Source organism: Dryas octopetala, chromosome 7, assembly GCF_963921425.1.
Source record: "Dryas octopetala chromosome 7, drDryOcto1.1, whole genome shotgun sequence".
In the NCBI taxonomy this organism is placed as follows: Eukaryota; Viridiplantae; Streptophyta; class Magnoliopsida; order Rosales; family Rosaceae; genus Dryas; species Dryas octopetala.
In genome coordinates, this window is record NC_141372.1 from 16,261,909 (window position 1) to 16,333,098 (window position 71,190).

At 36.5% G+C, this 71,190-nt stretch overlaps 5 protein-coding genes and 3 long non-coding RNA genes across 17 annotated transcripts; 6 read left to right on the plus strand and 2 right to left on the minus strand.

Moving 5' to 3' along the window:
• The first annotated feature begins 6,487 nt into the window (after positions 1 to 6,487).
• LOC147280099 (aldehyde dehydrogenase family 3 member F1-like) lies at positions 6,488 to 7,061 on the plus strand. Its single transcript, XM_086252701.1, has 2 exons — positions 6,488 to 6,770; positions 6,966 to 7,061. The coding sequence occupies exons 1-2, from the start codon at positions 6,564 to 6,566 to the stop codon at positions 7,041 to 7,043; spliced, it is 285 nt and encodes a 94-aa protein (XP_086108827.1). The 5' UTR covers positions 6,488 to 6,563; the 3' UTR covers positions 7,044 to 7,061.
• Positions 7,062 to 12,755: 5,694 nt separating this feature from the next.
• LOC147280100 (beta-1,6-galactosyltransferase GALT29A-like) lies at positions 12,756 to 14,207 on the plus strand. The gene has a single exon (XM_086251911.1). It carries the CDS (start codon positions 12,795 to 12,797, stop codon positions 13,956 to 13,958), a length of 1,164 nt encoding a protein of 387 aa, XP_086108037.1. The 5' UTR covers positions 12,756 to 12,794; the 3' UTR covers positions 13,959 to 14,207.
• Positions 14,208 to 14,616: 409 nt separating this feature from the next.
• LOC147280101 (uncharacterized) lies at positions 14,617 to 17,410 on the plus strand. Of its 2 annotated transcripts, XR_015123436.1 has the most exons (4): positions 14,617 to 15,109; positions 15,213 to 15,313; positions 16,108 to 16,162; positions 16,749 to 17,410. It is a non-coding gene; the product is annotated as an uncharacterized LOC147280101 (long non-coding RNA). The 2 variants fall into 2 exon arrangements; XR_015123435.1 differs by lacking the exon at positions 16,108 to 16,162 and having other exon boundaries at positions 14,622 to 15,109.
• Positions 17,411 to 19,692: 2,282 nt separating this feature from the next.
• LOC147280102 (protein FAR1-RELATED SEQUENCE 5-like) lies at positions 19,693 to 25,836 on the plus strand. Of its 4 annotated transcripts, XM_086251567.1 has the most exons (7): positions 19,693 to 19,978; positions 20,086 to 20,292; positions 21,246 to 21,378; positions 21,792 to 21,862; positions 22,244 to 22,305; positions 22,563 to 22,636; positions 23,367 to 25,836. In XM_086251567.1, the coding sequence occupies exon 7, from the start codon at positions 23,376 to 23,378 to the stop codon at positions 25,644 to 25,646; it is 2,271 nt and encodes a 756-aa protein (XP_086107693.1). In that variant the 5' UTR covers positions 19,693 to 19,978; positions 20,086 to 20,292; positions 21,246 to 21,378; positions 21,792 to 21,862; positions 22,244 to 22,305; positions 22,563 to 22,636; positions 23,367 to 23,375; the 3' UTR covers positions 25,647 to 25,836. The 4 variants fall into 4 exon arrangements, with proteins under 4 accessions (XP_086107693.1, XP_086107691.1, XP_086107694.1 ...); XM_086251565.1 differs by lacking the exon at positions 22,244 to 22,305; XM_086251568.1 differs by lacking the exon at positions 22,244 to 22,305 and having other exon boundaries at positions 23,370 to 25,836.
• Positions 25,837 to 26,878: 1,042 nt separating this feature from the next.
• On the minus strand, positions 26,879 to 31,557 carry LOC147280103 (uncharacterized). The gene is made up of 4 exons (XR_015123571.1): positions 31,147 to 31,557; positions 31,005 to 31,046; positions 29,021 to 29,110; positions 26,879 to 27,266 (listed from the first exon to the last, which is right to left on the minus strand). It is a non-coding gene; the product is annotated as an uncharacterized LOC147280103 (long non-coding RNA).
• Positions 31,558 to 34,001: 2,444 nt separating this feature from the next.
• Positions 34,002 to 40,237, plus strand: LOC147280104 (uncharacterized). 4 transcript variants are annotated; one of them, XM_086251558.1, is made up of 8 exons: positions 34,002 to 34,239; positions 34,707 to 35,033; positions 35,131 to 35,784; positions 35,881 to 36,042; positions 36,246 to 36,770; positions 36,906 to 37,091; positions 37,180 to 37,841; positions 39,581 to 40,237. In XM_086251558.1, exons 2-7 carry the CDS (start codon positions 34,713 to 34,715, stop codon positions 37,558 to 37,560), a joined length of 2,229 nt encoding a protein of 742 aa, XP_086107684.1. In that variant the 5' UTR covers positions 34,002 to 34,239; positions 34,707 to 34,712; the 3' UTR covers positions 37,561 to 37,841; positions 39,581 to 40,237. The 4 variants fall into 4 exon arrangements, with proteins under 4 accessions (XP_086107684.1, XP_086107686.1, XP_086107683.1 ...); XM_086251560.1 differs by having other exon boundaries at positions 37,180 to 37,690; XM_086251557.1 differs by having other exon boundaries at positions 37,180 to 37,703; positions 39,581 to 40,236.
• An 11,664-nt stretch (positions 40,238 to 51,901) lies between these two features.
• LOC147280105 (uncharacterized) lies at positions 51,902 to 54,005 on the plus strand. Its single transcript, XR_015123570.1, has 4 exons — positions 51,902 to 52,304; positions 52,412 to 52,487; positions 53,318 to 53,431; positions 53,516 to 54,005. It is a non-coding gene; the product is annotated as an uncharacterized LOC147280105 (long non-coding RNA).
• A 3,425-nt stretch (positions 54,006 to 57,430) lies between these two features.
• Positions 57,431 to 58,899, minus strand: LOC147280106 (uncharacterized). 3 transcript variants are annotated; one of them, XM_086252548.1, is made up of 7 exons: positions 58,827 to 58,899; positions 58,491 to 58,631; positions 58,328 to 58,374; positions 58,156 to 58,226; positions 57,960 to 58,073; positions 57,671 to 57,846; positions 57,431 to 57,569 (listed from the first exon to the last, which is right to left on the minus strand). In XM_086252548.1, exons 2-7 carry the CDS (start codon positions 58,572 to 58,574, stop codon positions 57,477 to 57,479), a joined length of 585 nt encoding a protein of 194 aa, XP_086108674.1. In that variant the 5' UTR covers positions 58,575 to 58,631; positions 58,827 to 58,899; the 3' UTR covers positions 57,431 to 57,476. The 3 variants fall into 3 exon arrangements, with proteins under 3 accessions (XP_086108674.1, XP_086108673.1, XP_086108672.1); XM_086252547.1 differs by having other exon boundaries at positions 58,491 to 58,642; positions 58,829 to 58,866; XM_086252546.1 differs by lacking the exon at positions 58,827 to 58,899 and having other exon boundaries at positions 58,491 to 58,716.
• Positions 58,900 to 71,190: the final 12,291 nt, after the last annotated feature.

Below are 71,190 nucleotides of genomic sequence, written 5' to 3' on the forward strand. Positions count from 1 at the left end.
CAGTTTAAAGAAACTTGAAATTGAGAAAAATGAAGAAAATAAAAGAAATTGAAAGGGAAAAATAAAGTGTAAAGATAAATTCTTGGTCCTTAAATAGCTAGGATACCTGATTCACATCATCGTCTAGTCTTTTCCTTTTTTTGGTGTTTTCTATCATATTCTCTTACAGCCTATTTCCCATATATCTGCCACGAATGTATTCAAAAAATTTATAAATAGAAATTAAAAAAAAAAAAAAAGACATTATTGAACTATCTACAACCCTATTACTAATCCGATCACTAATACATGGGCCAACAATGAAGAACAAGACAAAACTACTGTTGAATAAAAAAAATCACAATAAATTTGACAATATGATAGGCCGAAAACAAGAATAAAATAATTAAAATAAAATAAAATCACACTACTTGGCTTTATTAAAAACGAGACACATCCATGTTCCAAAAAACGAAAAAATAATGGATCTACATTTTGTTACACCTTTCTGTTGGCCTTATCTCTTTAAGGAAAGAAACAATAATAACATAAAATTAAGAGGAAAAAACTACACTCCTAAAATTTAGTGCGAATTTCAGAGAACTACCACTGTCCATGCTTAATTTTTTGGCCTCTACAACCACTAAGACATTTTTATTTTATATACAGAGCACTACTCAAATTATGTAGATTTAAGGCCTCAGACTAAGACTTACTTGGTGTTGGTATTGAGGAACATTTGGTGTCACAATAATGCATATGTGTTAGTGACAGCAATTACAAGATAGCAGAGTTTAGCACACAAAATAAAGATATCTAAAATACAGAAAATTACCCCAAGACAGTGATAGATAGATATTAAATGCCAATGCATGATGAACAAAGGATCTCAAAGAATAAACATTAGAGTAAATATCTAGTTTGCTTTAAAATTCAAGGCAATTAATAGAATTTATAGTGGATGATTAAATTGTTACATAAGAAATTTTTTTGATCCTAGTGGTAGGTCTTGACCTGTTAAGTACTCTTTTGTTCGCTCTACTTGTCAAGTAAACTGTAAGACCAAACAAGACCATATTCCATTATCCATGTGAAGGAAAGAAAGGTGCATATACGAGTTAACCAGATATGGACTAAGACTCTATTGTCACATGTTTTAATTATCCAACCTTAAGGTCTAAAATTTACAATTAAGAAATTTAAAAACAACCCAAAATTTCTTTTCTTTACCCAGAATTTAAGATCAACCTGGTAAGAATTACAAAAACATGAATTTATTGAAATCCAATCAATATGCAAGGCAAAGAACACGAATTTTGTCAAAGCCCAAGCATAAAAGAAAACAAATAAATATGAAATTCAAAATAAAGAATCAAAATTCATGCCCATTAATAAAAAATTAAAAATTGAACCAAGCCCAGCAAGAATCATGAACAATGTTGAAAACTTAGGAATTCATGTAAAATAAACGTACCCATGATCAAGAGAGACCAACCAAGTCAATAATCATCAAAGGAAAACGCTAGGAGCATGTATAATGGCATAGCTAAATGCTATGTTATATGCTAAATATAGCAGAATTGATAAAAAAGCTTGTTACAATGACATATCTAAATTTAGCATTTGTTATGCTATTGCTAAATTTTTCACTATATATAGCAGAAAATTTAGCAATTATTATTGAGGAACTCAAGAAAAAAGTGAACTCATCATCTAAAAAGTATGGGTAAAGAAAAAATAAAAAAACTAAGTGAAAGAAAGTAATTAGTTGAAAAAGTGTTGGGTCCCAGAGAGAGAGATAGATGAAATGATATTCATGTGGGTGGAAAAGGTTGCAACAAAATGCATGAGGATGGGCAGTTGTTATGGGTTGATTGGTCATGTATTCCAATGTTACAATTCTTAAATTTGACTTTGACAAGAAAAATAATAAAATATTAATTTGGGTATTAAAATAATAATATTTAAATATATTTAATATTGAGCTCATATTAAAGATCTCATTAAAATATTTACAATAATATAATTATTAAAATAATTTAATATATTAAATTTAATTTATAACGATATGTATGAATATATTAAAAATATAAACATACTAACATATAGCTATAGTTTTTGTGCCATTGGAACAAAAAGCATAAAAGCTATTGCTAAATACTAAAAGTCATGCTAAATATAACATATAGCATAGCCTATAGCAAAAAGCCATTGTACATGCTCTAAAGGAGTGTTCCAGAGAAGCCACGCCACCGCCATGGTTCGGAAGAAGAAAACCCTCATGAGGTGGAAAGGAGCAAGGCAGCCCACAAAAATCCCAAGATCTCGTCACATTGTCACCGAGCAAAAACCACCACCACTAAAGTTGCCAGAAAGGCACTAAAAAGGCCAAGAGAAGCCAAGGAAGATGGAGGTACGAACACCCGTGCCGAAGCGCACATATTTGATGATATAGCGACTGATTCGCTTTTGTGACAACCACGATCCAACTATCTTCGCCGAAGATCAAAGAGGAGTCTCGAATCTGACGAAGATGACAGGGCGGGAAGCGGAGAGTGACAAAAGTAGTGGCTACCTGATACTTGGTGGTGAGAACTTGAGGAGAAGAAAAAAGGGAGGAGAGACCTCCATATTTGAGTATAGAGCTCAAGCAAATTCACCACAAGAGGGTCAAGCAAACTCTCAAAAAGAGAGAACGAAGAACCAGGGAGTGAGATGGGAGGGAGAAAAGGGTGGAGGCGAGTGAGAGATTGGCAAGAAGGGGGGGAAGATGGGTGGAGGCGAATGAGAGATTGGCAGGAAGGGGGAAGGTGGGAGGGGGTGTTATTTATTTACCTCAAGTGTAAGGTTGTTAAGTTTTAGTATGAAAATAGAAGTAGAGGATTGTCGTACCCAAGAGATTGGATTGAGACTTCAACCACAAGCTAGATTAATTTTAAGGTTATAAAACTAACAAACAACCTACCATGTACTATGCAAAGCCAAGACTAAACATAATGGTATGTGTAAATGTATAGTGTTGAGTTGTTGTTTGGTTGATTGGTTAATTGATGATAAATAACACTAAAATTTGAAATTAACAAATGGAAATGTTAGCAAATTCAAGTACAAGTTAAATTCAATGATGATGAAGGTACGTTTGAGGTTATTATGAATTCACACTAACAATCTCATGTAACAAACAATGCAATTAGTGATTATGTCAAATTAGATATATTAGATTCCCTCCTAATCCTCAGCCAAAGTGAATTAGGGCACATTCACATTCATGTTATCAACTACCCCAACCAAGGTGATGGCTAACTACCTAAGATTTATGCCATAGCAAACCCTAGGTGCATAAAGTTCTAAGGATGAGAAATCCAAGCAATTAAAACAATCCAACTAAGATGCTTTTAAATTACCACACTCTTATGCAACATGCTTTAGAAACTAAAGGTTTCCAATTTTTAATTTCTACATGACAACATTTCTTATATGCACAAGTGGTAAATTCACACTTACAAGCCATAATCTTTAAACTAGCATAAGAGCATACATATCCAAAATGACATTTATATCACAAATCACAAAATGATATCTAACTATATAAGATTCATGCCATAGCAAACGTACCCTAGGTGCATAAAGTTCTAAGGATGAGAAATCCAAGCAATTAAAACAATCCAACTAAGATGCTTTTAAATTACCACTAAAATGAATACTATATAGTAATACTCTAAAACTATCTAGACATGAGGAGGTGGGTTCCTACGATTGTGGCAGCTGGGCTAGCTGATGGGTTCTTTCATTTTTTTTTATGTTTTGGTTTTAAATTATTTTTATCTTTTAACAACAAAATTGAATTACATCTAGATCCCTGTGGAATCGACCTAGATAGTTGCATGCTATACTATTAAGATTCGTGCACTTGTGAGTTTTAGCTTGGTTATAGTTAATCATTTAGGTTAACTTGAATCTTAACAACAAGTTTTTGGCCGTTCACGTGAGTACGTCCCAAATCGCGTTGGGACTGAGTTTTTGGTGCGCCTTCACTCACACAACCAGCGCCTTTTAGCCTGGCTAATTTTCTGATGTCCGATCAACTCTAATCAACGCTCCAGATCGCGCCACATCAGCGATTCGGTTAGGCAATTTCAATTTTCTTATTTTTCTAAATTTCTACAAACTTAAATGATTCAGCAGAATACATCTAAGCTTCGAAACATCAGCCGAAGTATCCTACCAACTCGTATGACTGTGTACTATTTGACTTCCAAAATTTTTAAAATTATTACTTCCTGAGCTCTTTCTTATTTTTGGCGGAGGAGCTTCGATGATGGACCTGATCTTATTTTTGTCAACCTCAATGCCTCTTTGGTAACAAGGAAACCAAGAAAATTATCGGCCGAGACAATATGCTCATTTTTTAGGGTTCATTTTTAGATTATGCTTGCGCATTTTCATGATGGTCTGCCTTAGGTCATGGATATGATCTCGTCGATGCACAGACTTGACAACCACATCATCAATATAGACTTCTATAGTTTTACCAATCAAGTCATGAAAGATAGCGTTCATAGTTCTCTGATAGGTAGCTCTAGCGTTTTTAAGGCCAAATGGCATCACTAGCCATTTGTACAACTCTCTTGCGCCGGGGCACCTAAATGTTGTTTTGTTCAAATCTTCCTCATTGATGACAATCTGGTTATACCTTGCATGCCAATCCATGAACGAAAGAAGTTCATGTTTAGCCGTACCATCAATCAAGAAGTCGGTCATGGGCATGAGATATTCATCCTTTGGGGTTGCCAAGTTCAAATTTCTAAAATCAATGCAAACTATAATTTTCCCATTCTTTTTAACTACCGGTACTATATTAGAAATCCAATCCGCATATTGAACAGGATAAATAAAATTCGCTTTAAGAAATCTTTTGATTTCTTTTGTAACTTTACTTTCAACCTCGGCAGAGAACCGCCAAGGTAATTGTACATACGGCTTAAAACCCTTTTTCATAGGTAATTTATATTCAACATGTTCTCTGTCTAAACCCGACATTTCATGATAATGCAAAGAAAAACAGACCCCATATTCCTTTAAGAGGTTGATCATTTCAGAGGGCTCATCTGATCCTAAAAGCTTGCTCACAAAAATTGGTCGGGGGTCCTCCTCGCTTCCAAGGTTAATTTCTTCTAAAGGATCTTGAACCTCGGCATATCTGTCTTCGAGCTCGGCCAGGGCATAATCAAGATCCTTTAGCTCAATCTCCTTTGGCCATTCTTCTGATAAAAACTCCATCGAAACCTCGGCCAGGATAGAGCTTATAGTCGTTTCTTTTCCATCACTGGGGTTGGTCTTCTTCAAACTGGATTAAATCTGGTAATGTTGTCTTTATCATTGAATCTCTTGATCAAACAAATCTCTTACGGCCGAAGACTCCCCTTCAAACTTAGAGTATACTACACTAGTAGGTTGTCCATGCTCATTGTATCCCTCAAGTCTTAGACATCCAATATCGCCATCGTATGTTCGTGCCAAAGCAAAGCTTGTCGTGGCATGGAAGGGTCTTGGGTCAGCATCTACAACCTCCACTTTGTTTCCCTTCCACATAATCAGTTTTTGAATTAGGGTCGATGGAAAACAAAGATTGGAATGTATCCAGTCCCAGCCGATCAAAGCATTGTATGGAGACTGGGAATGTGCAATGTAGAATGCAGCTTTCTAAACCCTATTGCCTACTTGGAGATCCACGGGTAAACATCTGATGGACTTATGAGGCAATCCCATGTAATTGGAGATATACAGGTCTGTCCTAATCAAATCTTTGTTTGGTTTACCCAGCTTTTCCATCATTTTTCTCAGCAGAATGTTCACTGCAACGGCCGCAAATGGCCAGTAGAGTGCAGTGCAGGTTTTTCGATAAACAACTAGTGACGGGTAAAAACCATTTATAGCTCATCAGGGGTTTGCTCAACTACTACCTTAGGCAAATTTTAGCTTTTGGAGACGAATCATACAAATGAGTCTCTTGATCCTCCAAATATATACACATAATTTTTCTTTTAATAAATTTTCACAAAAATCATTATAAATTTTTTGGCCTAACATAATAGATTAATAGGTATAGAATCCAATGAAAAAGAAAACATTTTGGACCTTTCCTTTCTCATTACTTTGGCAGTTGCCAAGTGCCACCTACCAGAAAATTAATGATAAAATGGGAAATAAATTTGCTAGAGGGGTCAATTATTTGATTGATCCTCTGCTTCCCATTTTCATTTTTCCTGTCAAATTTCCATGTCATTTTTCAGATGTGATAAAAGATTGATTGATGGAAAATGTTACAAATGGTCTCTAAGTTTTTTTCTTGCAGACATGGTGGGTCAAGGAGAATTGATTTTCAGCTACTTCATCGGTAAACCAGTTGGATGATTGAGCCAAGAGACTAAAAGGGGAACTCTTCTTTGGTTACGTCAGCATGATTGAGTACCTGATCTGAGTAGTTGGGTGCTTTTAATGCAATTGTTGCTGGTGTTTATATTTAAAAGTGGCAGACCAGTACTATCAAAATCTAACAATTTTTAGATATTACCATAATCGTCATGGAAGCAATGAGAGCACAACCTGCAGAAGAATCTTTGTCTGATGAGCTAAGGCAAGCCTTCAAAAGTGGTAGAACCCGAAGTGTTGCATGGAGGAAAAACCAACTCAGTGCCCTTCTTCAGCTCATCAAGGACCATGAAGAAAAGATTTTCAAAGCACTCCATCAAGATCTTGGCAAGCACCCAGTTGAAGCTTACAGGGATGAGGTAGCTTGCTCTTCTGTACAATGCATGCCTTATGTATGTATGTATGTATGTGTCTTTGGCCTTTGCCCATGAGAAGGTTTTAACATTAGAACTTTTTCAAGGCAAAGAAATTGGTCTATATATAACAATTGCAAAAACAAGTTTTGCTTTTTGATTGTCATTTGTTGACATGGGCTCTGACAATTTTAATTGCAGATTGGAGTTGTGGTGAAATCACTCAACTATTCTTTGAGCAATTTAGAGAAATGGGTGTCCCCTAAAAAGGTAATATGATTAATTGATCATTTTTGGGTATGGTTGTGTTCAGCCTTGAGCTTTACTGAAAATGATTAAGATGGTGAGCAGACCCAAAATTAATCATAGATAATCATGCATTAATTGAACAATATAGATAATCATGCATTAATTGAACGTTTTGGAAAATACAAAGAACATCACATGAATACATGTACAATGAGAATAATACAATAAAACCCATACAATACAATGACTCGTCGCTATATAGCTAGCCAGCTGTCTGTGTTACTGTGTAGCATAACAAGTGATGCAAAATGCACACTTGTTAATTGCTACACAACTTGGGCTTCCACCATTTGGGCTAGCAATAGGCGTATGGCCTTGGTCCTTTGGGCTAGGGTTATGTGCATGGCCCATAGTGCATGGGCTGCATGGGTGGTCCATGTCATGATATGATGTGGCATGGTTGATCATTGACTTTGACCTTTGACCTTTGACCTTTGACTTTGACCAAAAGTCAACCTTGACCAAAAAGATTCCCCAAAAGATTCTGTCTGAGATTTTCCAAAGATTCCTTCCAGATTCCAGATCCTTCGAGAAGATTCCCTCAAGATTATTTTTCTCATTTTTTCCATTTTTAGCTCAAAATAGCCTCATTTAGTTTCTTTCTCCATCATTGCTTCATTTAACCTACAAAACACTAAAACAAACTAACAAGACCTAAAATATCGAGTTCTTGCACTCGAGGTTAGGGAATTAGCATCATAAAATGATGCAATTTGGACACTCAACATGCGCCAAGACTTCAGCCCAAGACCAGCAGCCATGCGCAAGGACAAGAGGAACCCTAGCTAGGCTAGGCGTAAGTCACTTAAGCCCACAAGGCCTAGCCTTGCCGCAAGCCCACATGCTCCTAACCCTAGCTGCTGCCGCAAGTCTTCTTCTCCTTGCCTCTCAAGGATTGCACCTCTATAAATATGTCATATACTTCAGAACCCTAGAGCTCTTGCCTCCTAGTTTATTTTCAGTTTTTAGGTTTTATTTTTTTTTCAGAAAGTTAGAGTGAGAGGGAGCCGAATTCAGAGAGAGTTAGAGAGAGAAGGTGGCGTGACTAGTGAGAGAGATCGAGAAGGAACCAGCCCTTGCCGCAAGCCCTAGCTCACCTTTCCGTGAGTTCCTCCTGCTTGCTAGGTGCCTCCTTCTTCCTCTCTTCTTGCCGCAGCCACCCTTGTGTTGAATCTCTAATTTTTGTTTTTTTTTTTTTTGTTCTAGAATTCTGATTTCATGCTTAGTTATGCTTCTGAATTTATTTAGTTATGTTTTTAAATTAATATTAGTTTGTGTTTCTGATTTGTGCACCAATATGAATTGGGATTTCATTATTTGTTGATGTTTTCTTTTATTTAATTTAATTATGTAAGTTTATTTATTCTATCTTGCGTGTTAGTTGTAGGTTGATTAATGGATTTGCATACTTTAACAAATCGTTTATTCGTCTCTTGGTCTGTTAGTTTGATGTTTGCATGTATTAAATTTCCATTATCTATTTGAACCCGTCACTAGTTGTTTGCATCCTTTGACTGGCCACCTTAGGGTAATTGCATCTAGAAAGGACAATTTGCATAATACAGTTTTATGCGTTGTACTAATTTAATTCAATTGAGCATACATTAATTTAGTATTATAACAAGGAAAGAGAAGCAAATAGTAATATGTTGGAAGAAAACCCGTGGTATAATAATGGTTAACTAGGTAAAAACTATGAAACAATTACGTTCACATGAGTATGGCAAAAAATAGCAAGTTTAGCACATGAAAACCATAAAACTTACAACAAGAGAGATAATTTTGCGGACAACTTAAGATCATACTCATGTGTTATACAATTCACATTTTTATAGTGTCATTAAGGCTTAATCCACCATGATACTCTAAAATGAGTATTCTGACTTTTAGAGCTGTCCATGAGCCTTTTTAAAGAACTCCAAATGCACTCTGTAGGACATCTGCAACATATTATTATTATAGTTATTTTTAAATTATCTGTTATATAAGGGCTGAATGATGCTCAATTGAATTATAGGAATCATAAGTAATACCAAAATGCACAACTCTGAATGATTTGAGAAGCAAAACTAGTGCGGACAAACGTAAAATGCAAAAGGAAAATCTGAATGGTTTTTATGTCTATTCAAAACTCTGAATGGTTTTCATAACAACCTCTTAACTATGAGCTATAAATGGTTTGATTTAATAGTTATAAAATATCATTGGAAATCAACTAGTGCGGAATCAGAAGTGTTGAATTCCCTATAGGATACTAACATATTAGGGTATTAGCTTCCCTCTTATAGTAATTTGCATGTTTAGTGTCCCATTAAGTGAATTTAGTTTTGTGTGAGTGTGTTATAACTGAAAATGGGAAATGGGTTTTCATAATATGGACTTGAAAATAACTTTCTGCACTCCTTGCACCTCTGTAAGTTTTTAGTATGTTTGGCAATGAATGATATAATTGACCCCTCTCTTTCAATAATTTTGGAAAGGTTGCCGTATGACTGCCAAAACGGGTTACACGACGGCTAACAAAGTAACAGCTACAAGTACCCTTTGTGTGCTACATATTGGAAAGTCTAGTAAAGTGGCAAATAAGTTCTCTGTTTTATTTTTTTGGTTCAATGAGGTTCATTGCTTTTGGACTGAATGAGGTACAAAATAGACCAGAGTGTCGGTGAGTGTTCGATGGATGGTTCATTTGCTGGTTTGGGCTAAACTGAAATCAGTTTGGGAACAAAATTTCATAACTTAGTAAGGCAAGCCATAAATGTGGTATAGAATAATTGTAATTGATTAACCTCCAATGAGATTCACTTTTTGAAAATAGTGCAAATATACCTTGGAGTAGTTTGTAAAGTGATATAAAGCCATTGCAATGGGACAAATAGAGTACTAAATTAAGCTGTACCTATCAAGTAGCTTTTCTAAGTAGAATGACCATTAAGGGTACATGCTGAATTAACTTGATGAAAAAGTTTTGAACAAGTCCAGTATCAAACTTATATGTAGCCTAACCAATCCTATATAGTAAGAGGTTCAAAATTAGGTCGACTATACTAGAGCCAATCCAAGTTCACTTAACCTAAATTGACTAATTCGTAGGCATGGGCAAGAAGGTGTTGGGAGATCTCAATTGTCAAAAACACCAACACCATCAAACTGCGTTAGCGTTCAGTCATTGACCAAATAAGAGGAGCATTATTATTGAAAAGGGGTTTTGTGGAATTTTGATAAAGGCCTCAATATTACTCAGGAAGCACATAAAATTTTTCTATTAAAAACTCTAGTGTTTACTGGAAAAATTAAAAAAACATATGCACTCTCGTAGTATACCGTAAGTCCTTTAACTCTAATAGTTAATCAACTAGTTTGTGATTTAGTGATAATTTTAAATTAAGATGAGCAAACTTAAGATCACATGAGATATAAATTAACTGAATTTATAAAAACACATTGATGCATCTGTGTTTCCTTCTCCAAAAGTCAACAACGGAAGTTGAGTGGGGAGATAAGGGCATTGCGTGGAAGATGAAGACTGATAAGATAAATAAGGACACTTGAGATCAGACCAAGTGACAAGAGCCTAAGACATTTCAAAGAGATGCTGATCATGCCCAAAAGGATGAAATGCTATCTTGCCCTGTAAAATATCAACCTCTCATGGATTATCAACTAGGATAAGGTGGATAAAAACTCAAGCCCACCAGAACTTTGTGACTTGGTTCTTGTTCTTTCCTAGGGAAGTGGATAAGAAGAATTAATGAGCATGTTGCTGTGCTCTTGTGTTAAGTTGAGGATAACTCAATATACAGTTAAATCATAAAATTGTCTTCATATTGTAATGTGCCGCACATATTTCTTCTCCTGATATAATTTAAGCAGTGACCAGAAAACAACATCCACAACAATTTAGTGTACCATAATTAAGATTGCAAAGGACAAAAAATTATATCCACAACTAAAATCAGAAAACTGAGAAGCCCAAAGCAGTTGAGCGTCCCGTTCAAAAGGAGGACCATCTTTTTGTTGCTGCTTAGAGATATCCAAAAATAAACAGAGATCAAACTAGTTTCAAACAACCTAAAACTAGGGTCATAAAATTAATTGAGCATTTTATGTCTCTCCATATAATCTTAGTTTTTACACAAGATATAGAGTAGTATACCTTCACTCTGGTTATAAGGTACTCCCTCTAATTTTATTCAAATTGCCTAGGGTAATTTGCATAATACCCTCATTTTAGTATCATAAAGTGATGCAAAATGCACACTCATCAGAGCATAATGAGTTGGTTCCCCAAAGGACACAAACCGGTTGGCGTGTTTGTATTGACTATCGGAAGCTTAACACCGCAACAAGGAAGGATCATTTTCCTTTGCCATTTATTGACCAGATGTTGCAAAGGTTGGCTGGCCATAGTCACTATTGCTTTTTGGATGAATATAGTGGGTACCATCAGATTGCTATTGCACCCGAGGATCAAGAGAAGACCACGTTCACATGTCCATTTGGTACGTTTGCCTATAGGAGGATGCCGTTCGGATTGTGTAATGCGCCCGCAACATTCCAGAGATGCAGGAGGTCTATTGTCTCCGACATGGTGGAATGAATCATTGTGGTATTTATGGATGATTTCTCTGTATTTGGTTCGTCTTTTGATGCATGTCTGGATAATCTGTCTCTAGTTTTGAAAAGATGTCAAGAAGCCAATCTAGTGCTTAATTGGGAAAAATGTCATTTTATGGTCCAACAAGGAATAGTTTTGGGTCATGTGATTTCGAAGGAGGGCATACAAGTTGATAAGGCTAAGATTGATGTGATACAAAGATTGCCACCTCCATCAAGTGTTAAAGAAGTAAGGAGTTTTCTAGGCCATGCTGGGTTTTATAGGAGGTTCATTAATTATGTCATAATTATTGAGAATTTTTATAAAATGATATAAAAAGGTTGATTGTATTTTTGAAATAAAAAATATTTTTTATTGTTATGATAACATGGCTCTCATAATTCTTAAATTTGTAATACATAATTGAGATTAAAAGAAATAAAAACAAGTAAAATAATTATAAGTAAGAAAAATTGTGCTACATAAAGAGAGTGATGTATTAGAAGAAGGATTCATAACATTCTATTTTTGACATAAGTTCACTTCATTGCACGTGGAAAATGAATGGCTAAATAGCCTAAATTGTATGCGCACCATATGTAGCACTAATAGCCGAGGTTGATGTATAAATTTGAAGCAATGGGGAAGGCTATATTATTTTCTACCACAAAGGAAATTTTCATTTTAGGACTTTAATGGAGCACAAGGAGGGCATGAAGAGCAAGTCTCGATCAAGAAAATTATGCATTACACATTTACACACATGTTGTTCGATCGTCAAGCCCAAGGGATGGCCATGGTTGAACTATTCAATTGCTTGTTCACAACGGCCTATTGGTTTGGACCATAAATTTAGTTGACATTTATTTTGGGCATTTATTTAGATAACATGGACTTCATGCTCCTGCTAGTTTGCAATCAGAGTGTAATTGACATGGACTTCATTTTATTCTTTGAATAGTAAATGTAAAAAAAAAAAAAAAAAAACTTCATTCATGCTTTACAAGGATGCATAAATGGAAATTGGTCAACGTGAAATAATCATGTGATGTAAATAATTAATGAACCTCCTATAAACCCCAGCATAATTATGATGGAGTTTTCTGCTCGTTATTCTTTTAATTATGTCGGTCCGTCCATTATTTAGCCTTCTTCTGCTCATTGTGTTCGCTGCCACGCTGAGCTGTCGAACTGCAGTCCGTCATAGCTTGAGCTCAATTGAGCTCGAAAAGAAGGCACTTGTCCAACCACCAAAGCTAGTGTTCAATGCTACTCTGCTCAAATTCGCTGCCGTTGATGTGGGTGCAGCACAGGCCAAGCAAGAAATAGAGCAACTGTTGGAGGGTAACTTTGCAAGTCTTGGACGGTATAGGACTTTTGCTTCCTGGAGAAGATTCAATCACCATGATGTCAGAGCGAGGTCCTCCATAGGCTTACCGGTAATGCTCCGCTCCCCTCAATTCTATCGTTATTGGTTGGATTTTAGGAGAGTTTTGAGTGACTGGTCAAGAAACAGGCGGTTTCAGCCTGATATTATGTTGGATTTAGTTAGACTTGTTAGGCATCCCATTGATAGGCACAATGGTTTGGTGGATTCGGAACAACAACAACGTTACTCGTCGTGTGCAGTTGTTGGGAATAGTGGGATTTTGTTGAAGAGTAATTATGGAGATCTAATTGATAGTCATGAGGTGGTTATTCGATTGAACAATGCGAGGATAGAGAGTTTTAAGAGCAAAGTTGGGTCGAAAACGAGCATTTCGTTTGTAAATAGTAATATTTTGCATCTTTGTGCTAGGAGAGAAGGTTGTTTTTGCCACCCTTATGGACATAATGTGCCTATGGTTATGTACATTTGTCAACCGATACATTTCTTTGATTTCACGGTATGCAATATATCCCACAAAGCACCTTTGCTTGTGACTGATCCTCAGTTTGATGTGTTGTCTGCGAGGATAGTTAAGTATTATTCACTGAAAAGGTTTGTGGAGGATACAGGGAAGTCGTTGGATGATTGGGGGGCTGTTCATGATGGTGCTATGTTCCATTACTCTTCTGGTATGCAAGCTGTTATGCTCGCTTTGGGAATTTGTGACAAGGTTAGTATATTTGGATTTGGGGAGTCAGATTCGGCTAAGCATCATTATCATACAAATCAGAAGGCTGAGCTTCGGTTGCACGATTATGAGGCGGAGTCTGCTTTCTATCATGATCTGGTTGAGAGACCACAGGTAATACCGTTCATTTCAGACAAGTTCAAGATTCCTCCTGTGGTTCTATATCAATGACATTTAGCCAGTTGAATCATATGTTTTGTGGAATTAATTGATATGTTTCTCAGGTTTCAATTGTTGTATTCATGTTGTAATAGTAGTCTCCCACTAAGATTCAATCAAAGGAGCACACCTGTTGAAGATTTCTTTTTCATACTTTGACCCTGTACTGTCAAAGATAGTTTTGGGAAATATCAATTGTAAAACTGGAATCCAAAGGTTCCCAATTGCTTTTGTTGAGATTGAACTTTCTTGAATTGAATTCTTGAGCATTTAATTAATGCATAAATTGGATTGTCACATGTAAATACCATTTCTAATTCATTGTTTTTGAATAGCATAGGCATGGTCGTATAGAGGTTCATAGCAAAAGTTTGGCCTCACATGTGATGGACAACCTATCGTGTAATTGTTAAAACTTATATATCTGTTGAATTAGTTTAGTGGTTTAACAAGTTCTTCCTTTTCCATGTTATCTTCATAGTCTCACATGAGAAGTCAGAAGCTTAGCATATTTAGTTTTGTATTTCATTTTATATTGTAAATGTTAAACATAGGCTGGGGCATGACCATAATGCAAAATTAAAAATTAGGAATATATTATTAAGCGGAAATTCTAACATAACTGCAGGTATTAGATGCCTTCAACCTTTTGACCGTTAGATGAGATATATTTGATCTAACGGTTGAGAAAAAAAATAAAGGCTGAATCGGTAGCCCATTATGAGAGAGAAAGACGTAACTGAACAAAACAAAAGAAATCCTTCTGAGTCGCAAACAAAAAACGCAAATCTCATCTGCTTCTTTACCCTCTCTCTCCCGCACCCTTTCTCCGATCAAAACCCAGCCGTCCGGCGGTAACGTTGACAAAATCGGCCCCAAATATTCGTCTACCACTTACCATGTCGAAATCGATGAACCGATTGAACTTCGTGACGGCCATCCGCCTTCTCCGGCGGAGTTGCGACACCGACCACCCAAGACATCGTCCTCTCGACACACTGATCGTCTGGGTGTCCTCCTTTAGACCTAAAATTCAATCATGAAGGAGAATCAAAGGAGAACAGATCCAACCCCTTCGCCGGCGATCTGAGTTTTCTAGCGGCTTCGAGGTCTCTCTCGGGGATCAGGTATCAGGTCATGGTCGCTACCGGATCATTACAGAGGTATAATTGCGTCCTCATAGAGAGATTGTGAATCTTGTCAATTACCTTGCAATGGCTTTCTGAAATTTGTGTATTTAAATTCTCTTACTTGTATGGATTTCAGAGGAATTGGTTTTTCTTGCTATGCCAGAAAATGTAATTGGTGTTTTCCCCGATTTGGGTTTTCACATATAGCAGCACAGAGTCCAGGAGGAAGATCTGTTGGTATGTTTTTTTCTATCCTTAAACTGGATACATGTTGGTATGTATGGGTACAGTTTTGTATGCTGCCTTGATGCAGGAATTTATGATATGTGCAACTATGTGTACCTGCATTACCTGTACTGTTACGTTCTCTGAATCTAATGTTATCAGGGAGAGATAAAAATTGTCTGAAGTTTTAGTTTTGTGTATGTTTGTTCTGGAGTTAAAGGCTAATCCCGCATCTTATTTTTCCTATTATTTGTGTAGATAGCATATTGCCTATGGCCATGTGCTTGCTCTTCTCTAATCTGCTGATGTTGATGCTTTTTTCCATTGTTATTGAAAGACCAATTTTATATTTAGTTCAAGGTTTTAATAGAAGAAAATGGTAGATTGGATCAGTGCCTGTAATCAACCAATTCTTAGTAGGGCATTACAATTTCTGGCTTACTTTATTGGCTCCATTTCTGATTGGTTATTTCTTAAATAATAAATTTGTATTAAAGATTTCTTTCCCATCTAAGCATTGTATTATTTTACAATGCTTAGATACGTCCTTTCGGGTCCTGTACTCGGGTATTGTAGATCACTGCAAGTAGTGAAAACTACATGCTATAGGACCTTACATATAATTGCTTAAATGGTTTTTGTACCTTTGTGCTTGATACAAAAACATGCCACTGGACCTCTTCTTTTATTCTGTGATAGCATGACATGTTATCGACCTGTTTGAATTGCATACGTGGTTCATTTTTAATTCATATTTTGAAGCATTATGTATAGCATCATCTATTAACTCATCAAAATATGGTCAGATATTCAATGTGGGATTGTTTCAAACTGCAACTGAGCATAAGGAACAGATTCATGGTAATTCATTTATTTTAATCTCTAAGAGTTCAACAATTGACCTCCACACCTCTAGGTTTCATGAAATGCAGAGCTCCTGTCTTAATGCTCCGTTTATGTTTGTCAGCTCATGTTTCTTTACAAGATTTTACATTTTTTTTTTTTGAAGTAAATGATTATATGTGATACTGAATTTATTCTTATGAGATTGTTACAAGAATGCTGCAAAAACATTCTATGATGAATTGTGATGGAGATATGGTATCAGCTGCACTGGTCAAATTCATGACTAAAAATTGGAGTAGAGAGGTAGAGAAGAGAAAACGAAGGCCCTTCATCTGAGTTTTTGCTAAGAAATGGGAAGGTCACTAGTAATTCAGACTTTTTGCATGGACTTGGCAGCCGCTTTTGACTTTAACAACTAGAGACTAAATCTATTCCATGGTTAAAAATTTTGGGCATGGGTGTTCAGACAATATATGAGCATGAAATTCTTCCAGGGCACAATATATTCAAGTCTCCCACTTTAGCAAGTATATGCATGCTTACCACTTTTCTTTAGCAAGTATTTAGCATGCTTACCACTTTTCTTTTCTCTGTTTTCCAGAATTATTGACCAGCATGACAAACTGAGGAAAAGAAGCACAGAAGCTTATACCACTGAGATAAGTACTACTCTTTTATCCTTCTGTCTGGTATAACCTAAGTATCATATAGCAGATAACACTGAGAAGTTAAATCACACATTAATATTCCGATTTCTTTAGTAAATGTCACACAGTACTTTCTTACTTGTTTTGTTGCCATTTTCAGCAGTTATAATTAGCAGTTATAATTGAATAATCATGTATCTTGTGCTATCTTATGTATTTCTTTGCTATCTCATGAAGTTTTTGAATTGGGATCTAAAAGGCTCTATTATTGAAAACAAATTAATGAATGCAGATTGGGTTGGTAGTTCTGTTCGCTCAATGTATATCTTCATGTTAAAATTGTGTGAAGAAGCAACCTTGCCTCCAGACCTATTGCAGAGGCAGAGTATCTTGCCATTGTGTGGTCTGCAACGTCTCAGCAATCAACACATGAAGATTGACTAGTATTTCATACCAAGTGTGTTCAAGCTAGTTGCTGATATTTTCCAAACCACTTCCAATGGTCCCATTATGTTCTCCAAGGATCAAAATTGGTCTCTGAAACTCTCCGTGCTTTTGGAACATGTATTTGAACAAATATTGATTAGTTAAATGAATGGATGAAATTTTTTATGAATGGATGGATTTTTGTTGAATGGGTGGATTTTTATGAGAGAATGGAATATAAATAACATTTATAACATCCAAATCCCATTAAAAATTGACATGTATAATCTTGTTTATTTATATCAGTTTCAGGAGGTTTTATACATCGAAAAAACTTGATTACGATTTCCAATCTTGTTTTGGATATCAGTTGGGCTGAAAAAACAAATGGCATTTGCTTTGTTCTTTTGACAATTCATCCATTGCGTTTGATCTGTTGAAATGATTTTAAACGATTCGACAGGGACTGCTCAGGATCCCAATTATAACAGCATTATTCAATGATTAAAAAACAGAAAAAGATTTTGGTTAATACATAAAGGGGCAGCAAAATACAAGCATGTGTATTGGCAAAATATGTATTGGCACTTTTGGGTACTTGATATGCAACAAATTTTACCCAACTCAAGAATGCTTAAACATTTTGATACAATATTATTAAAAATGTAAAACACATGTAAATGTGTAATGTATATAGTTTTAGACTTTTAGTATAAGGTTTTTAATTAAACTTGTTAATACTAAATACCTTAAAAAATTTGATCTAAAAAAAACCCCCTACAAAATTTAAAATTCAAAAAACAAAAACTGAAAATCACTAAAACAAAAAAATTAAAACACAAAATATTGAAATTGAAACCAAAAAAATTCCATCCTCGCCCAAAATATAAAATTAACCCACCCAAGTTGAAAAAAAAATGAACCTCTGGCGCGTCTCCAGACTTGTCAAATAGTGTAATTTTGAATTGCATGTCAAAACCTGATTGTTACACAGGAGCTTGTATTTAGCACTCTGAGAATGCAATTGCCCTTTCGTGTATACACAGTTGCAGTGCGAAACGTTTTTTTGGCCCAGTGATGAAATTACCATTTTCTTGAGATTTGGTTCAAGAAAATGGTAACTTGGATTAAGAAAATGGTAACTTACAATTCATTGAGAAAAAGTTACCATTTCTTGAGAAAAAAATCAAGAAAATGGTAAGTTTGGTCACGCTGGGGCTGGATTACCACTTTTTTGAATGAAGTTACCATTTTCTTGATCAATTGATCAAGAAAGTGGTAACGTATTTTGCTTCACTGATTCCGTTACCATTTTCTTGATATTTGGTTCAAGAAAATGGTAACTTCGATCAAGAATGTGGTAACTTACCATTTCTTAAGAAAATGTTACCATTTCTTGAGGAAAAAAATCAAGAGAATTGTAACTTTGGTCAAGATTGGCCTTAGTTACCACATTCTTGAACTAAATTACCATTTTCTTGATCGAACGATCAAGAAAGTGGTAACATGTTTTGCTTGGCTGATTTGGTTACCATTTTCTTGAGGATTGGTTCAAGAAAATGGTAACTTGGATAAAGAAAATGGTAACTTACCATTTCTTGAGAAAAAGTTACCATTTCTTGAGGAAAAAAATCAAGAAAATGGTAAGTTTGGTCAAGCTTAGGCTGAGTTACCACTTTCTTGAACCAAGTTACCATTTTCTTGATCGATTGATCAAGAAAGTAGTAACGTGTTTTGCTTGGCTGATTTGGTTACCATTTTCTTGATGTTTGGTTTAAGAAAATGGTAACTTTGAGCAAGAATGTGGTAACTTACCATTTCTTGAGAAAATGTTACCATTTCTTGAGGAAAAAAATCAAGAAAATTGTAACTTTGGTCAAGATTGGCCTTTGTTACCACATTCTTGAACCAAGTTACTATTTTCTTGATCGAACGATCAAGAATTTGGTAACGTGTTTTGCTTGGCTGATTTGGTTACCATTTTCTTGAGGATTGGTTCAAGAAAATGGTAACTTTGATCAAGAATGTGGTAACTTACCATTTCTTGAGAAAATTTTACCATTTCTTGAGAAAAAAGATCAAGAAAATGGTAAGTTTGGTCAAGATATAATTTTGTGATTGCATGTTCAAACCGGATTGGCAAACAGGAGGTAGTTTTTAATACTCAGAGAATGCAATTGCGTTTTCATCTATATACAGTTGCATGCGTAGGTGGTTACCACATTCTTGATGTGAATTTACCATTTTCTTGAATTTAAGATCAAGAAAGTGGTAACTTGGGTTTTAGGCAGTTTTGTGAAGTTACCACTTTTTTGATGCATCCCTCAAGAAAGTGGTAACTCATAGTCAAAATTTGGTAAGTAACCAAATCTTGACAGAGTTACCACTTTCTTGAGGGATGCATCAAAAAAGTGGTAAAACCCAAATCACACAGAACTTCCGCTCATTTCACTCTCCATTCAAAATAAATAACGTAGCCTCGCCCAGACCCTCGCTCGCCGCCCTCGACTCTCTCTCGCCGTCCTGGCACTGTCGTTCAATCCTCGCTTGGCCACCCTTTCGCCATCCTCCCACAAAAAACGCAGAAAACTCAGAAACCCATCCTAGCACGTCCATCGCCCATCATACCAGAAGACTCAGACCCTCTCTCACTGAGTTTCGAAACCTAGAAACCCAGAAAACTCACGCTGACTCTCTATCTCACCGAGTTTCGATCTCGCAGAAACCGTAAAACTCAGACGCTGTCTCGCTCACCCAGGTTAGGGCTTCGATTTGTTTACATTTGATTTTGTAGATTTATTCATATGTCAAACTCTCCATCTCTTTCATGAATTTAATATTTGGATTTTGAACTAATTTATGCAGGCTCAACAGGCACTTGCAGCAATTTAACTGAAGCCAAGACACGTTGAATGACAAATATTTCTGCGCAGGGATGACCTGTGTTTATGCAGGTTGAATTATGTGATTTTTCAACTTCAATCCCAAATCCCTTTTATCCCTGTGCACCACTGACATCTGGGAAGCAGAGTATGAAAACAAATTGGCACTGCTAAATCAAAAGGAGAATCGGTATATTCATTTTTCTAAGGTTCTCCTCTGTGTGTTTGTTTTTGTTAGGAATAAGTTTGACTATGACTATGCACAGGGGACAATTACATGCATTAGTTTTATTAAAGAGTGGACAATTTAGGAATATATGAAGGATTATCACAGTGCACACCTTTATTTCTTTACTATTGATTCTGAATATCATCTTTTCTTTGACCTCTGATATATGAAGGATTACTACCTTTCCAATTAATTGATTGCGTACTATTTTTTCGTGTGGCAATAAGAGTTTTTTCATTTGTAGTGAATAGTTATGGCTTTCCCTTTTTTCTTTTTAATTTGTGCAAGGAAAAAGAAAAGTGGGGTTTGTTTTTATGCTCTTTTTCTTTTCAAAATCTTGGAAAGGGGGGGGGGGGGGGGGAGGAGGAGTACGTAAGTGGGGCTGATTTGTTAGGCTATTTTATTTTCCATGAAGGTTTAAAATTAGATATACTTTACGATGATGAGGTTCCGTTGAAATTATTCAGAAACTTGATCAGGTGGAGAGCAATATTTCTAAATAACTGGAAGGTATGAGATCATGCGTAGGATGGGTTTGTTGAGCACCCTTGTAGGCTGGGTCTACAATTCATATGATGACATCCATAAACTGGAAATGCATGCACTGTTTAGCTTTTCCACTTTTTTTTGGGTGTCAATATTCATTAACTAAACTTTGCACTAGTTGAAAGACAGTATTGCTTTAGGGAGAACAAATTGAAAGTTTTACTTTAACTTAACTTTAAAGCCCATGGTACATTTTGAAGCCATGGTAGACAGTCAAGTGAGATGTATATGTTCTTATTGAAATTATCCTGTTACTATATTGTGTCTACCTAATCTTTTTACGTAAAAAGTAATCTTCTTTTCACTAAATGTTTTTACTTTTATGCATCTCTTAATCAAAATTTGTAATTATCTATTAAATCTTGCAGGTAGCATCCTTCAAGCACACAATTGCTAAAAAAGATGAGAAGATTGAGTGATTGCTGAAGGTCAATAGTAATGTCTATTGATTGACATGACTTTCTCTTCATTATGAAGCCTATAGTCTCTTTCCTCTTGCAGGTTTTTTTTTTTTTTTTGGATTCTCATATCTTTTATCAATGCAATAATTTCTTTGCTCTTGCAGTTGTTAACTTGTTGCAATATATTATGAAACATTTGACTGCTTCATTTACAAACTATGAAATAGGACTGTATTAGATAGCTTCTAGGAAGTGTATGTATGTGCAGTAAAAATATCTTAAATATGTCCTTTTTTTTATTAAATGAAATCATTGTCATTTTCTGGAATTATATGGAAGTTGGACTTTTACCTTGATTATTCTTGTTTCAGAATTTGTACATAGAAAGTTTCACTTCTTGGGATATCTATTCATCTTATTGAAGACACTTTGTCGAATTACATATATATAACCACAACGTTTGTAGTTTTTCAATTGACTAGTGCTTGCATGTTCTGTTTACTTGTTTAATAGGAACACTGACTTCCACATTTGAGAAATAGATTTCACATCTAGACAATTGGCAAGAGGAGGTCTACCTGAAGGTACTATCTATCTCTCTCTCTCTCTCTCTCTCTCTCTCTCTCTCTCTCTCTCTCTCTCTCTCTCTCTCTCTCACTCCCTCTATCTCTCCCTCTCTCTCTTACTTTGAGAATTTATGGTGACTGTCTTTTCTACTATCTATTTGGGTAGTGTTGTGAAGATATACAAGTTGTAAGAGCGATTGCTTACTTAATATGAAATATAAGTAGGAATAATCTGTTTAGTATAAAAGTCTTAATTCACAATTTTGTATTATTTTCTTAGTATAAAAGTCTTAATGTGTTTAATATAAGTATGAATAATATGTTTAGTATAAAATCAAGTATATTATGATTAAGTGAATTCATTGTTTCCATCCATGTTTGTTTTGGTTGAAATTGCAGGATGTGTTCAATCTATTTCCAAATTCCAATGTGGCTGAGTTAATCTAGGCATGCATTTGCAGGTATACAAGACATCACATGGTCGCATTTTAGCTTATGATTTTATGAACTCGTTACGTGCTGTTTTTCTGAGTTTGTTTTGTTGGTGCCATTGAATAATACAGTGATGAGTGCAATGCATATGGCTGAACTGAATATTGAAACAAATATGTTTGTCAAGGAAAATTCCCCTAGCTTCTATTCTTGCATCTTATATTTAAGGAACAAGTAATTTATGTTTTGAGATTTATGTTAATGGGTTGTTTGTGTTTAATTTTAGGGGTTGAAGATGTGAGCACAAATTGCAAGACTCACAAGGTGGTTGTGCAGGGTGAGAAGGTTGATCCCATTAAGGTGCTTGAGCTTTTCATTTTCAGAATGGGTTTTTTTTTCTCCATCATTTTTGTAATTAATTCTGTATTTTTTGTTTTTTAATTTGTTGGGTAGAATAAATTGGCTACTCAGGACGGGCTTTTGGGTTAAATCATCCTTCATAGTTGTGGCTTAATTAATGGGTTAAGTCATGAGGGGCTTTGTTTTTAGGTTTAAATCATCCTCCACGATTGTGGCTTTTGTTCAATGAAATTATGAGTAATTTGTTGTGGGTTCCGTTTGAGAAACCATCATCGATGATGATAGCATGAGGTTGGTATGGTCTTGATGTTTTCCCATTTAATTTGAGGATTTGGCTTAAGATTGTTATTGGGGTATGGGTTCATGTGGATAGTTTTGATAATTGTTCGATTTCAAGGTATGTATATTTAGGGATTTAAGAATTTGGGTTAAAATTACTCTTGACGTTTCCCATTGAGCTTGACAATTTGACTTCAAATTGGTTCGATTGAGTGAGTTGGGTAGAATTTGGTAGGGTTTACAATTATGGGTACTATTTTGTCTGAATAATTGGCTTGAAACTGGCATTTCAATTTTTTTTTTATTGTTATTTGTGCAAAATGTTATTTGATTGCATGTCAAAACATGATTGGCAAACAGTAGATTGTATTGACTGGTCTGAGAATGCAATTGCACTTTCGTCATGGACAGTTCATGAATTGCTTACTTAAAAAATATATCTATTTTGCAGCAGGGAGACATGGGTACCGCTTGTAACAGATTTGCTTCAACATCTGCACCCCACGAAGCTCAGAATGTTCCCGGTCCTTCAACCCCTACTCGCAACATGTTTCGGTTTGGTGATATTCTGCAGCACAACGGGATAAGTTATGAGCAGCTAACTGAAAATGACCTTATAGACTCCGAATTTTTGTCACTGGAAGAAGCAGACAAGTTTTACAGAGATTATGCCGCGGCGATGGGATTTGGTGTTAGGGTACGTGATGGGAGACGGTCCGTGGTGACCGATAAATTCTGTAGTAGATTATGGGTTTGTGACAAGGAAGGCGAAAGAGCCGAGAAGTACATAAACTCACCGAATAAGAAGCGATGTCCCAGGGGCATCACAAGAGTTAATTGTCCAGCAGCATTCCGCATTGGCTTATGTAGGAAAAGTGATTGTTATGTTGTGAAGAAATTCTGTGTGGAACACAACCACCCATTGGCAATGTCACGCGAGGCTCCTCTAATCCGATCACACCGCTCTATCCCGAACGATGATCTTTTCCAGGCTACTTCAATGCGAGGTGTATCAATTAGGACGTGCCAAATATACGAGTACATGGTCGACCGAGCAGGAGGCTACCGTAATGTTGGTTACACGATCAAGGATTTGTACAATAAGGTGAATTGTAGACGCCGAGAAATCCTTTTTGAGGGTGACATTGAAGCTGCACTTGCATACTTGAGTGGGAAAGTCGATAGTGACCCCGAATTATATTGTAAGTTTAGTGTGGACGAGGAAAACAAGTTGGTAAACTTGTTTTGGAGAGACTCGCAATCTCTAGTGGATTACACTTGTTTTGGAGATGTTGTGCTGTTTGATAGCACTTACAAGACAAATTACTATGAGAAGCCTCTAGTGTTGTTTGTCGGTGCAAATAACCATCTATCAAGTACTATTTTTGGATGTGCGATCCTTGGGGACGAGACCAAGGAGACATACACATGGTTGTTGGAGACCTTCGTATCTTCCATGAGGGACAAGCGGCCTGAGTCGGTAATTACCGATGGAGACCTTGCTATGCGCAATGCCATAGATGCAGTTCTTCCTGGAGTTCCACATCGTCTGTGTGGATGGCACATCACGAAGAATTTAGCACAAAACTTGAAAGACCCAAACTTGATTCAGGCTTTCAAGCGATGTCTGTGGGCCACCTCAAGCCCCCCTGAGTTTGAAATGCGGTGGACGAGCATGGTTGAAGAATTTGGTGAATCAGAGTGGTTGAAGAATATGTATGAGATTCGTCACAAATGGGCCGAAGGATATTGTAGACAGCATTTTTGGGGTAGGATGCGTAGCACGCAACGGTGTGAGGGCATGAACAGATTTGTCAAGGACTTTCTCAAGAGTGGTCCGAAGTTGTTTGAAGTTATCCCAGCTATTGACAGGGGTCTGGCACGCCTGAGGCATTCACATGTGATTGAAGATTTTCAGATGAAGAATTCGAAACAGGTGCTGACAACTCATCTCAATGCATTGGAGCGGCATGCAGCAAACTTGTACACCGACAAAGTGTTCAAGTTAGTAAGGGAGGAGATAAATAAGGTTGCTTCACTTGTGACCGCGCAGCCTGTACAATTTGGGAAAAGTCGCATGTATGTAATTCATACATACGGTGAAGAACATGTTCAGTTCAAAGTTTTATTCCACCATATCAAAGGTATCTTAGAAATAAATTGCACTTGCAATCTCCTTAAATCACAGGGCTTCCCATGTTGCCATGTTATTAATGTCATGAAGTATGAGAATTTGAAAGAGTTTCCGGAATCTCTCATTCTTAAGAGATGGACAAAGTCAGCGAAGGAATCAGCTTCTGGTATCCCACTGCCGAACAACATTGTTCCCGACGAAGCACGAGAATTAGCGAGGTACAGTTATTTGAGTACAAGTTGCAACAAACTGTGTTTCCTGGCTTCCAGAACAGAGGAAGGTTTCAATTTGTTGAATAATGAATTAAGTAGGTTAGCACCATTGTTGGATGGGTTTGGGAAGCAAGCAGGAGATACCCACCTTCGCTTCCGTCGAAATGCTGCTCGACCAAACAACATTGTTAGAGATCCAAACATCGTGAGGACCAAGGGAACCCAAGACACAGGAGGCAGACGGGGAGGCAATGGAAGAAAATGCGGTACATGTGATGCATTTGGTCATGACAGGCGCAACTGTCCCAAGCGTAAGGGACACCGTAGAGGAAATAAGAACGGAAATGGCAGCAGGAAGATTGAAAGTGACAGCGATGCGGAGTAGCAACAGGTTGAGCCGCATATGCAAAGTTTCGTCTTGAACACTTGAAAGTCCCATAACAAAAAATTATTATGTATTGCTATTATTTATTTGTAGCAGGATGAGCCTCAGTGTCGTTTGGAACACTTTTACGTCCCATAACAACAATTAGTATGTAGAGCTATTATTTAATTTTTAATGTGAAATTAATTTAGATTGTAACTGTTATTGAATGTAAATGCTTGATTATGACAGTGCTTGTTTATTAAGTAAAAACTATTACAAGGACCAATTAAATTTATAGTCTTTACGAAACTTGACAAACTCACATCTCCACAATCTAGCTAAGTACATGTAGGGAATCAAATTGTAAAGGAAATGAGATAAAAGGATTCCGCCAAAATATGTTAGTAGGACACACTTACTGTCTAAATGTATAAACATGAGCGGTTTGGGTTTTGGTGAAATTAGAAACTTAGTCATAAATTATAGCCCACCCAAGTATGATACAATGTTATGTAATGTCAATCCATTATAGCCTGATGTGCAATTGCTTTATTAAAGTATTCTATTGACGCCCCTGTTTGACAATCATAGTTGGACATGCAATCGTAAACCCTCAACCCTAATACCACTACTACAAATACCCCCCTTATATATCAGTGAATAATTGATGTCTATTCATGTTTTATGGCGATGTCTAGGTAGACGATATCTAATGTACTTTGGTCAAGATATCGTTTTGACACTGATATCCATTTTGAGGTTAGACATCTTTTTTATTTTAATTGTAATATCTAATAGGCCCTTTTGATATCATTTTTCAAATTTTCTAGTGAATTAAAATTCTGACTATGATATTAAAGATAGGACACACATCGTTAATTACTATGGAAATGATCTAAATTCTTATTAAGACATTAGTTCTGTTATATTTATCGATATGGTAAATCCATTAAATGCATTTTTGTATGCTTTCTACATCATATTTAATGTTATTTTGGATATGTAAAGTACCTTAGATATCGTTTTATGCGCCCAGAACTGATCTACATGCTATGTTACATTTTGAGTTTTTTCTATTTAAAGATGTTTGAATGTATCTAAAACATCTGTATTTAATCTGGAACTGATATAAAAGACAATGTTGGACATCATGTTCTTTTATATTTATTGATATGGTAATGTTACTTAGATATTGGTTGTTTTTGATAAACTACTGTCCATACTATTTTATATATCTGTGTGTAAATAAACTGATATGCAATTTGTACGATAATATCACCGTCATTATCCAATTTGTACTACAATCCTGATATAAAAGAAACTAACATTCAAGCCTGAAATTGGTGCAATCTCAATCCATTCCATTACCATTAATTCCAACATCCAATACAAGTATTTCAAGACGTTTCGAAAAAAGATTACACATTGCACCAAAATATAGAGCATATATCTATAATTAATTACCCCATCCCATCCTAATATCTAAATTAAGGTAGCCTCCCTTTACAAAAATCAATAATCAGCGCATGCATTTGCACAAAAATAGGTGCATGATTCACCGCTTCTAAAGGCTGCCTTCATTTACAAAATATTAATTGGCAGCACTTGTTACCTTCCTTCACAAAAAAATGCGAACACCTGTTATAATTCAGATTCATTCACAAAAGAAAACCTCAACTGTTATTTCAGACATGAAACAAACTCACAGATTTGCAATTTAACAGTCAAACTCAAATAAACAATAAAAATAAACATCTCCAACAGTCAACAGGAATTCATGCCAAACAAGATGCAAATGGTTTTGGGACTTCTTATGATTCATCCTTATTCAATTTCCCAACGCAAAGACATGCAAACATATCACAGCCACCATCACCCACTGGTTTTGTGAAACAGGAAATTGTGAGTGATGCAACTAATAATACCAGATAAACTTGTCAATAAGCTCTAAGCAACTGAAAAACTAGGAAAACAATGGATGAATGGATGAATCGAATGTAAGTTATTATATAGTAACAGGGCATGAACTAAATAGTCTAATAAAAACAATCAATCATAACCTTGTACAAAATTTACTGAATTTGATCAACAACCATTTCAACAAGTTAGCTAAGAAGCAATGTATATGGTCTGATATCACACTGCTCATCATTGATTACTTCTAAATATGTACTTTGCAAGCTTAGCTACATAAAGTAACAAATGGACATATGTCGCTTACAAAATATAATTTACTCCAAAAGAAAACAAAAAAAAAAAAAAATTAATGAAACACACTACCTCATCAAAACCATGACTAATATAGGCAAGCTCTATTTATTCTTCCATGAATCTCTCCAACCCCATTTTTTTCTCTAATTTAATAGCTTCAATTAACACATGTAGATCTTCTGTTTTCCTAGAATGCTATATTGTTCTTTTTCTTGTTTTTTATTTTTTTGTTTTTTTTTTTTCATCTAACCCGCTCCAATGTCCAATCTCAAACAGAGGAATCAAAATGTATTTTCAATTTCTGTAATATATGCCAGGAAGTGTTAAAGGGAAAAGAAGATGAGTGAAGCTAATGAATAAAAGGAAAAATAAAAGTAGATAAAGAAAGTGCAATCATCCAGTTTTGCTTGGCTGAAAAGGTTGGGAACTTGGAGATAATGTTTAATGCTCAGAGAATAAAAAGTTGATCAAAAGACAGGGATGAGTGAGTAACGAACTAAAGACATTGCTATTTCTTGATTTTATTCTTTTAATTATAAGTTAACAGTCAATCTAAAAGTTGTTAACAAAGTTAAAGTAGCTATTAAGAAGAGGGACATGTGTCAAAAAAATAGCTTAGGGGGCATGAAAAATGGAGACAGCAGATCTTTTTGCTCCACAAACATTATATCCACAAACCATTTAAACAAGCTGTACAGAAAAATAACTAATAAATTTCTATACCACTGAATTAACCACATTATTAATCAAGCTTATAGTTTAAATATTGCTAGGTGACTATAACTATTGCAGCTTAATTATATACTACAATATCAGTTGTTTGTGTAGTTTAACTATTGCTCTCAAACCACAAAGCTTTCAATGTTTTTTATTGATTGCATTCAAACTCAACAGAGTATCACCCAATCGTACACGACAAGAAACATGCCAACAAACAAATAACCCCTACCAATTTGTTGTGGTATCTACTTAAATAAAGCATGCATTAGGCATAAGGCATGGCATATGATTTGGAAAAATACCTAAACATTTTAGAATTCATGTTTGGCCAAGTCCTTAAGGACGTCACCCGACTTGGCCACCATATCATCATTCAAATAATAGAAAAATTATTTTACATAAATAATAATATGATTATAATTATGCCTTTGAATTAAAATGAAACTTAACATTAAACTTACATATTTTGCCTTGGCAACATCGTTGATCCACGTCTCCTTCTTCCCCTTATGGGTCTTACAGTAAACCTCAAATGTCAGGAAACTGGATACCTGCTTGAAAATTTTAAAAAATACATATATAATAATCAGACATACAAATGTATATATATATAATAAAATTAAAACAAATACATATATAATACTCAGTCACTCAAATATCCCAACATACAAAATTAATTACTCCCTTCATTTATTCTGACCTCGATTTGGGAGGTCATATGCAACTAATGACAATGGAATAATAATCAGATCACATTATCCCAATCTGAGTCGATTAATCTAGGTTTGAGAGCTCATTTGTTTCATCCCAATATGACACCATCAACTTGTAAACATAGCTTACAAATTATGTACATTCATTTGCATAAACCTTCATTTGCGTAAGGCAAAGTACATATAATCGGAGCTAGGCTATTAGATAGAAAAGTAAAAAGAGGAGTGGTGGAAGACTGTGAATCGCGCCTCCCTTACAAAAAAACTAAACATATTGAATTAAGGGTTTAGGGATCCCACTGCATACGCTTTTGGTTTTCTGTGTTGACCTTATATCGTTTCTGCAATTGGTATGTATAAGAGAGAGATATAGATATATCAAACTAAACTATGACATCAAAGAATTACCACCATGTTGAAAAAACAAATTATTAAACCCTTATGCCTGTGTATGGAGGAGGAGAATTATAAGTGGATGGATACGCCAATGCAGACTACATTCAATTTAATATCGATAGCAGGGAATCCACCTCAGGATACGTCTTTACTTTGGATGGAGGCACAATTAGCTAGTGTAAGAAAAGCAGTAACGGAAGCAGCAGTTTTGAATGAAGGAAGTAGCACAATATATTGATCTACAAGTGTATATTGGATTCATTCTTCCTTTACTGCTTTTCAAGAGCAATACACTTATTTAGCTTCCTTTATACTGGTAATCTTGAGCAATCACCTAAGTTAAATCAAAAAAGTCACATCCAATATTCAATGTTCTCAAGGTCCTGCAGCTCATAGTCAATTCCCCACATTCTAACACTAATTAATATTAAATTTATACATATATATATATATTGGTCTAGTAGCTAGAATTTCATCTGCCATTTGTCTCAACAATAATAACCAAATCTATTTTGACAATAAGAACCAAAAAAAAAAAAAAGAAGATGCAAACAATAAGCAGACATCCTAAATTAAAACAGAATTTACTGTCTAACCTTTCCCTCATCCTTTGGTATGCGACAATTTACTGCACTCACACAAAAAAGACAATGGCCAACACTCGTATTCTAGGCAAACATGCAAGATTGCAGAAACTTGTGCAATACAAAGACCAAGACGATTACATAATAATAAAATGAGCAAATATATAACCAACTTGTCAAAATTACACTCATTTTTTTGTCAAACTATCCTCTAAATAACTTGTAAAGGGAGGAAAACAATCACTAGTGATATACAACGCCTGTGCCCAAAAGAACCATACTATCTAGATAGCAGTTTTGAATAAATAAGTCATAACTTCTGAAACTCGAAGAAAAAGATATGGCAAACTAGTCATTTTGACCAATCACTAAGTTAAAACAAAAAAGGAACATCCAGAAATATTCAAGGTTCTCAAGGTCCTGCAGCTCGTGGACAATTTCGCTGACCACAGTGATTGGGTGGTATGGATCATCCTGACATATTAAACTACCTAAATGGAAGCATTGCCTTTCTGAATCTCCCTTGCTTTAATTCCCCTCACTCTAACAATAATTAATATTAAGATAGGTATATATAATTGTATAACCAAACTCATAATTAAGCAAAATCATAACCAAATGAACAAGCAGCCCAACTTTATAATATTATAAAGTAGAAATTGCAAAATTAAAACCCAGCACAAATCACAACCTAAAACTGAAACCTAAATATCAAAATAGAAATTTAAAAACTCAAGTTAGGATTTCCTTACCTTAACAGAAACAAAAATTCTAATAATCATCTGGAACCAAACCTGGAAAATCACAAACAAATTCTAATAATCATAATTAACAAAACAGAAATTAAAAAACCAAAAAAATGCAAAAAATCACAAAACGAAAAACAGAAATTACCCATAAAATAAAAAACCCAATCGGCAGGGCGGTGATGAAGGCTGGGGTTGGGTTTCGGTGGTGGCAGAGAGAAAAAATAGAGGCAGAGAGAGGAGAGGGGCGGGGATGAGAATGGGGGTTGTCATGGTGGGTCATCTGGGCTGGGGGTTAGGTTTCGGTGGGCAGGGGGAGCGGGATGCAGGAAGGGGAGGGGATGGAGGCGGCGGGGAGAGAGAGAGAGAGAGAGAGAGAGAGAGAGAGAGAGAGAGAGAGAGAGATAGAGCGAGAGGAGGGTCGGGGACGGGCTACATATGGCGGGCCGGGACTGTGCTGCACTGAGGCGGGGAGCGCCAGGGCGGAGAGAACCAGGGGGAGGAGAGGGAGAGTGTGTTTGAGCGTCTTTGATTTTCTAGAGCCTTTGAGTGTGTATGAAACTTTGATATACTAGAGAGAGAGTGTGGTTTGGAAATGAAGAGGGTTAGGAAAAAAGATTAGTGAGGGAGAAGGCAAAATCACGTGGGAAATTGAAAATTTTCGCTACAGCTTGGGCGGGTAATCCTGGAGGAAAAAAAAAATACAAGCTTACCAAAAAATAAAGGAATTAAAATTAAAATAATAAACTTTGTTTAAAAAAAAGTTAATGCAAAAGTTAATTTTTAAAAAAGTTTATTATGTTAACTTACTTGATCACAGTTACCTAATTTCAACGATCTGAGCCGTTCATTTTGTATGTTCATACTCAAAGATCGTCCCTGTAAAAAATCAATCAAATCGGAATTCATGTACCCCTTCGATTATCAGTAGAAAAATCACGATTGTTTATATGTTCGACCACCATTACCTAACTTCTACAACTCTGATTGGGCCGATTTTTTTCAAGGACGATCTTCGAGTGGAAAACTAAAAAATGAACGGTTAAGATCGTTTGAAACAGGATCGAGATGTGAGCTTCTACATATATACATACACTTGAAGAGTATTATGCTATGAACTTTTTCATTGAAACCTTGTTATTTCAATAATTATGAAGACCGCTACGTGATTTCAATGATAGGAGCAGTTCATTTTCTACGTTTATACTCAAAGATCAATCCTGCAAAATACCATCCCAATTGAAATTCATCTACCCGTTCGAGTATTATTAGAAAAATCACAATCGTTCATAAGTTCGATCACCGTTACTTAACTTCTACATACCTGATTGGCCCAATTTTTTGCTTGGATGATCTTTGAGTGGAGAATTAAAAAATGAACGGTTCAGATTGTTGGAAACACGCTTGTGCTGTGAGTTTCTACATATAAATACGAATTATTTTTTTTTTATCCTATATTCTCATAAATAGGCAACAAATTCTTTTTTGTCCTTGCCGATAACAGTAATGGGCAACGAACAACACATTGCCTATTATTCAAAAGTTGTTGCCTATGTAGCGTTCCATACCTAATGTTCAATCGTTGCCCATGACCAACAAAAAAAGCTTGGGCGATCTGGACCGTTGATTATCAACGGTCCATTAATCTACACCCTTTGATTTCAAACCGGCGACTTAAAATTAAAAAAAATGACAAAAAAAGGCAGCCTCATATCACTAACGGTTATTTAATCTGGACTGTTGGTGATCACCCATCACGGTCGCACACGTCACACCAACGCAAGTGGCCGACAGTTGTTGCAGGCGGGGCCCTCCAAATTTTCGGCTATAGCACACTCTCTCCTCTCACGTGGGTGGGCCACTTTCGCAATTAGGTCACAGCTATTTTGGCTCAAATTGGGACCCAGATTTGGGTTACACTTTGGGTCACTTCCTTTTTTCGGTCACATTTTCCGGCCTATAGTGCTTGGGTGTGAGCCATTTGTGACCCAAAATGAGTATTGGGTCACACTTGTCAGGTGGCATAGTGGAAGGCCTCAGGGTTTATATATCAATTTTTAATGAAAATTGAAAATATTAAGATATCGTAAAAATTATTAAAAATTACTAGGTGATATCTTAATGAAGTAAGATATTGTCGAACAAATCAAATGATATCTAAAATGTTTTAATATCAGTTTTTACAATAATTGATATTAAACAAGTGATGTTTATCAAGGTTTTTGTTCTAATGTACCCTAATACCCTATACCCGAAACCCTAAATCCTTTACCCTATACCGTAATACCCCATAAAAACATCCTATACCCTAATACCCTATTATCCCATACCATAATACCGTAAACCCTAGTGTGTTCCTTTATGATTTGTAATCCTATAACTTACCCTATACCGTAAGACTATAATTCCTAGTTGGTACATTGGTATATAACTATATAAATTTTTAGGATATGGTACATACTATACCCTATACCCTATACCCTAAGGTCTAGGATATGATGAATACTTATTATTAGGGTATAAGGTGTTCTTATGGGGTTTAGGGTTTATTAAATATATCAAATAAAGTAACATATTTATTTAATAAACATATTTATTGATGACTTTAATGTTTTAATACCCTAAACATATTGTTAATGTTAATGTTTTCATAAACCCAGCCATATTTGTTTATGTTAATGTTTTAATTAAACTAAACTATATTTGTTAATGTTGTAATAACCTAAACATTACGGAAACTGTAAAAACTGAAATTGAAAAAGTCAAATGATGAACTAAATTTGTTTTTTACAAATTATTAACTAAAGTTTTTTATATATATAATTTTTTTAAACAAATTTTTTTTAAAAAACATATTATTAACCAAACCTACTAAACCCCAAACCAAACCGACCCCATTGAAACCCCATTAGAACCCCAAACCCGGTTTTTTTTTTTTTTTTTTTCGTGCCCAGTGTCCACCCAAACACTCAAAATGAGTTAGAATTTCAGTTGTTCATTTCAACGTAATTCCCTCTTACATTTCTCTCTCTGCGATCGCTCTCTTCTCTCTCTTCCCTCTCCCTGCGCCGATCATCTTCTTCGGTGAGAACTGTCTTGTCCGGCGGCCGATATATTCTCCGGTGAGAACTCTCTCGATCTCGCCTCTCTCCCACTCTCGAACCCACCCACACCCACACCCAGGCTCCACCACAATCTCGATCTCACCCAGGCTCTGTCGCATCTCTCCCAAAATCAAAAGGTGTGTCTCATCTCTCTCACTCTCATCTCTGAAATTTCAAATTAGGGATTTAGGTTTACGAATTTTTATTTTTGGTGATTCAGTGACTCTCGGATTAGGGGTTTGATGTAGGTTTTCAATTACTGATTTTAGCTTATTCATTTATCTGTATTTGGGAATTGGGGTTCTGTGACGTTGTCAATGATGAGTTATGGGTTGGGTTGGGGTTTCAGGTTTTGTGAGTGATGGTATAATGATTTTCTGGTTTGGGTACTGGTTTCAGGTCCTTGGTTGTTGTTTGAATCTTTATAGGTCGCTAGGAATTGTTTTTCTTAGTTTATGAATAACTGTGTACTGGATTTTTCGGATGGAGGGTAGAGAGAGAGAGAGAGAGAGAGCAGTTGTCATCCTTAAGAGATGTGGACAATTTTCTTAATGTGTAATGATATGTCCAGTAAATTAAGTTTGTTTTTTTGTTTGCTTGACAGTAAATTATGGCACGAACAAAGCTTGCATGTAAAAATATGGGTAGGGGCTCCGACAACACCAGCCGTTCTGGTATAGATGACCTCCAAGCTTCCACTTCAACGGCTGCAAACACAGAAGCCACAGGCCAAGGTGATGTGGCAGGACGAATGCCGGCGTCAAGTGTCGGCGAGAACGTGGTTGTTGCAGGAGCAGCATCAATGACCACAGTCAAGGCTTGGAGTCCTGCTGACTGCCCAATCTTTGGTGTCAAGGGCCACAAGCCCCAAAGTCGGAATCCTTACAGCAAGGAGCTCCACTTGGATACGGACGTCCATCTCTCGTCCGCGGTGATTTTCAGCTACCTTTAAAATTGATTTTTGTTAGTTTTTAGTGAGTTGTTAGTCATAATGTCGTTTATCCTAATTACTTCATTTGAACTTGCAGTGCGACATCAAATCTGTTCGTGGCTGTGGCGAACAAGCTACACTGAGATGTTGGTGGAAAGAGCTCAGCTCTAGCTGCAAGGAGAAGGTTAATGCAGCAGGCTTTGGGGGCATTGTCCAAATGGCAACTTCAAAAGGCCAGCGGGATAGAAGGTTGCTCGTTGCCCTGGCAACTCGGTGGTGGGACACGACCCACACCTTTCATTTTGACACAGTTGGGGAGCTGACCATGACCCCGCTGGACTTTGCCGCTATCACCGGAATACGGTTTAGTGGGCATCCAGTGAAGTATGAAAAGGACGCCCACAAAGATAAGAGGCGACTTACCCGGTTATTTGGTCAACAGTTTGCTCGGGCTGCGGATAAGAAGATGGTGTGCGAGGACCTGTACACCAAGTACGGGCGGTTCGAAACCGGCACCCCCGAGTTAGAAGATCGGATGGTCAGACTTTTCATCCTCCATCTACTCGGCGCCACCTTGCTCAACGACAAGAGCAAGTTTGTGTGGCTGTGGTATGTACCAAGTCTTGAGACGGTTGAAGACATTGGTTTATACAATTGGGGCGCACCATCTCTTTCTTGCTTGTATCGGAACATGGACGCCATCTCAAGGAAGAAGAATAGGACCATGGGAGGCTTTTGGCGCGCATGGGAGGTAACGTAACTATTACATTCGTTTTTAAAGTTTGCACCATGTTGGCTGTGTTTTTTTAATATACACTAACTCCCGCTATTTGTTACTGTTTGATAGATATGGGCATGCGAATACTTGATGCCCGTGTCTTTACGTGATCCCAAGCCAAAGGACACATGGCCTCGAGGCTTGAGGTGGTTGGCTACACCGGGGGTGCGAGCCAACTCACATGACACAGCTGGACTGATTGAGTCCCTCGCAAACCTAACGGCTGATCAGGTACCCTACGAACCACGTGTGATTAAACCTTTTAAGGTGTATGAGTAGGAAGAATGGAAAAAAAATAACACACTTGTTCAATTCGTTTCACCCATTGTACGTTCTATGACTTTTGGTTTGTGTTTCTGTTCTGTCCTCAATTTGATAACTGCTAATTCGAACATGTGAACTTGGTTTGATTTCCCTTCTCTTCTCATTTTTAGGTTGAATGGCACCCTTGGGGAAGCAATGCCTCAGATCTGCCAAGCTATGTCGCTGCCAGTATTCCAGTCAGCAGGCTGCGAATACTCCTGGAAGGGCCTGCTGGGTTTGCCTGGTACTTGGGCGAGAGAGTGAGTGTGCAAAGCTTGGGGACCCCGGCGCCATGTGTTCCCATCAGTCCTCCGCCCACCATGTTGGACGACGTTCGTTTGACGGTGGAGGAAAAAGTAGAGGGATTGATAGGCAAGGATGCAAAAGACTTGCTGCATCCGGACAGCCCTGACTACAACACCTTTCGGAGGGAGTACTTGGTGTACAAACATACCTCCCGGCCGTCTAGGGACGAGGGGGATGGTGTGATGCCAAGTACTCAACCTCGGGCAGCCGAGGGTGTCAGCAGTCACATCCCGATGCCAAGTAGGTCCATCACAGTTCCGGGTGTGGGAGAAGAAGGGGACTGTGAGGAGCTTGTCATCCCTCGGGGGAAACACACTGCATGCCTTCCGCTTCCCAGTGATTGCAAAAGTGTAAGTGTGTTGTCTTTATGGTTAATGTATAGTGTACGATCAAGTATGCTTAGGGAAATGCTATATGGTGCATGTTGTATGTTCGAACAATTATGATTTGCAAACGTGGTCGACTAATGAATGCACAAATTGCAGGTGAGTGCTGAAACGGTGGCGGAGCTGCTTGATATGCATGCAGGGGTAACATCCCTGCTGTTTGCTAAGTGCCACTCGTTCAGCAAGGCTTGCCGGGAACTTGCAACAGCTCGGAGGAAGATTGTTGAGCTGGAAACTTCCAAGGGTATATCTGACCGGCTTGTGCACACGTTACACTCGCAAATAGTGAGTATTGCATTTGATGATGAATTTTTGGTTTCACTTTAAAGTTATAATTGTTTTTGATAATTTTACATATCATTCACTCATGCAGAGGGGACTAGAGGCCAAGGTGCAGGGCAGCAGAACGGACGTGGGGACTTCTACATTAGCCCAGGCAGATGACGATGATGAAAGGGACGATGAAGCGGCCTCGGGGGAGGAAGAGGAGCATGAGGAGGCAGATGAGGAGGACGAAGATGATGAAGAAGAGGCAGCGGCAACTGAAGAGGAGGAAGATGAGGATGGGGAGGACGATCACGAGGAAGAGAGCGATGAAGAGGCAGGGGAAGATGACCACGAGGACGCGCAAGAACAATCACCTCCCATTCCAACCTGCCCTGCTGCATCCACTGTTTCAAAGAAGCGGAAGGAAAGAACTGTCCCCCATGTCAGAGCAGCTGTAAGACGAAGCAATAGAATCAAGGGCAGGTGATGCTCCCCTGCTGCATCGACTGTTTCGTTCTCCTCGCCACGGGCAGGCTCTCTGTGCCACTCACTTGGGCCGACGATGCTTCATGACAGCCTCCAAAGGGCAGCGGCTTTCCCGTTATTCTCTTCTTGGCGTATGTGCTTTGGGTATGCTGTTTTTTTTTTTTGGTCAAATGCTTTGGGGGTATCTTTTTCTTAATAACATGAGCACAAAAAGTCCAGGAGTCCAGGGTTTCCGTATGCAACCAAGGATTAGACTAGCTGACCCCGCACCCAATTTTTCTGGTACTTGCTTGGTTTTTGTGTTTTTTTTTCCCCTATAAGAAGCACTTTCTTATACTGTGTTCTGCGTTTTTTTTTTTTGTTTATGGGAAAGTTTTACTTTTTATATCTTTGGTATGCATAGTTGTCTCTAATTTTGCTCACAGGTGGTGCAGTCTGTGAGTTTATGTTGCTGGTTATAGAAAAAACTGTTATTAAGTTATCTATTTATGGGGTTATCTTATACACAGGCAAATAGATCAAAATTATGCAATTGAAGTTAGTCTCAATTACCCAAAGATTGCTAAGGTTTTAGGCTGTGGGTGCTTAACTTGGAAGGCTAAAAATATCAGCTTAGACGGATTATGCTAATGAGTATCAGTTTAAGCCTGTTTAGGCCCAGCTATATGTAGATGCTCTTTATACACTCATATCTCTATTAATTATTAAAGGAGAGCTAGCTCCACGTAAAAAAGCACTTGCATCTTCTTTTGCTGGTGTTTGATTGAAGGGGTTGGTATAAGCTTTTGCTCTCATTATATCTCGAGTACATGAGACATTGTTAAGTGGCAAAAAAAAGGGGAACCTAACAGACTTTCATTTGAATGTGAGGGATGTGAGAAGATGTTAATTATTTAAGTCATCATCAGCATGGTCTCATGTCTTGATATTCCATTAAACAGCCGAACAGAATATATGTAATATGTGTAGCTTATGATACTGTACCATTCTAGCCACTGAATAAAAGTTAGGAGCTTAAACCTTGAAGCAATATAATATCTTTGATAACTTCATATATAGGCTGACACATTATTATAGTTACAAATGATGCTTATATCATGTTATAACCATTAAGTGAAAGGTTTTTAGTTTCTTCTCAATTTAGTCATTGAAATGACTTTTTAATTAGGTAATGGAAGTGCCAACCAAGGCTGTTTAGATACATATGTAGGAAGATCTTATTCTCCGGGATGAAATCTGGGGAGCCAATGAAGCATAGATATCCATGACATATATTATAATTAACTGTAATGGTGGATGCATACCCTCTCAAGTTCCAAAACAACACCCTCCCCCCTTTCATTTCAAGAAAGCTTTTCCACCTTTGAATATTATAAAGTACTGACAAACTGGTAAAAGAACAGTATGTATATATAATATGGTTCCTAAAATAAAAGAAATCAGTGCTGTAAACCAACCTAGAAAGCTGACAAATGATGCTCGTATATATTAGTATGTTTAGTCAAATCATGAAGCAGCTACAGATAATCAATGCTTAATTTGTCTATTTAGTTATCACTGTTTAATTAAATAGATAACTTAATATGAACAATGTAAGTGTATGATTTGTATCCACTTTCATAATATTTTTAGAGGTCATCAAGTTTTTAGCTTTAGTGGGTACAAAACACTCCATCTATCTACTTAAATTCTATAAGCCTTTAGCACATTTTATAAGTTTTTCACACCCGCAGCACCGCGCGGGCACAATCACTAGTGTATTATGAATCTATGATTACATACACGAAGTTTGTCTCTTGTGTTTTGGCTTTTAAAAAACAATGTCTCACTTAATGTCAAAGACTTATTATACAAACCTTTAGACTAATGTTGGAGTCCATGTAAAATTCAGACTTTTATTTTGTTTCCATGCAACATGTATTTCATTCACAAATTTACTAAAATACTGTTCTCGTTTTATGGATGTAACTTTATATAATTTAACTGCATCGTCCTATCCTCACATGGTTATTTGGATACAGGTTGAGAGCTATTAGTGAAGGGCAACAGATACTAAGCAAGCTGATGCAGAAAAGGTTTTCAGATGAAGAGAGAAAGAGACTGTTCCAGAAGTGGGGTATTGCCCTAGACTCAAAGCGCAGGAGGCTGCAGCTGGCCAACTGCTTGTGGAGTAACACAAAGGATATGCACCACATAATGGAGAGCGCTACCATCGTTGCAAAGATGGTGAGGTTCGTAGAGCAGGGGCAGGGCCTCAAGGGAATATGTTTGGGCGTAGTTTGACATCCCCGAAAGCAAGGCGTAGATCCTTTGGATGGAACAATAGCATGGCATCACTTATATAAACCTGGTTCTCAGACATATACCACTATAGAGGCGGTTTGTCAAGTTAGATAGGCCACATAGCATTCGTTTCATCAACTTAAACTGATTGCCTACTTTATTATAGGATTGTATGAATCTTAGTGGTCATGTTCAGGTTAGAAGGTTATGTTGTGTTTTGGTAATAGGGTTTTCTGGATGGATTTGTTGCATCTCTGTTGACTGATATGTAATTTTGAATCTTGTGTGTGTGTAAAATCTGCAATGCATGAGGCAACAAGGACTACATGAGAATGATTTTTCTACGTTATCAAGTAAGCAGACTCTGGCTAAATTTGTTGTCCAATCGGAATACTGGGGTACACAGTGGTTGCCTGCTCCCAACTCGAGTACGAAATTGTGTCAGGCATCAAAAAACATCATACCTGCCGTAACTCATGAAAAAGTGAAAAATATATGATTTGTTTGATGCATATAATTGGATTGGAAAAGTTTTTGTTTTTTTCACCACATGAATCAATCTATTTAACATATCCAACATGATCATATGCATGAAATGAGGCCATATTTCGTTTGCATAAAAGTGTTCTACTTTTGAGATTTTTCCATTATGAACATTGCTTGGCTGCTTACATCTAAGTAGGGAACCATTCTTATTTATTAATAAAATCATAGTTTTGTTTTTAGTTTTTTTTTTTTTTTTCCATACAAAAATCATAGTTTTCTACATACTAGAAAATCACTAACCATGCAAATAACTCCAATTTTATTTTTGAAAGATTTTCAGGGTCTCACGTTCCACTCTTTTCAAATAAACCTTTAAGTGAGATTTACCAAGGTACTTAATTCTACTAAAAACAATTTTTTTTTAGTCGATCTGCAGTTATCACCTAACTTTCTCAATTCCAAGTTTTTGCCATGATATGACTACAACTTGTTAATTCTATCCAACTAAACATACTAGTCTCATTTCACAAGATATAGTCTGGTCCAATGGCAGACAAATCCAAAAATACTCTTGTGGGAAATCAGGCACATTTTTCCCCATTACACTAGTAAAGTATCTACCAATCAATTTTTCTCTTTGAGGGTGAGAAATGATGGCCACGACTCATGTGTATTGGGATGTCGATGCTGCCGCAATTCCGTGTGTCCAAGCAGGAGGCAGATTCGTCAACAGATGCTGCCTCTGGCGCGTTTCCAGAATAGTCCAACTGTGTAATTTTGGATTGCATGTCCAAACCGGATTGCCAAACAGGAGCTTGTATTGAGTAGTCTGAGAATGCAATTGCCTTTTTGTCTATACGCAGTTGCAGTGCGAATCTTTTTTTGGCCCAGTCATGAAGTTACCATTTTCTTGAGGATTGGTTTAACAAAAATGGTAAATTGGATCAAGGAAATGGTAACTTACCAATTGTTTAGAAAAAATTACAATTTCCTGCGGACAGATATCAAGAAAATGGTAACTTTGGTCAAGCTTGGGATTGGTTAGCACTTTGTTGATCCAAGTTACCATTTTTGTTGATCCTTCGATCAAGAAAGTGGTAACGTTTTTTGCCCCACTGCGTTGGTTACCATTATCTTGAGAATTGGTTCACGCAAAGGGTAACTTGGAGAAAGAAAATGGGAACTTACCATTACTTGAGGAACAGTTACCATTTATTGAGGGAACAAATCACGAAAATGGTAGCTTTGGGCACTCATGGGCTTGGTTACCACTTTCTTGATCCATGTTACCATTTTCTTCAAACAATTCTAACCATCAAGAAAGTGATAACTTGGTTTGAGGCATGGATGTGGTTATCATTTGCTTGATCCAAGTCTGAAGAAAATGGTAACTATGGATGAAGAAAATGGTCACTTACAACATGGGTAATTTTTGTATTTTGGTCAAGCAAAATTTTTTTTTGTGATTGCATTTCCAAACCGGATTGGTACACAGGAGCTCGTATTTAATAGCCCCATAATGCAGTTGCGTCTTTGTCTGCTTACAGTTGCATGCGTGGTATATGAAACACTTATAGACACTTTAATTTTTGTCAACATACAACATTGTGTTATATAAATGAAGGGAAGTTAAGAAACGGGTGCAGTGGCCAAAAAAGAATTTCAGAAATGAGTGCTTCGATTATGCAAAATATTCTGAAAATAAAAAAGTATGGCATGTGCACTTTACAAAAAGAATCTGAACCAAGTACAGCATAAATCAGAACCATGTACCAAAGGACTCCGCATCATGTACACAAGGAATCTGAACAATGTTAACAAAGAATCCCAACTATGTACAAAAGGAATCCAAACCATGTACAACAAAAATGGAATCCGAACCATGTACAAAAAAATGGTTTGCGAACCATGTACAAAAACAACCGAGTCGACTAAACAAGGTTGATAATCTTTTTCGTTCGACCCCTTCCTCTTTTGGTCTCTTTTCCTTTCTGTTTTGGCGCTTTGGTAGATGGAGGCACTCTTGACATCAATTCATCAAATGAGTTCGTCGGCGCCTCGGAGTTGGGCTGCGATCCTGTCTCAATGTCCTTCAAAAGCGCATGAAGCCGAAGGTTTCGTGGATGTCTGACAATTTCTAGGGCGATTTTTATTCGCTCACCCACTGAATCAAAAGGCTGCATGAAACCCAACAATATTCACAATACAGAAACACAAACACTCAAATAACCAATAATGCATAAGCTATTAAAAAAACTCACATCTTTGCCAAAATCTAAGGCATTTTCAAAATCCATGATCCACCTCATGACAAATAACCCACAATCGTAGCCATTAGGCTGTTGCGGGACGCCCTTGGGGTAAATGAGTTTGAAAGTCCTAAATTCCAACATTTCTTCTACCCGCTCGTCACAAAACAAAAAATCGAGTAGACGCAACTGAGGTAAATTCAATTGAAACAAAAATATTAACAATTAGTACAACTAAAGTAGAAATAAGATACATGCATGTTGTATACGTAAGACAAGTAAACTCACCAAACCGGAAACGATCCCTTGACGGTGTGACTCACGATTAGGCGTCCTAAGTGAATCCCATATCTCAGCCTCTTTTTTTTTAGGCTTAACAACTAATAGAAATAGATGTGGTGTTTCGGCATCCCGTAGGGTGAAAAACATCTGCAACAATATGAAGTGGTGTCATGCTTGCACATATATTTAGTAACTTTATTTATTCAAAAATTGATCGATTCACAAATTTATTGATTTATTGAATGAGAAAGTAGAGAATGAGGTATACCCGCTCACAGTTCTTGTAAGGGCAAGTATCTGTTGCATCGACGAGTGCATTCTCCTTCCACCCTTTCACTTGTTTTTCAACCTTGGCCCTATCGGCAGGAAGCATGTGCGCCTTTTCCTACAAACATTTACAGAAATCATCAATAGTTGCATTCAACGTCTGAAACCTCTCACTATAGTAAGGTTATTAGGGTAACGTACCGAGAAGAAAAAGGGGAAGAACCAATCCGTAGAACCGGGATGCCTTTGGTATTTTCCTACCACATCTATCAGGTCCGTGCTGATGTGCTGTTCAGGCCACAAAGTTTCAAAACTCTGCCGGTACAATGTAAGTCCGTATCCTTTGTCAAGAGTCACAATGGCATATCTACATGATTTGAGGGGATGCCATATAAGTAACTCTGGAACTTTGGTTATGTAGTGTACATTCATAACCTTTTATTAAGTAACAATCTTACCTGTCAAACCTATCCTGCATAAAGATGAAGGCACACAGTGAGATATCATCATGGGATAGATGGCCGGGAAGAGGACCCTTGAAAGGTCCGCATCCGTGCTTCTCGGAGATGTTTTTAAGTTTTTTGTCGAATATAGAGGATTTCACGAAAATGGTATCAGCAACAAAGGGTCTCTGAAGACCCCTAGCCACATTGCTGGTGCTGGTCATGCTGGTGGACTCATTGTGCTTTGAATAATAAACCAATCAACCAACACGAACATAACATGCATGAAAAAAAATCAAACAACACATCAGTACTTGATAATTCAATATTCCGACCCAAAAAACAACAAGTTGCACAAAAGCCAATGAACACATGAAAAATTCCTCTAAGTCTAGATTAGAAACAACAACACATGCAAATTAAAGGCAACCAATCAACCATTACATTGTAATGGTACACATACTTGTGTAAAAAAACAGGGGAAACACTTATTATTCAATATTCAAAAACTAGACAATTTGTTGTACATTAAACATTAAGTATAGTTGAACCCTCATCAAATATGGTGAATACTCGTTATTCAAAGCTCATTCATACCTCTTTCCGGGGTAGCTCCTCCAAAGACAAAGATTTCTGCCGGGTTATTATGGGTTCAATTCGTGGCGGGGGTTGCACTTCATTAATTGGAGGTAATCGGCTACGAGATGTTCCACCTTCCTTAGGCACATTATGGACATGTGCTGCATGCGAAACCGCCACCACACTATCAATTTTTCCGGCCACTTTGTTAAAAAAGTCTTCTTGAAATTGCATGAATCTGTGCGACATTACTTCATTGCCGTCCGCGATGGATTTCTGGATAGTAGAAACATTTGCATTCATTTCAACTTGGGATTTCTGGAGGGCAGAAATTGATGAGCAAGCATCAGCCACAGACTTCTGGAGGACATACACAGTATGGGACAATGTGGCCACCTCTCCCTTCAAGGAAGTCACATCCGTATGTTGTTGAACTGGGAAACAACGATCGCCTAGTTCAATTTCTGTGCTTACAAATCCCCCTCTCTCTTTCACCCATTTGAGCAGCCGACTAATCTTTTGCTCATCCCATGAAATCACGGCTGGCACAGAACGATCTACCATTGTTCTGCCATGTTGAAGAGCATCTATATAGTACAATTGTAAGAACAGAACACAGCCACAAAGGTAGCTTCCTTCGTTAGACTTGAAGGCCTTGATTCCATCCACCAGATATTTTAGGGAATAACTTGCCCATTTACCAAGTCCTATGGTATTGACACAGGTGAGTGCTTCCAGAAATTTTCTACTTACTATTAGGCTAGAAGTTGGGCAAAGGATAGTGCCCAAGGCAAACAACATAAAACTCACTCGAAAGTTGTCGTCAACTATATCTGCCTCAACAAGCCTTTTTTGTAAGTCACCAATCTTGATCTTCCCATCATTGGTGCAATGGATACTGGCCAACATCTGCACTTCGGTCTTGTTCACGGAGTCCGTTGTCAAAATTTCCATTCCACCCTCTGGAACACCCATTAAGACCATGAAATCTTGAGGCGTGATGATGGAAGTCTTGCCATGTATCTCAATAGAACATGTGTGTGGTTGAAAGCGATCCACAAGAAACCGACATAGACGGCGACGCAAGCTACGGCACTTCATCCGGGCAAGCACACCAAACCCCATCTCATTTACAGCTGTGAGTTTATCATGATTAAACCCACCCACAACTTGGGCAAACCGATCTGGGGCGCATCTAGTCTTGATTGTGCCGCTTCTCGCTTCCCCGACGACCTCACTAAACTTCGGCTTCAGACAATACTCTGCCTTGGTCTTCGCATCCAATGCCTTCCATGCAGTGGACATCTCTTGCTTCCACTGTCAAAATTGAGTGGTAAGTCATAAAATCAAATAGAAATGGTAATTTTTTGAAATTCAATAGGCCATAAACTCAACCAGAAATTAAATAAAACAACCTTTTTGTCGTTTTTGAACGGCTTGCCAGCTTGTTTAAGGCTATCCGACTGGACTTGCCTAAACCATTGACCAATGAAACAACAATCAGTTACCATTCATACTGTATTTCAGATGTCATTTAGAACGAAAAATACATGAGGACATACAGATATCGGAAAAAGGCACCATGCGCAACCGATGGCATGGTGATGTCCTTGTCTCCCGTTGGTACGGGGATTTGATTTGAGGGGATTGGTATTTCGCTGGACATCGAATTTGTAGGTGTGTGCCTTCAAATAAGATAAGGACACTGTTACAACCAAAAATTCGAAAACAATAATTTATTGGTAATTGAATTTCATGCTTAGTGTAGCTAGCTATATGCGAACATAATTAGTGAACAAATAATGTCACACAATGACCATGGAAACAATGGCATTAATATTTAAGGTCATATCAAGTTCTATGTGGCTTTATGTTCACGGGGGAAAAAAAAAATCAGTTGGCAAGCACACAGGCCTTCTAGGCAAATTAATGAGCATAACAGTTGAACAGAATAGGTTTTGGAAAATTTAACTTCATAGTTGGCAGTTCATTCGTAATTGTCAAACAGTAGGTCCTTTCTGCCATTTTAATATTGCAATTGCATTTCTATCCTAACGAAATTGTAATCTTCAATGAAGACTTCAGACAACACCATTGCAAGTGAGCTAACCCAACAAAAATGATATTCACAGGGTTTCATGTATGTGCATAAGTGATCCCACAAGACATTCAAGCAATACCACAAGACTACAAGACAATCAACCAATACCAAAAGCCCACAAGACAATCAGCGAATAGCACAAGACTATTACCGTGAAATGTTGATTGCAGAAGGCAGAACAAAGGATGACGACCACGACGGCAAAGGAGGGCGAAGGATGAGGTACGCTTCAGTGTGGGTGAAGATGCCTGCCAACTTTGGGCGCTGAGAAGACGACAACGGCAACGGAGGAAGCTGAAGAGAGAGTGCGCGCGAAGAGAGAGTGGGAGGGAGAGTGGGCGCGAAGAGAGTGTCTGTGCTACGTTGAAGTTGTTTGAAAACTGTGGAAATTGAAAGATAAGGGAGAGAGAAAGACAGAGGAAGCTTATAAGCTAAGCCAAAGGGTTGACTGCTGTCACATGTGCGGTGCACATGTCTTTTATTTTATAGATATTTAGCTGTTAACCTCTAAGTCTCGGTTACAGAGGTTATCTTTTTCTTGTTTTGAAAAATAGCACACTGGTTTGGCCAAGTCCCATCGGAGCAGATTTCACTCACCCTGAGAATGGATAAGCTTCTAGCCCCTCCATTGCTGCTGTAAAATTCTTTACCCGAGGAACTTCTTTCCGCAATGTAAGTTGAGACATTGTTGCTAATGGATGTTTGTACTACTGTAGGTAGTAGCTTCCCACGATTGGCCTGAAGTGACCAAATATGTTGGATAAGTTTGTGCTCAAGCTGAGAGACAGGAACTCATTCAAGATTTATATAAAACATGGCAAGACCCTGTTCGTGGCACAGTCAGTGGTGGCATGATCAGGTATGAGAACTCTAGAATCACTTCTTTTCAACTGTCTCAAGCTGCAGTACCTCATTGGTTAACTCCCATTTGCTTGTACCAACCTTCTCTTGCCCATAGGCAAGCACACCAATATTCCCCAAAGTCTAACCTCATACAGCCCCTTCAATTTGTTCCTTCGATATTCTGCTTGCATTTAATGCTATTCCATGATGGAAATTGTCACTTCCTTTTTTTTTTTGTAAGGTGTTAGTATTCTATCTCAATATCATATTGTTGTTTGTCCAGGGATCTTCTGGTGTCGTGTAGGAAGGTAACAGGGCAGAAGCCACTAAGGATTTGAATACAGGTACATGTTTGTAATCCTAGGTCAGTCTGTGCAACAAAACTTGACATTGGAACTGCAAGTTTGTAAAAAATACATGGGTTACCCTTCAAATAGGTTGCTCTGTTCTTATTTGAATGGCAAATATTTCTGATCAGGGATGACATAAGTGAAGGGCAATTTCATCAAGCCTTACTGTATGCGGTTTATGCAATCTGAATGGTGATAGTTCATTCATTTTGCTTCATTATCACTAGTATCAGAATGTTGGAGAAAAAGAACGGAAATTTTTGTTGCAAGGAGCATCTAGATGTCTTAACACAATCATGAATCCATTATCAAATCAACTACACGTCTTAAAGCAATTTTGGGAATCCATTATCAGTTTACCCCTCCCCTCTAGAAAGTAGTTAATAAAGAAAGAAACCCAAGGATTCAACAATTCAACAAGAAGAATATAGTATGAACTTTTCTTAAAGAAGAAAGTACCCTTCATTGTTAATTTACTTGGCATAGAAGCCTACGGGTCATTCTAATTTACTTTCAATATACTTTCAGTTTCTCTCATTGTAGTTTTCTGTAATTTTTTAGTGTTTGTAATAAGTGGGTTTTGGCTGTTTAATTCTTGATTCCTCGCACAGAGGTAATGTTGCTTTTTTCTTTTAGTTATTGATAATTTTTGTATGAGAGTTTTATATGTTGAGGAGGAGCAGGTGTATTCTTGATTTTCTGTCATGTTCAAACAATGGATACTGCAGGCATAAATTTGTAGCTATCCATATGTTGTGCAACTACCTTCATTCATGATGCAGTAAGCCTTCAGCTGTTCTTTTCATGATCCACCTTTTTTCTTTTGGATGTGAATGTATATTCAATGTAAAGGTTGTAGCTAGAGGATTATAACTTAGTATATTTGTCTAATTTTTTTTTCTCGTTGTCTACAAATTGTTGAAACTTATCAATATGAAATTTTGTACAAGTTATGGAAAAAAGAAACAGGGATACTAATGGTGAAAATGAATGTTTTTTATATTTTCTCTCAAAGGTGAAACTAGGGGCTGCTCTCGAGCTATAAGGTATGTTTGAGATATTTCCATTACTAAACCTCAAGTCAGCAGTAGCTTAGGTGCATAATTTCACTCAGTTCTTGATTTGCTGCTAATTATATTTGGCTACCCACTCATTTTTACCCTGGTATCCTTAATTAATTCATTACAAGTATGCTCACAAGTTTATGACTATGCTCCCCATTTGCTAGACCCAATTTTTTGTTTTATTGTTTTTTTTTCATGCAGGACTCCTGGGTTAAGCAAACCAACATTCACATTTAAAGAAGTAAATCTGAAGGTGTTTGATCTGCAGGACAAGGTATTGTTGCAATGCTATATTTGTGGATTAGGAAAATAATTGATATATTCTTTTCTTCCATTTCAAATTTCAAATTTCATTTATGCATATATTCAAATCTCAAGCATGTGCTTTTCTTAATGATATGAAACAAGTGATTCACAAATGCAGTTTTTAATTGTATGCAATTTGATAACAAAGTCATCTTTATTGAAGCATCCGAAATAAGATTTTAGATATAATGTTTCAATACTTTAAATTTCTCGTTTAATTTTTTTAATTTTAATCACAGCCTATTTTATGTCATCATTTTCATCTAATCACAAAATTATAACATTTTACCTTTTCATCCATTACAATATTTGGCCGCGGCACCAAATATTTTTTGTTTGCCTGTTCTTTGCGTTTGCTTGGTTGCCTTCTGTTTTTCTTCATCGGTTTGGTTTGGTGGGTCGTCTACATTGACCTGCAAGGTCGTTGAGCCTGTGAGTTTGTTTTGGGGGTGGAATTGTTATCAAATTCCCTCCACTTAATGCATGTGAATTTAAGCATCCAGAATTTTTCCCTTTATGTTGGCAAAGATGGCAGTATTTGATTTTCGTTATGCACTTGATTTCATTTCGTTTGCAACACTTGAAAGGTTGGTTATGTCTAAGACTGGTCTCCAAAGTAGGCAAATGAATGAGATAACTATATATCTCAGGCCGTGTTATATTTAGGACCCTAACATTTTATAAACCCATTGTATATTATGTCTGCTTTTGGCAAGTTTGTACCTAAACAATAATGTTAATAAACACATAAACATGTTGTCAAATCATTTTTTTTATCTTCAGGTTTCTTAAATAGTTGATCACATGCCCAATAATAAGATGGTTTAATGGTTAATATTGGATATGTATACATATAGCTACTTAGCAAGATACAGACGTCGCAAAAATTGACTTTGAAAGCTAATTCATTAGGCTTCTCAATTCAATTGTCCAACGTAAAATGGACATACAGTCATTTGGGCTAGGGCTTTAAGTCTCTTAAAATAGAGAGTACGCTTTCTGGTTTTTCGTTTTGTCTTCGTTCAGGGGTGATGTGGAAAAGTAGTTCGACTTTTTTACCTTCGTATATAGATTATGATTTGAGTAGGTATCGATTCATGATTAAGACACTCTGATTAATTGCACAGTTTGATTAAAATATTCTGATAGTATGAATTAGTAGATCATACTTCTGTATTGCTCAGTAAGTTAGAGGTTCTTCCTTTGTGCTAAAAAATATGCAGTTGAATACATTGTTACAAATCAGTTAATTTGTACTACTGTGCGAAGTTGCTTTTGACTGCTGATCTTTATGCTTAATCTATTCATTAGTATACGTTACCAATTATAATAACCTTTTAACTTGCAAATTCAAATCAAAAACATTAAAAATAAAAGAAAGGTACAATTAGGATTGGTTTGGCTGCTTGCAACCTCAATTACATAAAGCCTTGGTAGGCTCCTAATTTCATACACTTGATCCAAATTATATACACTAGCTGCACATTGGCACATTTTATAGGCTTCGTACAGGTTATTATGCATTGGTTGAAAATTGGCTTTTTTTTTTTTAACTTTATTTCCTTGCATTGGTATCAAATTATGAAATGAAGTTCCTTCGTATCTTACAGCTGCTTTAAATTGGTTAGGAATCTCATGTCCCCTTACATGAAGTTCATTCTTATTTTTCGAAATTTGCACCCAGGCATAAAACACGCCCCTCACAGAAGGCAGCCAGCAAGAACCACATCCCCCTGTCCCACAAAGCAATCTTCGAGAGGAATACCCCAGCACAAGAGATTTGAAGCCCTCAAACATACTTATTGGGGATGACATGAGGGCGAAGGTTGTTGAAGTTGGTTTGGTTAATACATAAACGGGTATTATTGCAGCTGGCATCAAAATACAAGCATGTGTATTGGCAAACTCTGAATTGGCACTTTTTGGTACTTTCAGGTGTAAATGTGGATATGTTGCAAAAATATGTATTCACACTTTGGTGAATATTATTGGGGATACACGGGGATCTTTTTCTTAAGTGATATGCCCTTATTAGGATAATGTGATACATGAACATATGGAAGAAATATTATTGCTATGCCAATCCATTGCAGGCCGATATGCAAATGCTATATCAAATTGGCAGTTTGACACTCCTGTTGACGCTCACATTTGGAAATGCAATCAATTTATATTTTAAAACTGTTAGAATACATATATTGTGGTTTACAAAACATAATATGTTTTCTTGTCAATCTAAAAGGATTTTGAGTACCGATATTGAACTCTAATATATTGGCTAAGTTAATTTTGATCAATTTTCTTGATATAGTATGTAGGGGGATGATCGGAAGTGCATTGTGCATTTATTGGAGGCTTGAGGTAAATATAACGAATTTTCACCTTACAGACTTGGAATGGAAATCAAATTTAGCATTCCCCGCACAAAAACTAAAAATTGAAAGCAAAATTGCTTCCCTTCCCAAAAAATGTGTTTGTATGAAACTAAAATTCAGTCCCTGCCAAAAATATTGAAATTCAAACCAAAATTCCTTCCCCGTCCCAAATTATTAAACTTAACCCACCCAAGATGGGAAAAAAATAACACTATTACCATGTCATTTATTTGTGCTTAGCTTGTATAGCCTTGGCAGTCAGACTTTAATTTATGAATTACCACATAGTTGTTGAAGTTAATGTGTAAGTTGATTTATGCATAAGACAAAAGGTCTGAAAAATGTGGCTAAAGCCAACGATTAAATTTTGTGATCGCATGTCCAAACCTGATTGCCAAACAGGAGCTCGTATTTAAGGCTTGTAGAATGCAATTGCATGATGGTCGGTATACAGTTGCCTGTGTACGTGGTTACCACATTCTTGATGTGAAGTTACCATTTTCTTCAATATAAGATCAATAAAGTGGTATCCTGGGTTTTAGGCAGTTTTGTGAAGTTACCACTTTCTTGAGGGATCCCTCAAGAAAGTGGTAACTCTTGGTCAAGATTTGGTAAGTTACAAAATATTGCCTGAGTTACCAGTTTCTTGAGAGGTGCATCAAAAAAATGGTAAAACCCAAATCACACAGAATTTCCGCTCAGCTCACTCTCGATTCAAAATAAATAACCTAGCCTCACCCAGACTCTATCTCGCCGCCCTCGCCCTCTGAGGCCCTCACCTTCTGACTGAATCCTCGCCCTCTTGCCACCCTCGATCTCGCCATCCTCTCACCGAAAACTCAGAAACCCATCCCAGATAGATCAGACTCTCTCTCGCCGTACTGGCACTGTCGTTCAATCCTCGTTGTCGCCACCCTTTCGCCATCCTCCCACAAAAAACGCAGAAAACTCATAAACCCATCCTAGCACGTCCATCGCCCATCATCCCAGAAAACTCAGACCCTCTCTCACTGAGTTTCGAAACATAGAAACCCAGAAAACTCACGCTGACTCTCTATCTCACCGAGTTTCGATCTCGCAGAAACCGTAAAACTCAGACGCTGTCTCGCTCACCCAGGTTAGGGCTTCCATTTGTTTACATTTGTTTTTGTAGTTTTATTCATATGTCAAACTCTCCATCTCTTTCGTGAACTGAATATTTGGATTTTGAACTAATTCATTCAGGCTCAGAAACAGGCACTTGCAGCAATTTACATTGAAGCCAAGACACGTTCAAGTTTGGTTTCAGAACAGGAGCAAGGTAAGATTTCCATATATCAAATATGCAGATATGCTTATATTTGTTTTTGGGATTTTAAAAACAAATAATAAAAAAATCACTTACACAAGCGTATTAGAAAGCTAGTATTTTCTAAACGAATTTAGTAAACTAAGTTGTGAGATTGGTTGCTTAATGTTATGGATTTCATTTCTGGCAGCTTGATACCTGGTTCCTAACTTGTGAGTAATTTAGTAAACTAAACTGTTATTGGTTGCTATACTTGCTTGCTGTGTTGTTGGTTAGGAATTTTAAAAATTTATTGTTAATAAAAACAAGTGATGAGAGTTGTAGAGCTGAAGTAGTCCCAACAGGGGCTGCGGCGGCTACCCCTCTTCAATCTAGTACGGAAGTTACTCAAAATAAGCAAAACTTGGGATTTTTTCTGTTTTTGATCATCTCCCTGCCCTTGTACTTGTTTTTGCTGTAAAGGTTGGGTATGTATGTAATTTGTTTGTTTGGAGTTTGTTTTTAATTTTTTTGTGCATGTGGTCGGTTTTTTTTTCTACTGTCATACACGCGGATGTCAAGTTATTTAGTCTTGGGAGGACAGATATCCATTTTAGGTTCTCCCATTTCAGGAAGGAGTTTGCAAAATGTTTCGTGAAAACAAAATGAATGGCCATAAAAAGAAAGAAGAAAAAGCTTCTTGAAAAGACTATGATTTTTCATTCAAAAGCATTATTATCTTGCTGCAGTTGAATATTGGAAATTGCGTACATGGTGTGTTATGGATCAAAATTTCACATTGTTAGGTATTTTTCCATAATATGTTTGCAAAGAATAAAGACAATGTGTTCTTGTGCAAGTAGGAACATATGGCCAACGACTTAGGTCCACGGTGCTTAGTTTGCAATGGTTCAATGCAATATATTGCCAATTTTGAAGGTAATCAACGTCCAGCCTGGGGATGCGAAGGGACTAATGTAAGTGAACGTTGTTGTTAAGTTTGCCCAATCCTTAAAGCAACGAAAACATTGAAATGTCATAATGCATGTGTTTTGTATTAGGGTAAGGCTGACTGCCATGGCTGGATATGGGTAGATGAGTACAGTAGCTGTGGATTCACAATTGTTTCGGCATCACAACCACCCAAAGATACCGGAGTGTCAAATGTTGCGGATTCATCACAAGGGTCAGCTGCCCCTGATTTATCTCAACAGTCCAGACCACTGGATTTGGTGGATGAAGAACCTGGGAACGACTATCATTCAGAGTCATCGCCGGACTGCACCCCTGCCAATTGGCGTCCATGGTGGCCATCTGACTCATCGTGGTCACCTGATCCTGATGACATTTACTCCCCGTAATAACGAATGTAATTATAATGTGAAAAACTGGTCGTAACGTCACCAAACTTGGCAGGCTACAATTGGGAGGCTTTTTGCAGTTACTCTTGATTAATTTTGCAGTTTTCATGTAGTGATAATTGCTTCTTCGGTATCTGCTTGGTTATTGTTGTACTAAGACTCAATCTAAGTACTATGGATGAAGTGTATGCTTGGCCATTTTATTTTATGCATTTTGTTCGTTCTGTTGTTTATGGATGTGAGTAATGTGACTGTGTGTATGAATACGTGGCTGCATTGTTTGGTAAATAAATGACGTAGCGGTGTGCATCCTGAAAATTATGACAATTAAGTTATTGAGACGTTAATAAGTTTATGTTCGTTAGTAAATATTCAGGCACTCCAACTTAAACTAGCAGAGGATAATTGGGTATGTTAGACTAGACAAATACATTCATTTAAGAAGAGATGCTGAAAAACATATTGTCATGGGCAGGGGCTTGCCTCCGTAATAATATGCCTTATAGGAACCTCAGTTGTGCACGAGGATGCAGTAGACCTATCATTCAATACCAGGCAGAGTAAATGTGTCCAAGAAGGAGGCAGATTCTTCAACAGATGCTGCCTCCGGCGCGTTTCCAGACTAGTCAAACTGTGTAATTTTAGATTGCATGTCAAAACCGGATTGCCAAACAGGGCTTGCATTGAGTAGTCTGAGAATGCAATTGCCCTTCCGTCTATACACAGTTGCAGTGCGAAACGTTTTATGGCCCAGTGATTCCGTTACCATTTTCTTGAGATTTGGTTCAAGAAAATGGTAACTTGAATTAAAAATATGGTAACTTGGTATACAACTATAGAAGTAGTTTTGTTCAGAATTTTGGATTGCATGTCCAAACCTGATTGTCAAACAGGAGCCTGTATTTAGAAGTCTAATAATGCAATTGCCTTTTCGTCTACATGCAGTTGCAGTGCGAAACGATTTTTGGCCCAGTGATGAAATTACCATTCTTTTGATGTTGGGTTCAATAAAATGGTAACTTGGATCAAAAAAATGGTAACTTACAAATTTTTGACAAAAAGTTACCATTTCTGGAGAACAAAAATCAAGAAAATAGCAACTTTGGTCAAGGTTGGGCTTGGTTACCACTTTCTTGATCAAAGTTACCATTTTCTTGATCAAACGATCAAGAAAGTGGTAACGTTTTTAGCCCCACCGATTTGCTTACCAGTTTCTTGAGGATTAGTTCAAGAAAATGGTAACTTGGGTCAAGAAAATGGTAACTTACCATTTCTTGAGCTAAACTTACCATTTCTTGACAAAAATAATCAATAAAATGGTAACTTTGGTCAAGATTTGGCTTGGTTACCACATTCTTGACTGCGGTTACCATTTTCTTGATCGAATGATCAAGAAAGTGGTAACGTTTTTTTGCCCCACTGATTTGGTTACCATTTTCTTGAGGTTTGGTTCAAGAAAATGGTAACCTCAATCAAGAAAATGGTAATTTACCATTTCTTGAGCTAAAGTTACCATTTCTTGAGGAAAAAAAACAAGAAAATGGTAAGTTTTGTCAACATTGGGCTTGGTTACCACATTCTTGAACCAAGTTACCATTTTCTTGATCGAATGATTAAGAAAGTAGTAACAACACTGATTTGGTTACCATTTTCTTGAGGGAGGTTCAAGAAAATGGTAACTTGGATCAAGAAAATAGTAACTTACCATTTCTTGAGAAAAAGTTACCATTTCTTGAGAAAAAAAAACAAGAAAATGGTAACTTTGGTCAAGGTTGGGATTGGTTACCACTTTCTTGATCCAAGTTACCATTTTCTTGATTGAATGATCAATAAAGTGGTAACGTTTTTTGCTTGGCTAATTTGGTTACCATTTTCTTGAGGATTGGTTCAAGAAAATGGTAACTTTGATCAAGAAAATGGTAACTTACCATTTCTTGAGAAAAAGTTACCATTTCTTGAGAAATAAAATCAAGAAAAGGGTAACTTTGGTCAAGGTTGGGCTTGGTTACCACTTTTTTGATCAAAGTTACCATTTTCTTGATCAAATGATCAAGAAAGTGGTAATGTTTTTTGTTTGGCTGATTTGCTTACCATTTTCTTGAGGATTGGTTCAAGAAAATGGTAACTTGGATCAAGAAAATGGTAACTTACCATTTCTTGAGAAAAAGTTACTATTTCTTGAGGAAAAAAATCAAGAAAATGGTAACTTTGGTCAAGATTGGGCTTGGTTACCACATTCTTGAACCAAGTTACCATTTTCTTGATCAAACGATCAAGAAAGTGGTAACGGTTTTTGCCCCACTGATTTGTTACCATTTTCTTGATGTTTGGTTCAAGAAAATGGTAACTTTGATCAAGAAAATGGTAACTTACTATTTCTTGAGAAAAAGTTACCATTTCTTGAGGAAAAAAATCAAACAAATGGTAATTTTGGTCATGATTGGGCTTGGTTACCACATTCTTGAACCAAGTTACCATTTTCTTGATCGAATGATCAAAAAAGTGGTAACTTGGTTTGGGGCAAGGTTTTAGTTACCATTTTCTTGATGTTTGGTTCAAGAAAATGGTAACTTCGATCAAGAATATGGTAAGTTACCAAATCTTGATCAAGAGTTACCATTATCTTGAAGGATGCATCAAAAAATTGGTAAAACTTGTTTACCAGTTCAGCAGGTTATCAATTTTTTTTTTTTTTTTTTTTTTGGTGCAGGCATTGCATGCCTGCTGTCATCATAGAAGGTCCCATTATTAAGATTGTGATTGTAGGGTTCTATATGAATTAAATTTTTCTTCTATTGAAGGCCCTTGAATGGTAAAGTCACGTGTGTTTAAGGTTATTTCAACTCCATGCCAATTTTGAGGAATCTATCATATATCCTGGAACATCATTGGGCCGACATGAAAGAATATCCCTGGTTTCCAAGGAAGAAGCACTAAGAAAGTTATAATTGATTCTATCAGACAAAGAAAAGTCCTACCATTTCTGGTTTCAGAAACTTATAACCTTGTCTCCAACATTTCGATTGCACTTTGTCCTAGTGAAAAATGATTGGTAGTTGCTTTAAATAATTTTTGCTTAATTTTAGGGAACCTAGACTGATTGTGTAATGCTATCCACTGGTCTGTTCACTCCCATATTTTTTGCATAGTTTATGGTTTGGCAGATTTTGTTGACTTCAGAAAGAAGCTTTTGGGACTATAAGGAACCTGCATGCAGCTTCATAGTTGCATTATTAAGCCTGTAGTAATTTACAACCATTGTAGCTGTCCTTCAAGTGCGGTTCTTAAGTTCATTGTCAACAAAATCAGAAGTTGTATCTCCTTCCATGCATTCAACGCCCTCTCCGACAAACTCTCAGCTTCTTGGAGATTGGAACCTCCTGAGGGCCCGGTGGTTCTTAGCTTGGGGTTGGACCATACTCTGTTGCCTTCTGTTGTTGTTTGGGGGTCTCTGCTCCTGTCTCTCTTGTGGAGCAGAGACCCCCAAACTAGGTGGGGGTAAAGATCTTAAGTTTGCTATTTATAAAAACAATTATGAGCTAGTTCCAAAGGAAACACACAAGGAATTAAAAACACTGTATCTGGTAATTAACTCCATTGTGTAGAATGCTATTCCTTTCTCATTCAATTATTTGAAATGGAATTTTTAAAAAGAAGAAACTTACAGTGGGTAGCCTTGTACAAGTGACATAATCACACAATGCCTGTTACAATCCACAGCATTTGGAACAGGAAAACCATGCTCTTCTAAAGCCTGCTCAAGCAGAGCAACAGTGTAAAGAAAAAATCAACATGATAAACACACAACAGGGACAATACACAGAAATAAAAATGCCAAATATAGAGAAAAAGAACCTTCATAAAAGCAAACTCTTTGAGTGCAGCAAGGCGGGACAAGTAAAGCCAATTATAACTGCTACGATGTTTTAAGTAATCACGCTTAGATTTGACAGCTCTAAAAGAAACCCTACCAAGCCTGTGCAACTTCATTGCCAGCACTGTACCATCTTCCGTGGCCACCTCAAAGATATCTGGAAAAAAATAAATTTTATGGAGAATAGTGACAAAGTAATATTGGAATATAGTACCACAACCAGGCACCAGCATGTGTTCTATGAATTAGAAAGGAAAATAAAAATGGTACCAGACTCTTTTCCTACTCCAATTTGACGACCAACAGACACAAAGACTCCGCGGTTGACCATAGTCTTAATTGCAAGAAAATCATAACCAAGATAGGTGAGCCGAAACCCATCATCTGGATGCACATAATAACAAAGAAAGTGAGAGGAATTCAAAACAATTATTCTTGATTGTTATAATAACATTATTTATAGTACATTTAGAAGAGTCATGGTGCAAGAGCTTATGCTTGAGTAGATTCTTGAGAACTTTATAAGTGCCCCCATGCCTATAAATTTAAGGATTAGACAAGAGTTAAAAAAAATAAAAAATAAAGATGGACAATTTGAAATTCAACATGAAGGGGAAAACAAAAAACTAAATGCATACTTGAGCGAAGCTATGCGCTCCACCAGTTCAGAGGGTACGAGTTCATGCTGAAAAAAGGATATGAAGAGTTAATATAGATACATATACATATATAATGATAATTAAGGTAAGCTATCGTGAGAAATTTAAAAGATTTCAATAAAAGAATAGTAGAGACATTTACATTTCTCATTCCCATTTCCACAGCAGTTAGAACCCTAAAATCATCTTTAGTGAGGTATCTCAACACGTCCACGTTCAGCTTCATCTTCCTTGCTCTTTCTGCTTATTTTAGACTTGGGAAGCTGAGGCCTTGTTTGGTATCCTATTCAAAAACTATTTTAAAAAATTAGGATTCTTTTTTAGAATTTGAATTTTAACATAAAAGTTTTTAAAATTTGAAAACTTGTTTGGTATAAAATTTGAATTTTTTTTTTAAATTTTGAAAATTTGTTTGGTTGATATACTTGAAAACATTTTTTTTTTTCAGTTACTTGTTTATACCAAGATCTAGACTCACACTTGGGTCCCGAGTCTCGGGACTTGATACTCGATACCTGAGACCCGAACCCAATACCCAATATTCGACAACCTGGAAGTATACTATTATCAAGTCAGTGATATATGCAACAACTATCATACATTTATTTTTTTCTTTTCACAAGAGGTTATACATATATATCTATGTAACCACATGCAATCTAAAATATTTTGTGCATTGAAAGCATTAACCTTATCGCACCAAGTGCCTCATATGCACCCATTTTCAACATAGGAATCAATCATGGATGTCCATAGAATAACATTTCTCTGTTCCATACCATCAAATAAATTTAGATTACTGCAAGATGCCACACTACTAACTAGGTTTCTTTGAGAGGAATACAATTATGACTCCCAGCTGCTGTGGATGACAATTCTCAATTACCCACAACAGTTTTGGTGTTTGGTAAAAAAATGAAAAAAGTACTTTGTCCCACAATTCTCAATTTCCCACAACAAAAATAGAAAGCAAGTTTGTAAGTGCTTTTGAAAGCTGCAGTGAATCACAGCAACAATGAAAATTTTATTTTACCCATAATACCCTCATTTTAGTAATTATAAATAGCCACCATTTGTTCTAACAATTTTTCTTTCATTAAATGTAAAATATAAATAATTTGATAAATGGAAGTAATTCTATTAGCTGGTTTGGGTTGCAAAAGTCAAAGCAAGTGTCACTATTGTTTCTCCTCTTCTAACAACTCCTTTTCTTTTCTTATTTATTTGGTTGCATGAGACCATAAATTTGAAGGGAAATAAATTATCTTGGTCTATGATTTTGAGAGCAGAGATAGAAAGAAGGAGAAGAATATGACCGGAACAAACAATTTTTGAGTGAAGAGAGATGAGAAAGATGAGGAATCCCAAAATTTAATATATAAAGAAACCGGGAGCCCTAGAACCAAGGAATTAAATTTCGTTTTTTTAGGGTGTCGAAATCGAAACACATGTTTAATAATTTTTCTGGAAAATTTCACCAAAATTTTTGAAATTTCGCCGAAATTTATCGAAATTTACCGAAATTTATCGAAATTTATCGAAATTTTTGAAATTTTCATATTTTCTATTTTCTCCAACTTCAGAAATTCATCAAAAATAGCTCGAGACTCCAAATAATTCACTGAAAAATTCTACGAACTCGTATTGATGAGTACTAATTTTCTATAACCTCAAAATAGTCAAATTGCTTTCAAAAAAATTATGAAAAATTCTACTCTTATAATTTAATTCTGAAAAAAATAATAATCGTCAAATTCTTGAATTTTCATTTTCTAAAATTCATTTCCACACAACTAAGCTCTAGAACCACAACCAAAGGTCTAAGTTAATTAAAATAAATTTAAAGAAATTTTTAATTCCTTTAAACAAACCTTAAAACAAATTTGAAAAATTTAAGTAACAAAATTACCATAAGCCAAAATTTGGGTTGTTACACTTAGTGAAGACAAAGCTTGGCTAAGTAAGAGACACGGGAAAAAAGGAAGGAAAGATAAAAAATAAAAAAAAGACTGAAGAAAGAGGCACGGGGAAAAAAAGGAAAGAAAAAAAAAATGAGGGGGGGGGGGGTTTGGGGCCTTTGGGCAATTGGAAAGAAGAAAAAAAGGTTTGAGATTTCTTTTAGTTATTTTAAACCTTAAACTTTAATACATTTCTATATAAAAAAATAATTAAAAGTATCCTAAAGGGCTTAAAACCTAAGATCCTAAAAAATATAGAGTATATAGGGTTTAATGTATAGATTATAGAGTATAAAGAGTATTAGGGTATATAGAATATATAAAGTATTAGGGTTTAGATTTTAGTGTATAATATAGTGATGGAGAGACATAAATTGCCTAATACTGAAAAATTATGACTAACGTTGTGTAAAATTCTCAATAATTATCTCTCTTTTAATTTTATGATCATATCTCAATAAAATTCTCAAGATATAGACCCCCAAACTAGCTCATAATTATGTCTCTCCATATAATCTTAGTTTTGACCCGTGGCCATCAATCTTAGTTTCTTCATTCTTCAAGTGTGTGCCATTTCTAAGTTATGAAAATTATTTAACTGCATCCACCAAAAGACAGCTGATTCAATCATTGGGATTTAGCCCTCAAAATCAATGGTCAGAAGATTTGTTATATTAAACCTATGGGTATATCTTATCATTGCAAGACCAGCTTACAAGGAAATGATGGCCATGTGCTTATGTACTATATATTCCAAAGGTACCTAAGCGATTGCAAACTATAGTAACACTCTCACTCAGCACTCCCTCCATGCAATGCTACGGATACAAACCCGATCCATCCCTGTGCTACACCTGCTCTGATACTATCAAGAAATTGAAAAAATATAAGAAACTAACTTCGTATTTGTATATTTCAAGAACGAACCAATGTCACCATGGTGGAATGGTGAATATTTGAACTGAGGTTCAGCCAACAGTATTTTAATAAAATCTTGAAAATCTTCAATGTCATTGCACTTCACCAATTCCCAGTCCATATCAGTATATTCCTCTCTCAAATGTCCAATGTTTATAAGTGCCTATTTATCTTCTCTTACCACATAACTTCTTCTGTCTAATAAGCTTCCATGGACTCGCCCACCTTTGTGGAGATATTCCAAGCCTGTAAGGATTATGCTGCACACAAAAAATAGAAAACAATCAATCATGTCAAAGTAAAAGAGTTGGAGAAGGAGGACAAATATGATACACAAATCAAATTAGAGGGAGTACCTTATATTTTCTACCATTTGAAATACTTTTTCCATCTTCGTTTTAAACTAATCCATCTTCCAGTCATTTAAAAGTTCAAGATTGATTATTTCAACAACCAAAATACAGTGGTGGAATTTCAAGATGGAAAACCAATGATGGGAAAAGTAGTGGAGTACGATGAATCACAAAAGGAGAATGCTAGCAGATATTTCCAAAATGCAAAGCAATTCAGCCACGTGGCATTTCTAGATGTACATGGCATAAACTAAGATGCAAAAACCGGCAAATGGTATATCTTGTACCAAGACTTTAGGTGTCATTTAAATGACTAGAAGATAAATTTTTAAACTGAGGTTCAGCCAACAGTATTTTAATAAAATCTTGAAAATCTTCAATGTCATTGCACTTCACCAATTCCTAGTAGATATCAGTATATTCCTCTCTAAAATGTCCAATGTTTATAAGTGCCCATTTATCTTCTCTTACCACATAACTTCTTCTGTCTAATAAGTGTCCACTTATAAACATTGGACATTTTTAAGAGGAATATTTAAAATTGGTGAAGTGCAATAACATTGAAGATTTTCAAGATTTTATTAAAATACTGTTGGCTGAACCTCAGTTCAAATATTTATCTTCCAGTCATTTAAATGACACCTAAAGTCTTGATACAAGATGTACCATTTGCCGGTTTTTGCATCTTAGTTTATGCCATGTACATCCAGAAATGCCACATGGCTGAATTGCTTTGCATTTTGGAAATATCTGCTAGCTTTCTCCTTTTGTGATTCATCGTACTCCACTACTTTTCCCATCATTGGTTTTCCATCTTGAAATTCCTCCACTGTATTTTGGTTGTTGGAATAATCAATCTTGAACTTGCAGATACAAACCCCATACAGCTGCAAAAAAAAAAAAAAAATAGAGAGAGAGGTGATTAGCCAAATTAAAGTTGGTGCTTTGGAGAAGGAAAAACTGTCAGGAGAGAGGACTGCTAGGGTTAACACTTTAGATACTGATGCATTTAATGTGGATTTAAAATTTTAAATCAACAAAAGTGTGGATTCTCTAGTGGCTCTGGGCCAGTTTAAAGAAACTTGAAATTGAGAAAAATGAAGAAAATAAAAGAAATTGAAAGGGAAAAATAAAGTGTAAAGATAAATTCTTGGTCCTTAAATAGCTAGGATACCTGATTCACATCATCGTCTAGTCTTTTCCTTTTTTTGGTGTTTTCTATCATATTCTCTTACAGCCTATTTCCCATATATCTGCCACGAATGTATTCAAAAAATTTATAAATAGAAATTAAAAAAAAAAAAGACATTATTGAACTATCTACAACCCTATTACTAATCCGATCACTAATACATGGGCCAACAATGAAGAACAAGACAAAACTACTGTTGAATAAAAAAAATCACAATAAATTTGACAATATGATAGGCTGAAAACAAGAATAAAATAATTAAAATAAAATAAAGTCACACTACTTGGCTTTATTAAAAACGAGACACATCCATGTTCCAAAAAACGAAAAAATAATGGATCTACATTTTGTTACACCTTTCTGTTGGCCTTATCTCTTTAAGGAAAGAAACAATAATAACATAAAATTAAGAGGAAAAAACTACACTCCTAAAATTTAGTGCGAATTTCAGAGAACTACCACTGTCCATGCTTAATTTTTTGGCCTCTACAACCACTAAGACATTTTTATTTTATATACAGAGCACTACTCAAATTATGTAGATTTAAGGCCTCAGACTAAGACTTACTTGGTGTTGGTATTGAGGAACATTTGGTGTCACAATAATACATATGTGTTAGTGACAGCAATTACAAGATAGCAGAGTTTAGCACACAAAATAAAGATATCTAAAATACAGAAAATTACCCCAAGACAGTGATAGATAGATATTAAATGCCAATGCATGATGAACAAAGGATCTCAAAGAATAAACATTAGAGTAAATATCAAGTTTGCTTTAAAATTCAAGGCAATTAATAGAATTTATAGTGGATGATTAAATTGTTACATAAGAAATTTTTTTGATCCTAGTGGTAGGTCTTGACCTCTTAAGTACTCTTTTGTTCGCTCTACTTGTCAAGTAAACTGTAAGACCAAACAAGACCATATTCCATTATCCATGTGAAGGAAAGAAAGGTGCATATACGAGTTAACCAGATATGGACTAAGACTCTATTGTCACATGTTTTAATTATCCAACCTTAAGGTCTAAAATTTACAATTAAGAAATTTAAAAACAACCCAAAATTTCTTTTCTTTACCCAGAATTTAAGATCAACCTGGTAAGAATTACAAAAACATGAATTTATTGAAATCCAATCAATATGCAAGGCAAAGAACACGAATTTTGTCAAAGCCCAAGCATAAAAGAAAACAAATAAATATGAAATTAAAAATAAAGAATCAAAATTCATGCCCATTAATAAAAAATTAAAAATTGAACCAAGCCCAGCAAGAATCATGAACAATGTTGAAAAATTAGGAATTCATGTAAAATAAACGTACCCATGATCAAGAGAGACCAACCAAGTCAATAATCATCAAAGGAAAACGCTAAGAGCATGTATAATGGCATAGCTAAATGCTATGCTATATGCTAATTAAATATAGCAGAATTGATAAAAAAGCTTGTTACAATGACATATCTAAATTTAGCATTTGTTATGCTATTGCTAAATTTTTCACTATATATAGCAGAAAATTTAGCAATTATTATTGAGGAACTCAAGAAAAAAGTGAACTCATCATCTAAAAAGTATGGGTAAAGAAAAAATAAAAAAACTAAGTGAAAGAAAGTAATTAGTTGAAAAAGTGTTGGGTCTCAGAGAGAGAGAGATAGATGAAATGATATTCATGTGGGTGGAAAAGGTTGCAACAAAATGCATGAGGATGGGTAGTTGTTATGGGTTGATTGGTCATGTATTCCAATGTTACAATTCTTAAATTTGACTTTGACAAGAAAAATAATAAAATATTAATTTGGGTATTAAAATAATAATATTTAAATATATTTAATATTGAGCTCATATTAAAGATCTCATTAAAATATTTACAATAATATAATTATTAAAATAATTTAATATATTAAATTTAATTTATAACGATATGTATGAATATATTAAAAATATAAACATACTAACATATAGCTATAGTTTTTGTGCCATTGGAACAAAAAGCATAAAAGCTATTGCTAAATACTAAAAGTCATGCTAAATATAACATATAGCATAGCCTATAGCAAAAAGCCATTGTACATGCTCTAAAGGAGTGTTCCAGAGAAGCCACGCCACCGCCATGGTTCGGAAGAAGAAAACCCTCATGAGGTGGAAAGGAGCAAGGCAGCCCACAAAAATCCCAAGATCTCGTCACATTGTCACCGAGCAAAAACCACCACCACTAAAGTTGCCAGAAAGGCACTAAAAAGGCCAAGAGAAGCCAAGGAAGATGGAGGTGCGAACACCCGTGCCGAAGCGCACATATTTGATGATATAGCGACTGATTCGCTTTTGTGACAACCACGATCCAACTATCTTCGCCGAAGATCAAAGAGGAGTCTCGAATCTGACGAAGATGACAGGGCGGGAAGCGGAGAGTGACAAAAGTAGTGGCCACCTGATACTTGGTGGTGAGAACTTGAGGAGAAGAAAAAAGGGAGGAGAGACCTCCAGATTTGAGTATAGAGCTCAAGCAAATTCACCACAAGAGGGTCAAGCAAACTCTCAAAAAGAGAGAACGAAGAACCAGGGAGTGAGATGGGAGGGAGAAAAGGGTGGAGGCGACTGAGAGATTGGCAAGAAGGGGGGGAAGATGGGTGGAGGCGAATGAGAGATTGGCAGGAAGGGGGAAGGTGGGAGGGGGTGTTATTTATTTACCTCAAGTGTAAGGTTGTTAAGTTTTAGTATGAAAATAGAAGTAGAGGATTGTCGTACCCAAGAGATTGGATTGAGACTTCAACCACAAGCTAGATTAATTTTAAGGTTATAAAACTAACAAACAACCTACCATGTACTATGCAAAACCAAGACTAAACATAATGGTATGTGTAAATGTATAGTGTTGAGTTGTTGTTTGGTTGATTGGTTAATTGATGATAAATAACACTAAAATTTGAAATTAACAAATGGAAATGTTAGCAAATTCAAGTACAAGTTAAATTCAATGATGATGAAGGTACGTTTGAGGTTATTATGAATTCACACTAACAATCTCATGTAACAAACAATGCAATTAGTGATTATGTCAAATTAGATATATTAGATTCCCTCCTAATCCTCAGCCAAAGTGAATTAGGGCACATTCACATTCATGTTATCAACTACCCCAACCAAGGTGATGGCTAACTACCTAAGATTTATGCCATAGCAAACCCTAGGTGCATAAAGTTCTAAGGATGAGAAATCCAAGCAATTAAAACAATCCAACTAAGATGCTTTTAAATTACCACACTCTTATGCAACATGCTTTAGAAACTAAAGGTTTCCAATTTTTAATTTCTACATGACAACATTTCTTATATGCACAAGTGGTAAATTCACACTTACAAGCCATAATCTTTAAACTAGCATAAGAGCATACATATCCAAAATGACATTTATATCACAAATCACAAAATGATATCTAACTATATAAGATTCATGCCATAGCAAACGTACCCTAGGTGCATAAAGTTCTAAGGATGAGAAATCCAAGCAATTAAAACAATCCAACTAAGATGCTTTTAAATTACCACACTCTTATGCAACATGCTTTAGAAACTAAAGGTTTCCAATTTTTAATTTCTACATGACAACATTTCTTATATGCACAAGTGGTAAATTCACACTTACAAGCCATAATCTTTAAACTAGCATAAGAGCATACATATCCAAAATGACATTTATATCACAAATCACAAAATGATATCTAACTACATAAGATTCATGCCATAGCAAATCCTAGGTGCATAAAGTTCTAAGGATGAGAAATCCAAGCAATTTAAACAATCCAACTAAGATGCTTTTAAATTACCACACTCTTATGCAACATGCTTTAGAAACTAAAGGTTTCCAATATCTAATTTCTACATGACAACATTTCTCATATGCACAAGTGGTAAATTCACACTTACAAGTTATAATCTTTAAACTAGCATAAGAGCATACATATCCAAAATAACATTTATATCACAAATCACAAAGTCATTACATAGTTGGGTTAGGACGACATCCTTAGCCCCAAATCAAGAAACTTCTCCCTAGCCATATAAAGTACAAACAATATCACAATATGAAACATAAATTAAAGCAAGAGTAAAATGAGAAGACTAGATGATGAAACCAAGCCTCCAAGATGTTGTCACTCCTCCAAGGATGCTCAAAGTGGCTTCATGTCTCAAGTGCCTCCAAACTCTTCTTGCAATGACGGTGATGATGAGTTTTGAAATTTGGTCACTACTACAAAATCACTTATTCCTTGCAGAATTAAATCACCAGGAAAAACAATTTTATGGTGGAAAAATAGCAAAATCCGCCAAGATTATGAAGCAGTGGAGGATAAGGTTTCCGCCAGCATTAAAACTGCAGGCAAAGCACTTTTCCTAGCGGACAGCTGTCTAAATCCGCCAGGAATATCATTCCACGCTAACAAGGCATTAAAATTTTCCTGGCGGATATATCCGCCGGCATTAACTTATTCGCGTCGGATATATCTGCCGGCATTGAGTAATTCATGGCGGATATATCTGCCGGCATTCACTAATTCCTGGCGAATATAACCGCCGGCATTGATAGTATATCTGCTAGGAAAAGTAATAAAATATATAAAAATAATAATTTTCTGGCAGATATAACCACCGGCATTGATAGCGGATAGGAAAAGTAATAAAATATATAAAAATAATAATTTCCTGACGGATATAACCGCTGGCATTGATAGTGTATATGCCAGGAAAAGTAATAAAATATATTTAAAAAATCCTTTCCTGGCGGATACAACCGCCAGAATCATTGAATATATATATATAAAATAAATGAAATTATATTTGAAATAATTAATATAAAACATTTCAAATAATAATTATACACTAATAAAGATAAAATCTTTCAATTAAGAATACATGTCAAATAATAATGTTCCATCAATAAAGATAAGATAAAGTAGGCAAACGAAAATAATCTACTCAAGTCCAGCAGCAGAACCCGAACCAGAAGCTGAATGTGACCCTGATCCTCCCTGCGGACCAAACTGTCTCAGAAATTCATCATCACCTAAATTCTCGGAAAGCAATCTGAAAAATCCAACACCCGTAGAATGATGTGACCCACCAGGAGATGGCTGAGAAGGTACCTCTGGCCGATACATATGCATCTGCAAAGGTGACTGAGGCATAAACGGCATATGGTACATAGGATGCATCGAGAACATTCCATATGGAGAATGTGGGGGCTGACTCTGGCCAGAAGGCTGTTGTGGATGCGAGCTCTGCGGGTGTGTCTGTGTCTGCATCATCACTTGTTGTTGCTGCTGCAAAAACATCATCATCTGTTGCTGCTGCAATTGCTACTGCTGCTGATGTAGCTGAGTCTTTAACAACTCAATTGCCTCAGCTTGAGCATCCTGCTTAGCCTGCACAGCCTCATGCTTCTTCTGCCATTCGAGGCACTGTGCCTCCAACAGAGCTTATCTTGTCTTCGATGATCTCTGAGAAGAAGTACTAGATTGAGCCCTAGCATAAGGCACCATTTCAGGTGTCACCCCATGTCCATAGAGCCGAACTCTATTTTTCCTCTCAGGACCCATCTCCTCAACATACACTTCTGTGCGAAGTTCACAAGTGTCATCCGCTCCAGACTCAACTCGTGAGTCAACGTAACTCTCCATGGATATCTAATAAACAAATATTTAGATAAATTTGTAAATAAAATTTAAGAACATAAACTACACATTATGGAAAAAAAAAAAAAAAAACTAGTATAATATTTACCCCTCTCTTCTCCAATGGCACATCAATCCAACTAATGTCTTTGTGCATGTGGGTGACACGAAAGAAAGTAACGGGATCGGGTTCAACTCCATGCTTCTTCTTCTAAAAATTTAAACCATTAAAAAAAATAATTTAGAATATATTTTTGTGCCCTAATTAAATAAAACTGTAACTCAATAAGATGAAAAAAATTAACTATACTACATAATCTTAACGAAGACATTCAAATGTCCACGATCCTGATGTATGGCTCATCGTTTGTTGAGAACGATTAGCTTTATTTTTCACAGCTATCTCCTAAAAAGTCAAACAGAATATAAATTAGTCATAATTGCACATATTAGTATTATTAAATATTTGATTAAGGTTGTCACTTGAGTTTTTGGGTTATCCCAATGTTCCACCATCTTCGCCCACTGCACAGGATCTACATTATTGGGACATCTCAACAGCCGCTGACTTGTCTTGCCAGTGTAGTACTTCCCTTTCAAATATGCTCTGTATTCTTTATAAGCATGTTCATCAATGCCCAAAGTCATGGTCTTAATCACAGGCATTTTTACCAAATCCTCATCACGAAAAGTGATAGTGCCCTACATCCATAAAAAATAAATAAAAAACGATTATATGTAAATATTTACAGGCATTTTTACCAAATCTTTATCCCAAATAAAAAAAGCATAATGGTGTCTTTAGATGGAGGAAAAAAAAATTGAAATTTAGACAAAGCTCATCATTTGAGAAATTTCATGTTCTAATTTCCTTGTTTTTTTTTTTTTTATTGTAGGGGAGGGGGGAAGGTTAGAACCCGAGTATGTAGGGGGGGAGCTATTGTCCTCGGCCAACTAGGCCAACCCCATTTCACTTCTAATTTCTAATTTCCTTTTAACTCAAGATTTTGTAAATTCAATGTGGAAAAAAACTTGGGATTTGAGGGCTATAAATTCCAATTTTAAATTGCACTTAAATTGGTGTCATTTTCAAAATTCCAATTTTGACAGAAGATAAATAATTCATATCCACTCATCACATTGCCAATTAATCACAATACCACCAGGTCGCTACTACAACAACTACCACCACCACGACCAGTCTCCGCCACCATTTCTCCCACCACATGTGTGTTGGAAATATGCCCTAAAACCAATGGCAATTGGTTAACCAAAGTAGTTTGGTTAAAGTGACTTGAGAGATATTTCAATTAATGTGTAATACACATTAATAGGGCATAAGCATTATTCACTACACTGAAACTCTAGGATCATCGTATAAGTGAATGAATGTGTCCATAGAAATCTAAGAGAAGAAACATGACAAGCTTGGAGGCCATTGAGTCTCGTGTTATCGGATACTTAGATTCCTAAATGTTCCTAGTCGATGAAGGTAACGTTAACTGGGCATTAACATTCCAATAAGTCAAGACTTCCATATACACTTGCTTACTTTGGGTTGGTGAGTCTCATGCCACAATGTAGAGACACTGGAGCAAGTATGTAGGTGTGAGCTTGAAGACACGTCCACAGAATTGACTAATAGAGAATCCTAGATGGAGCTTTACCGCATGTCAAATAGGAACTTTGTGGTTATGATAGATACTAATTAGTCCTCAGACCAGAGACATCACCGATGTCTTGTGTATGTGCTTAGTATACTTTGACCGCACAAAATGAACCAACGGAATCAAGCATGAGTTACATGTGTACGTTGGGTGCCATTGACACACATATGGAGGCATGTGAGTGTAAAACATGGAATCTCTCACATTCCATAAAGAAGGAAATGTCCTAGGATAGAAAGACTCACAAAGTTTCTGGCTAGAGCATCAGAATTACATATATGATTATATTAATGGATTTTGACACGAGTTCCGGTCCATACACAGGATGTAATCGGCACGAGAATGGACCATACTGTATTGTAATCATAACTGAATAGGTTCGAGGCTAAATTCTATTTGGTTTGGGGGCCATGAACTATGGATAGGTGTCAACGTGATTTGTAGAGTCTAAAGAGCAATTAATTAGAAAGTGTTTGTAGATTAATTATGATCCTACTACCAAATCGAATAAGAACCTAAAGGGTCACATACATACAAGTATGTGGGAGACCAAAAGGAAAGGATGATACCGATGATAAATATGTCCAATTATTGATTGCAACTATCGTGATACTTGTTATTGCGTAAGACTGGGAATACCCTTCCCAGTGGGTCACCCATCCCAATGTGAGTCACCCATCCTAGTATTGCTCTAGTGTGAGCTCACTTAACTGTGATATACTGATGGGGACCATTGAGCTCTAGTGATCGACTTAGTTACTAATTAATGAGGACAATCAATAAGCCCATAAGTCAAGTGATTGATTTGGGATGGTCACTTGACATAATCTTTCCTTGGAATTACACTTCCCAGTGGGTCACCCATCCCAATGTGAGTCACCCATCCCAGTATTGCTCTAGTGTGAGCTCACTTAACTGTGATATATTGATGGAGACCATTGAGCTCTAGTGATCGACTTAGTTACTAATTTATGAGGACAATCAATAAGCCCATAAGTCAAGTGATTGATTTGGGATGGTTACTTGACATAATCTTTCCTTAAGTAGGATTAATTAATTAATTAATCTACTTAGAGAGTAA

Excerpts from the sequence above, each read along its gene's own strand:
- LOC147280099 (XM_086252701.1), top strand. The coding sequence starts at position 6,564 with ATGGAAGCAATGAGAGCACAACCTGCAGAAGAATCTTTGTCTGATGAG. Across the intron at positions 6,771-6,965 it reads TTGAAGCTTACAGGGATGAG|ATTGGAGTTGTGGTGAAATC; the intron begins GTAGCTTGCTCT and ends TTTTAATTGCAG.
- LOC147280100 (XM_086251911.1), top strand. The coding sequence starts at position 12,795 with ATGTCGGTCCGTCCATTATTTAGCCTTCTTCTGCTCATTGTGTTCGCT.
- LOC147280102 (XM_086251567.1), top strand. The coding sequence starts at position 23,376 with ATGGGTACCGCTTGTAACAGATTTGCTTCAACATCTGCACCCCACGAA.
- LOC147280104 (XM_086251558.1), top strand. The coding sequence starts at position 34,713 with ATGGCACGAACAAAGCTTGCATGTAAAAATATGGGTAGGGGCTCCGAC. Across the intron at positions 35,785-35,880 it reads GCTTTTGGCGCGCATGGGAG|ATATGGGCATGCGAATACTT; the intron begins GTAACGTAACTA and ends ACTGTTTGATAG. Across the intron at positions 37,092-37,179 it reads ACACGTTACACTCGCAAATA|AGGGGACTAGAGGCCAAGGT; the intron begins GTGAGTATTGCA and ends TCACTCATGCAG.
- LOC147280106 (XM_086252548.1), bottom strand. The coding sequence starts at position 58,574 with ATGAAGCTGAACGTGGACGTGTTGAGATACCTCACTAAAGATGATTTT. Across the intron at positions 58,375-58,490 it reads TGGAAATGGGAATGAGAAAT|CATGAACTCGTACCCTCTGA; the intron begins GTAAATGTCTCT and ends TCCTTTTTTCAG. Across the intron at positions 58,074-58,155 it reads GCACCATGACTCTTCTAAAT|ATGATGGGTTTCGGCTCACC; the intron begins GTACTATAAATA and ends ATGTGCATCCAG.